The sequence below is a fragment of the Macaca fascicularis genome, chromosome 3 (assembly GCF_037993035.2).
Source record: "Macaca fascicularis isolate 582-1 chromosome 3, T2T-MFA8v1.1".
In the NCBI taxonomy this organism is placed as follows: domain Eukaryota; kingdom Metazoa; phylum Chordata; class Mammalia; order Primates; family Cercopithecidae; genus Macaca; species Macaca fascicularis.
In genome coordinates, this window is record NC_088377.1 from 59,869,294 (window position 1) to 59,940,457 (window position 71,164).

Below are 71,164 nucleotides of genomic sequence, written 5' to 3' on the forward strand. Positions count from 1 at the left end.
ATGGAAGATGTGCCTTTGGTCTTCCTTTGCCTTCCGTCATGATTGTGAGGCCTCTCCAGCCATGGTGAACAGTGAGCCCATTAAACCTCTTTTTTAATAAATTACCCAGTTTCAGGCATGTCTTTCTCTTTCTTTCTTTCTTTCTTTCTTTCTTTCTTTCTTTCTTTCTTTCTTTCTTTCTTTCTTTCTTTCTTTCCTTTCTCTCTTTCTCTCTTTCTCTCTTTCTCTCTTTCTCTCTTTCTTCTCTTGACAGAGTCTCTGTTGCCCAGGGTGGAGTGCAGCGTCGCAATTTCGGCTCATTGAAACCTCCGTCTCCCGGGTACAAGCGATTCTCCTGCCTCAGCCTCCTGAGTGGCTGGGATTACAGGCGCCCGCCACCATGCCTGGCTAATTTTTGTATTTTTAATAGAGATGGAGGTCACCACATTGGTCAGGCTGGTCCTGACCTCATGATCCGCCTGCCTTGGCCTCCCAAAGTGCTGGGATTACAGGCGTGAGCCACTGCGCCAGACTCATTTTTTTGTTTTTTTTTGACACGGAGTCTCGCTCTGTTGCCTAGGCTTGAGTGCATTGGCATGATCTCAGTTCACTGTAACCTCTGCCTTCCTGGTTCAAGTGATTTTCCTGCCTCAGCCTCTCAAGTAGCTGGGACTACAGGTGCCTGCCACCATGCCCAGCTAATAATTTGTATTTTTAGTAGAGATGGGGAGTTCACTGTGTTAGCCTGATGGTCTCGATCTCATGACCTCATGATCTGCCTGCCTCGGCCTCCCAAAGTGCTGGGATTACAGGCATGAGCCACCATGCTCGGCATTTGCCATCTTTTTTTTTTTTTTTTTTTTTGAGACGGAGTCTCGCTCTTGTTGCCCAGGGTGGAGTGCAATGGTGCAATCTCAGCTCAATGCAACCTCTGCTTCCCGGGTTCAAGCGATTCTCCTGCCTCAGTCTCCCGAGTAGCTGGGATTACAGGCATGCGTCACCATGCCTGGCTAATTTTGTATTTTTAGTAGAGACGGGGTTTCTCCATGTTGGTCAGGCTGGTCTCAAAATCCTGAACTCAGGTGATCTGCCCACCTCAGCCTCCCAAAGTGCTGGGATTACAGGCATGAGCCACCACACCTGGCCAGGATTCTCTTAATGTAATACAGACCCTCATTTCTTCCCCGTATCACGTGATCCTGGCAAATAGCCCAGCCCCAGTAGATTTCTGGAATGGAGGTATCCATACTTTTCTCTGTCATTATTAAAATCAAGAAATAGAATCACATAGCAACACAAAACTTGGAGCTTGACCCTCATTAAAAGAAACTTACAGGTTCAGAGTCCAATTGGAGAAATCTTTATACCTTCAGTATTTTTGTAAAGAGGTCCGGGTGGTATCATGAGTAGGCTTAAGTCCCTCCAATATGTATGAACTTTTATAAATGCCTTGGGTATCCAGTGTCTCAACACAGCATCTTCATCACCAACTGTACCTCAGCTGACTCTGCCCCAAGGGCCCACCTGTGTGTGCACATGTTGCAGGTGTTTACTGTCCCTCTCACCATGTCCTCTCCACCTCTCCCCTCTGTAACTGTCCTGTCTTTGGCATTTAAAAGCTGGTTGGCCACTTCTGGCCACGCCTTATCTGATACCTGTTAGGCAACCATGACAGTGATGCCATACCCAGGACTGTCTGCTTCTTATTCTCAGGCAGGTAGGTGCTCTCAGCACTGATGTCCCTTGCTTTCCAAGTCAGCTTTTACACCTGGCCTGCTAGGCACTGGAGAGCATTTTCAGTCTCCATAGCAGCAGCAGCAGCAGAGGATCCTGCAGGCTCTATGTCCACCTAAGTTAAGGTAAGGTGGATACACATCCTGGAAGCTCTGCATCTACCTCCACAACAGCTGCAGAGGATCCTGCAGGATCCCACTGAGCAGAGACACTAGTTTCACCTTCTGTACCAGAAAGGAAGAATCTAATTATTTTGCCTGGCCAGGCATGGTGGTTCACACCTGTAATCCTATAGCACTTTGAGAGGATTGCCTGAGGCCAGGGTTCCAGGACCAGCCTGGGCGACATAGCAAGAACCTGTGTCTAAAATAACAAAATTCAGGCCGGGCGCAGTGGCTCACGCCTGTAATCCCAGCACTTTGGGAGGCCAAGGTGGGTGGATCACAAAGTCAGGAGTTTAATACCAACCTGGCCAAGATGGTGACACCCCGTCTCTACTAAAAACACACAAAAATTAGCCAGGCATGGTGGCAGGCACCTGCAATCCCAGCTATTCAGGAGGCTGAGGCAGAGAATTTCTTGAATCCAAGAACAAGAGGTTGCAGTGAGCCAAGATCATGTGACTGCACTCCAGCCTGGGTGACAGAGTGAGACTGCATCTCAAAAAAAAAAAAGAGGCCGGGCGCGGTGGCTCAAGCCTGTAATCCCAGCACTTTGGGAGGCCGAGACGGGCGGATCATGAGGTCAGGAGATCGAGACCATCCTGGCTGACACGGTGAAACCCCGTCTCTACTAAAAAATAGCCGGGCGAGGTGGCGGGCGCCTGTAGTCCCAGATACTCGGGAGGCTGAGGCAGGAGAATGGCGTGAACCCGGGATGTGGAGCTTGCAGTGAGCCGAGATCTGGCCACTGCACTCCAGCCTGGGCGGCAGAGCGAGACTCCGTCTCAAAAAAAAAAAAAAAAAAAAAAGAAAAAAAGAAAAAAATCAAAAACATTAGCCAGGCATGGTGGCCTGCACCTGCAGTCCCAGGTACTTGGGAGCCTGAGGTGGGAGGTTCACTTGAGCTCATGCGGTTGAGGTTGCAGTGAGCCATGATTGCACCACTGCAGTCCAGCCTCAGTGACAGAGCAAGACCCTGTCTCTAAAATAAAAAGTAAAATAAATAAATAAATAAATAAATAAATAAATATTTTGCCTGGAAACCGAGTTCACCACGAGTTTCTTAACAAAAATATGAACTTCACTAATGAGCTGACCACATCGCTATTAGATGAAATGAAGGTGGCATTATTCACTCAGCACTCCCAGGAGTCAAGGCAGAATGTAATTGCTTCCAGACATATTCAGGGGATATTCCACCCAATTATCTAATTTTATTCTTCAAAGGCGGCTGTATCTGGAAACTCCCATTGGTCCAGAGAGGCAGAACAATGACAGGAAATCCCCTGTCCAGTTACCTGCAGGAATATTCCACCACTTCCATGGGCTAGAGGATTCCATTGAGATGGAGTTTATGACTTGATTTTGAACACCTGTCAGCACTGTTCTCTGTTTGCATGGCAATTCTGACCCTTTTGTGGCAAAAACACCCCTGGGACAACCTGGATTTGTGGATTGAGATCCAAAGGTAGAATTTCCAGACAGTCCAACCAAGGTATCAAGTGATGTTTCCAGAGTGGAAGGCTCTCACCGTGTCCCAGGATTTGTGGGGTTTATAAGTAGTACTGGCCATTTGTGACTCGGTTGTTTGTTTTTTTTTTTTTTTTAAGACGGAGTCTCGCTCTGTCGCCCAGGGTGGAGTGCAGTGGCCGGATCTCAGCTCACTGCAAGCTCCGCCTCCCGGGTTTTTACGCCATTCTCCTGCCTCAGCCTCCCGAGTAGCCGGGACTACAGGCGCCCACCACCTCACCCGGCTAGTTTTTTGTATTTTTTTTAGTAGAGACGGGGTTTCACCGTGTTAGCCAGGATGGTCTCGAACTCCTGACCTCGTGATCCGCCCATCTCGGCCCCCCAAAGTGCTGGGATTACAGGCTTGAGCCACCGCGCCCGGCCGTGACTCTGTTTTTTACCTAATCATTATGTCTTTTTAGGATATGGTTTACCCCATCCCTGGCTAAGGATCCAGCATTCCAATAGCTGAAAACCCTGGATATCTTTTCTCCCAGCCTGCCTTACCCAAGACACACTTGAACCCCTCAGTAAGGCTATACAGAGCGCCATGAGCAGGGGCAGCCTCTCCCTTGTTTCTACAGCTCCATGATGAGGGGTTGGCTGAGGCCAGCAGTCCTCGTAGGTGTGACAGTTGCAATATAATCAACAGTTTCAAGGTCTTGAGGCACCATTTGAAAGAACCCCTTCAGGGATGTCTATCCACAGCAGCCTGGAGCAGCCAAGGTGAACCTGAGATTTTGACCCACACAATGGGGGTGGGCCATTGTTTTTCAAATATTTTGACTTCAGAAGACACTTCATTACCTATGCAAATATTGAGAGATTAATGGAAATTCCAGCTCTTATGCCTGAGAAAGGCACTGCAAGTTGCAGTTAGGTACCCATGAGAAGCAGAGGTCAGCTGAAACCCAGAGCTTCCCAAAGTGGACACCAGCGGGGACTATTCCTGATGTCTCACCCAAGACAGGAAGATGAACTCAGGCACTGCTGCTCTGCCCAAATGCCATCCCATGTGCATTCACATGTCACCCATTCAAAATAAATAACATGGAATTATTGGAACCTTATATCTGACATGTAAGACCAGCCTACACATTGGGCTGGGTGCAGGGGCTCATACCTGTAATCCTAGCACTTTGGAAGGCTGAGATGGGCAGATTGCTTGAGCACAGGAGTTCCAGACCAGTCTGAGCAACATGGTGAAATCCTCTCTTCAAGAAATACAAAAAAAAATTAGTTTGGTGTAGTGGTACATGCCTGTAGTCCCAGCTACTCAGGAGGCTGAGGTGAGAGGATTGCCTGTGCCCAGGAGGTCGAGGCTGCAGTGAGTTGTAATCAGGCCACTGCACTCCAGCCTGGGCAATGGAGTGAGACCCAGTCTCAAAAAAAAAAAAAAAAAAAAAAAAAAGAAAGGTCTACACCGTCATTGTCTCCTTGGGTCATCTGACCTGTCTTGTTTTTAGGGTCATTTGTATTAGGAGAAAGAAATCAAGAGTAATTTGAATAATTTATACCTTTAATTAGAGAAGTGAGGGATCAGCAAATAAAGATAACTGTAAAGAAACAGGCAGGTCAAGGAAGGCACTGGAGCAAAGTGGCGACATTTTGGGCTAGCCATTGTGGGAGAAACAGAGAGGAAACTGCGTGACGACAAACAATAATTGCCAAGCAGCACTGAGGACCTGGATGAAGTGAGAAAACCAGCTCTGATGAGTTGCAGTAACTCAGATGAGATCAGTGTTTCATTTGTCTTACAAGGCCCAGTGATCAGCATGGGAGAGGGAGAAAGCCAGATAGCTGGGCGGTCCTGGCAAGATGACGAGTAGAGGAAGTGCTCGAGCAGTAAGCATCAAAGGATGGGGCTAACCTTCAGGAATGTGGTTGGAATGATGGGACCTGGATGAAGTAAAGAAGCAATAAGACAGGGGCCAGTTTCTGGACTCTGCAAATGGGAAAGGTGTACAGGTCCAAAGCCTGATAGGGTCTGAAAGCAAGTTTATGACACAAGGGTATTGAGGAAATGAGATGATGGTCATCAGATGGGGATTCCATAAGACTAGATTTTGGATGGGATCAACTCTACCAAACTCTGCGAGGGGAGGTGGCAGTTAGAAGCCAGAAGGTGAGAATCTCAAATGAGTCATTGTTAGCCAGGTGTGGTGGTGCATACCTGTAATCCCAGCTACTTAGGAGACTAAGGCAGGAGAATCACTTGAACCCGGGGGTGGACGTTGCAGTGAGCCGAGATCGCGCCACTGCACTCTAGCCTGGGAACAGAGTGAGACTTTGTCTCAAAACAAAGCAAAAGAAAAAAATCAAATGGGCCATTGTCACGGATGACCAGCATGGAGACCAACTATGTGCCAAGTGCCCACACACTGTTGGATTTAGGGAGCAACTTAGATGTCAGTGGGTGACTGAAATGAGGAAAGGCATGGCTGGAACATGCCAGCCACTGTTGGCTTGAAATGGCCAAGGAGTAATTGTGAACTTTATAGTGAATTTGAGTCCAAGTTGCTATTTAGCTGTTCAAAAAATGAACAAACATCATTAGCTGAAATAGAATGTAAAGAAAAAAAATAGGCAGAAACCAGACTTTGATTTCAGGACTATTTCTAATTTAGGCTCCAAAGCTTGACAGAAATACAGAGTACTTGATTTTTAGGAAACCTTAAAAATTATTATAGATAAGATCATATTCAGAGTTAAATTTAACTAGAATCTAACATTGTTTCCCAGATGAAGAGTTTGACAAAGCCAACTAGTCCAGCTGAGTCCCTAGGCTGGTGGGTAGCAGAGTGGGGACTTGTCTGTGTCCTGAGCCTCAGTGTGTCCCTGTCTTGAAGCCCAGGGCCTGGCTCTGCACTGCCAGGTTACCCAGATCCAGTTACAGAAAAAAAGCCAAAACAACTTGCAGAAAATAAGTCTACAGAAAAGATAAATAATAGTATTCCAATAAATGAACAGACTTGTGACATCTCTTCCCTGGGAACAAAACAGGAGGATACAGGTTTATATCCCAGCAAGACTGATTCTACATTAAATACAAAGAAATTTTGTAACTGCGAGATATGAGATGAGCTACACAAGAAGAAGCCAAAACATCTGCACTGGTGCTGCATTTTTGCTTAGTCGTATTGTAGCAGGATGAGCTGCAGACAAAACCTCTCAGACACGGAGTTGTAGAAGGAAGGGCTTTATTCAGCTGGGAGCATCGGCAAGCTACTGCTTTAAAATCCGAGCTTTCTGAGTGCACAATTTCTGTCCCTTTTAAGGGCTCACAACACTAAAGATTTCACATGAAAGGGTCGTGACTGATTTGAGCAAGCAGGGGGTATGTGACAGGGGCTGCATGCACCGGTGGTCAGAGAGAAACAGAACAGGGCAGGGAGATTCACAATGTTTTTCTATACAATGTCTGGAATCTATGAATAACATCGGTTTTTAAGTTATGAGTTGATTTTTAACTACTGGGTTTAGGCCAGGCAGGCCCAGGCCTGGTTTCGGGCCTGTCATTGGGCTGCCTGTCTTTGGTTTTACTTCCCTATTTTTTTCTTAAAACAGGTACTGAGTATAAAACAATATAAAACAATATGAGAGGGTCTCTCTCTTTCCTCACTATCATTTTCTGAGTCCTGAGAGTTTTCATGTTTGGATGAGTGACCAGTCTGAAAGTCACTTAAGTCTTGCTTAAACTCCAGAACTGCTGGCATCTTCCTTCTCCTCTTCCGTCCCGTGTGGCTTCACCCTCATAGTCCCTTATGGTCTCAACTTGGAGCCATCATCTTATCAGGGTCTCCCTAGGCTCCCAAACCCTCACTCCTGCCTGCTTATTCTATAGCACCATGTTATTTATTTTTAAAGTAATTATGATTACATTATAGGCTTAATTGTGATCCCCACCAAATTCATATGTTGAAGTCCTAACCCCAGTACCTCAGAATGTGGCTGTATTTAGAAACAGTGTCTCTAAAGAGGTGAGTTAAGATGATGCCATTAGGGTGGGCCCTAATCCAATTCGACTGGTGACTTTATAAAAAGAGGAAATTTTGACACACATACAGACACTAAATATGCATGTTCACAGAGAAAAGGCCATGTGAGGACACAGTGAAGAGGTGACTTTCGCGTCTGTGTGAAGAGACTAACAAACAGGCTTTGTGTGAGCAACGAGGCTGTTTATTTCACCTGTGTGCAGGCGGGCTGAGTCCGAAAAGAGTCAGGTAAGGGAGAAACGGGTGGGGCCGTTTTATAGGATTTGGGTAGGTAAAGGAAAATTACAGTCAAAGGGGGTTCTTCTCTGGCGGGCAGGGGCGGGGCACACAAGGTGCTCAGTGGGAGTTTTTGAGCCAGGATGAGCCAGGAAAAGGAATTTCACAAGGTAATGTCATCAGTTAAGGCAGTAACAGGCCATTTTCACTTCTTTTGTGATTCTTCAGTTACTTCAGGCCATCTGGATGTATACGTGCAGGTCACAGGGGATATGATGGCTTAGCTTTGGGCTCAGAGGCCTGACAGTGACCATCTATAATCCAAGGAGAGAGGCCTCAAGAGAAACCAAACCTGCCAGTTCTGTGATCTGATCTTGGGTTCCTTTTTTTTTTCTTTTGTTTGAGAGAGTTTCACTCTGTTACCCAGGCTGCAGTGCACTGGCACGATCTCGGCTCACCGCAACCACCGCCTCCCAGGTTCAACCGATCCTCCTGCCTCAGCCTCCCTAGTAGATAGGGTTACAGGGATGCTCCACCTTTGGATCCGCTGGCATTTCCTCCCGCCACGAGCCAAAGGCGCCGGAAGTGACGTTTGCACGCCGTGCCTAACTTGCATTCGCTGGCAGTGACGGGAGCGGGGCTAGCAGGAGGGTGGGTTTGAGGCGGAAGCGGATCGCGGAGCCCAGACCTACCCAAAAGACGCGGGCGAGCGGCGCTTTGGGCGCCGGTGGAGAAGCGGGCGAGGTACAGAGCGGATGGACTGGGCCTAAGAGCTGCGCGGCTCTCAGCTCTGGGAGCGGGGTGGCGGGGCGGCGGGGCGTCTCGGGCCGGGGGCGGCGGGGCGGTTGGTCTGTGCCATCCGCGCGGCGGGGGCAGTTGCGCGTCGGTGCCTCCCGCTGTCCTTCGTCCCACGTTCCCGCCCCATCAGCGCCGCCTGCCCCGTTCCAGGCCGCCCTCGGCTCCTTTAATCCTCACAGTGCGCGGCCTTTCTGTCTCAGGCGCTGGTTGCCGGAATCTCCAGTGCCCGGCCAAGCTCCGGAGGCCTGACGCGGAGCGTTTCCTGGCTGCCTCCCTCTCCGGCGGTTTCCCTGGGCCTGGCTCCCACTTCCCGTCCAGGACGCGGGCTCCAAAGCAACATCTGTGCTCGCTCGTGGCCCCTCCCAGGACCTCCCCGGAACGCGCCGGGATGGGACGCGTCGGCGGCGGGGGCACCGGGACTTGATGCCGCGTGGCCCTGGGGGGACAGAAGCGTCCCGGAATTGGGAGGGGATTTGAAGCCTGTGGTCCTGACTTCCACCCCGTGGCTGATGGCGAGGCTGTGGGGCTGGGGTTAGGAGTCGAAGTCCCTATTTCCGAACCGTCTGGGAGGAGAGCCGGGGTATGCTATAGCGGAAGTTTAGGGAGAGAGAGGGAGGGACTCTGCCGCTTTGGAGGCTAGGTCATAGGCAGCTGGCGGTGTCTCAGCGCGGGTGACCAATCCTTGTGGTTGAGAAATGTGTCGTGGGCGCCCGTGGGCTCGTTTTGCCTTTGAGATTAGATAGATTTTTCCAGGGCGAGTTTACAGGAGCATCTTGGGAGTTGGTTTTTGGCTTGGAGAGCTACTTTCCCCCCTCTAAACCTAAAACTGCTTTGTTTTTATTTACTATTTTTTTTCGAGATGGGATCTCACAGTGTTGCCCAGGCAGGTGTCAAACTCCTGGCCTTAAGTGATCCTCCCGCCTCAGCCTCCTAGAGTGCTGGAATTACAGGCGTGAGCCAGCGCGCGGCTTTAACTGTTGTTAAAGAGTCTGTTCCTTAAAATTGTTGTACCAAGAAACTTGCCAGAGATGAAAATGTGATTATATTGTTAATATTTAATGATAAATAACATTTTGCTTTTACGAGTTACTGATTCATATCCATAGGATTAAGAAATGTTCAGGATTTGAATTTTTAATGACCTTCTAAGCAGTCATGTTTCTGCTGTCTAGAAGTTGCCCAGTTGAGGAGAAGGGACAGTCAAGATACTTTGAAAACAGTGTGGTAAGGAGTGTGAGCTAAGATGGAGCACCGAGGAAGGAGCCGGGCATTTAGGCTATGCTGTTGGGTGTGGAGCCTGGAAGGGATCAGGGAATACTTTCTGCAGGTGTCCTGAAGAATGAGTAACATTTAGACTAACAGGGTGGAGTGATTGGGGGGGGGGGGGACCAAAGGAGAGGAGACCAGTAACTATAAGGAGGTGCTTATTTATTTGGAGACAGGGTCTCACTTTGTCACCCAGGCTGGAGTACAGTGACAAGATCATGAGTCACTGAAGTCTCAACTGCCTAGGCTCAAGTGATCCTTCCACCTCAGCCTTCCGAGTAGCTGAGACTGCAGATGGGTGCTGTCACACCCAGCTGATTTTTAAATATTTTGTAAAGATGGGGTCTTGCTGTGTTGCCCAGGCTGGTCTCAAACTCCTGGACTCAAGCAATCCTCCCGCCTCAAGTGTCCCTCAAGTGTCACCTCAAGCATCAAGGGATGCTGGTGCACACTTGTAGTCCCAGCTACTTGGGAAGCTAAAGTGGGGAGGATCACTTGAGCCCAGGCAGTCACGGCTACAGTGAGCTGTTATCATGCCACTGCATTCTAGCCTGGGTTATAGAGCAAGACCATATGTCAGATAGAGAAAAGAAAAGGAAAAAAAGGTAAAGAAAAGAAATGCCTTTAACAGAGATGGTCTCGTGTTGCAGGTTGCTGTTCCTTTAGGTGGAGTTAGGAGAAATAATTTTTGGTCAGTAACTTAGTGAATAAATGGACCATTTGTGCTGCTTCCCTGGGTGAGAGCATAGAGAAATGGTACAAAGTAGGCTACAGTAGCCAGATTATCTTATGTGTAATTTTGATCTGTTAGTCCAGAGAATGGCATGCTCAGATTAGAGTTACAATTTTGCTTAACCAAGGAGGGCTTGATTTAGTACAATAGAAGACTGTTGTCTGGAACTCATTCCTTAAGAATGCTGCCCTGCTTGCTCTGCTCATTCCAGCAGCAATCAGCTCTACATTATATTCCCAGGAGTTGATTATCATTTGGAATTATTTGTCCAGGCTAACGTTTGGACAAATAATGTTTTGTTATATTTAACATTAAAACTCTGACATTGACATTCACATTCGTTTTGGAAGCATTATATTTAATCATATGAAAGTTGGTGAACCTTGGATTACAGAGTGCAAATGCTAATAAGCCTTTTATTAGAATGATGGTGTCTTCATACCGTGAAGTTGAGGACTGAAAGATATATAAGAAGAGTACCTATAAATCGAAAGAAAATAGTAATGACATAGAAAAATGAGCAAGATCAGTTAATTTCTTCAAAGAAAATATGTTAATGCCAATAAATGTCTGTAAAGATGGCTAACCTTAGGGAAATGCACGTTAAATGATTTTTTTTGTTTGCCTGTCAGATTGACAGAAAATTAAAGTTCAATAATGTTATGCTTGTGAGGTTATGGGAAACCAGATTCTCATACACTGTAGGTGGGAATGTAAATAGTATATTTTGTCAAACCAATTTGGTATATGTCAAAATTTTAAATGCACATACCCTTTGGCATTCCGTTTCTGTTTCTAGCAAACTGTTTGATTTATTTTTACTTACATTTGTATCCCAAGTGCCTGTCCCAAGTGCCTGTCATACAGTAATCCATCAGTATATAAATATTTGTTGAATGAGTGCAGAGGGAACATTATAAGAATATGTACCACGTACAGTAACTGTCTCTGGATGATGACGGAAACTTTTTTTTCTACTTGTCTATATATGTCGGGTTTTGTAAATAGTAAGTGTTCTTTTTTTTTTTTTTTTTTTTGAGATGGAGTCTCGCTCTGTCGCCCAGGCTGGAGTGCAATGGCGTGATCTCGGCTCACTGCATTCTCTGCCAATAATGAGTATTCTTTACTCATTTAAGGGAAAATTTAAGGGAAAAAAATCACCCAAAAGTTTTATTCCTTAACTGAGGTCAAAGGATAGCTTATCGTTTTACTAGAATTGATGGAATGTTTCCTGTAAGTCCCAGATGAGTTGCCTGGAGGAGAGGAGTGACTTCTGAGGGCATGACATTGAACCCAGGAATAGGAAGCAGACCCTCAAGAAGGATAGCGGGAAACTACTCACATCTGCAAAGTGTTTTTGTTTTGCTTTTCTGAGACGAAACTGGCTTGCATCCAGAGCCTTAAGAAAGAGTACTAATAGTTCTGGGAGCTTTGTAAGTAAGCTTTGTACCTCTCTGTCCTTTTTAGGATACCTGGACCCGGAATAAATCCTAGCCCTGGGGCACGATTTGTAGAATCCTAACTGTCCCAGCAGCAGAGATCATTTTTACTCTGTCTTGTCTGACATCAGTGGGACCAATTGAATTGTGCATTCTTTATGTCCAGGTTGCTCAATCAAGCTCCTCTTTATTGGAATGCAGTGCTCCCACAGGAGCGTGTGGCCCCTCAGAGCTCCCTCCTGTAACCGGTGCTGGTGGTTACCTGTCTAGGGACAGGTCTGTCTGCCCAGGAGAGAAAGAGTTGAGTTTCACGCAGTTGATCCCCCACGTTTCTTCCTGCGTTTACAGGCTATGCCGTCTGTAGCTCTGATGTCCGATCTGGGTGTGCCAACTCTCCTGCCTTCTACCGTAACAGACACTGTCACCACCACTACATAGCCTTTCAAATGATGGCACTCTCTTTTGGTGGTACCCTTGCTCTCTTTTTATACTTAGAAGCAGCAGAATGAGTGATGTGTTTAACTGATACACATTGGTCCCATGATAGGTGTTTATTTTTATTAAAAAACGTTCACGTGTGATTTTTTTTTTTTCTTGAGAGGGAGCCTCGCTCTGTTGCCCAGACTGAAGTGCAGTGGTGCAATCTCTGCTGACTGCAAGCTCCGCCTCCTGGGTTCATGCCATTCTCCTGCCTCAGCCTGCCTAGTAGCTGGGACTACAGGCACCTGCCACCATGCCGAGCTAATTTTTTTTTGTATTTTTAGTAGAGACGGGGTTTCACCGTGTTAGCCAGGAAGGTCTTGATTTCCTGACCTCTTGATCCACCCACCTCGGCCTCTCAAAGTGCTGAGATTACAGGCGTGAGCCACCACGCCTGGCCTCATGTGTGATTTTTAACAAAACTTTAAAATTTGGAATAATTAATAACTTTAAATCTATAGGAAGCCGTAAAGATAGTACAGACAGGTCCTGTGTACTCTTCTAGTTTGCTTAATGGTTATATCTTACATAACTGTAATATAATGTCGAAACCTGGAAATTGATATTTGTGCAACGTATGTGTATAGTGTCATGCACATTTTATCTCATACGTAGATTCCTGTAGGCACCGCCATAGTCAAGATACAGAACTATTCCATTACCCCAAAGACTTCCCTCCTGCCTTTTTAGTCACATCCTGTGTCAGCAGTCCCCAGGGCTGCCCCCAGGTTTCGTAATTCGCTTGGGGCTCTCACAGGTCATACTTACTCCTTGCTATGGTTTGTTGCAGTGAGGGGATACAAAGCAGGATTAATAAAGGGTAGTTGTGCATTGAGCAGATTCTACAGGACACCAGCACTGTTAAGATTCGAAGAGTCTTCTCCCAGCAGAGTTGCCCAGGATGTGCTTACTTCCCCAGCCATAAACTCTAGCAACACGTGTGAAGTGTTTTTTATTGTGAAAGCTCAGGTACGCCTCAGAATCCAGGGCTTTTACTGGAGGCTGGTCACATAGTGTATTCGTTCGTTCATTCTCACATTGCTATAAAGAAATACCTGACACTGAGTCATTTATAAAGAAAGGAGGTTTGATTAGCTCACAGTTCTACAGGCTGTACGGGAAGCATTGCAGCTTCTGCTTCTAGGGAGGCCTCAGGAAGCTTCCAATCACAGTGGAAAGCAAAGAGGGAGCAAAGTGTCTCCCCTGGTGGGAGCAGGAGCAAGAGAGAAGGTGCTACACACTTTTAAACAACCAGATCTCACAAGCACAGAACCACAGGGGATGGTGCGAAACCATTCATGAGTAACTGCCCCATGATCAGATCACCTTTCACAGGCCCCACTTCCAACACTGGGGATTACAGTTCAACATGACATTTGGGTGGGGACACAGATCCAAACCATATCACATAGGCATATAGTCCCTTTGGGACTGACCACTGTTAGAGCAACTCCAAAAGGAAAGCAGGTGTTTACCATAAATCATACAGTTTGCACAAAATATCTAGACAAGCTGGAACAGTGTGGTTCAGTACCGTAACCACACAAAATATCCGTATCACTTAGGGCATAGGGCTAGTACAAGACCTCAGTTTCTAGAAGCTGACCAAGGGCCAGTCTAACCCAGCTGACCAAGCAGGCCCGTCTGAGAATGTGCATCATTTGAGCAACGCAAGCCTGCTGGGTTAACTGTTTATACCATTTTCCTTCCCCTCCTCTCCCTTGCCTTCACCACTCTTAACCTGGAAAAAGCACTAATTTGTTCTCCATATCTGTAGCTTTGTCATTTGGAAAGGTTGTATAAATCCTAGAGTATGTGACCTTTTAAGATGCACTTTTGGCCGGGTGCGTTGGCTCAAGCCTGTAATCCCAGCACTTTGGGAGGCCGAGGCGGGTGGATCACGAGGTCAGGAGATCGAGACTATCCTGGCTAACATGGTGAAACCCCGTCTCTACTAAAAATACAAAAAACTAGCCGGGCGTGGTGGCGGGCGCCTGTAGTCTCAGCTACTTGGGAGGCTGAGGCGGGAGAATGGCGTGAACCCGGGAGGCGGAGCTTGCAGTGAGCCGAGATCACGCCACTGCACTCCAGCCTGGGAGACACAGCGAGACTCCGTCTCAAAAAAAAAAAAAAAAAAGATGCACTTTTTAAAAAAGTCAACATGTTGCTCTTGAGCCTCCAGGTTTTTGCATGTGTTAATAGTGTGTCCTTTTTAGTGTTAGGTATTCTCTTGTGTGGTCATGCCCCAGTTTGTTTACCCATCCCATAGATGTTTATTTTCCCTTGTAAAGTTGGTTAGCATGTATAATTTTTTTTTTTTTTTTCTGAAACAGAGTGTTCTCTGTTGCCCAGGCTGGAGTGCAGTGGCATGACCTCAGTTCACCTCAACCTCTGCCTCCTGGGTTCAAGTGATTCTCCGGCCTCAGCCTCCTGAGTAACTGGGACTACAGGCGCATGCCACCATGCCCAGCTAATTTTTGTATTTTTAATAGAGATGGAGTTTCACTGTGTTGACCAGGCTGGTCTCAAACTCCTGACCTCGTGATCTGCCCGCCTTGGCCTCCCAAAGTTCTGGGATTATAGGCGTGAGTCACCGCGCCCATCCAGCATGAGTAATTTTAACATAATGGCTAATCACCCATGAGAGGAGGAGACTTTTGAACATTTTTAAATAATAGAGACAGGGTCTTGCTATGTTGCCCAGGCTGGTCTTAAACACTTGGCTTCAAGCCATCCTCCCACCTTCACCTCCCAAAGTGCTGGGATTATACGCATGAACCATTGCACCTGGCCCCGGGGAAGGGATTTTTGTATTTATTAAGCATTTAGTATGTATCATTGCTTTATTTATAGCCATGTTATTCTATGGTCTCTACAATAACCTTATTCATTTAGTTATTGTTCTTTCAACAAAGATTTGAGAACCTATGATATGCCCAGTTGTGCAGGGAAAAACCTCCTCAAACTGTGTTTTTCCTCTGCTCATGCCAAGCAATCATCAACACAGAAGACTTCCATGACCATATGTGTGCGGATTCTTCCCCTACACACCACACCGACTGGGTGTCTTCCTTCACTATCTACCAGGAGATAGTGTTCACTTCCTGCACTATCTACCAGGAGATAGTGTCAGATTGCACAGGGTGAGGACTCAGTCTCCATGACTGCCCTTCCTAACCCCCATCAGTTGCAACTCTGGGCCTCCAGAACTTCTTTTTTTGTTTTTTTTTTTTTGAGACGGAGCCTCGCTCTGTCGCCCAGGCTGGAGTGCAGTGGCCAGATCTCAGCTCACTGCAAGCTCCGCCTCCCGGGTTCACGCCATTCTCCTGCCTCAGCCTCCCGAGCAGCTGGGACTACAGGCGCCCGCCACCTCGCCCGGCTAGTTTTTTTGTATTTTTTAGTAGAGAGGGGGTTTCACCGGGTTAGCCGGGATGGTCTCAATCTCCTGACCTCGTCATCCGCCCGTCTCGGCCTCCCAAAGTGCTGGGATTACAGGCTTGAGCCACCGCGCCCGGCCTCAGAACTTCTAACTGACCAGCTCCAAGTTCGGGTTCCCATGGCTCCCTTTTTAGGTTCGATTAATTTGCCGAAGTGGTTTACAGAACTCAGGGAGATGCTTATGTTTACCGGTTTATTGCAACGGATATTGCAAAGGATCCAGGTGAAGGAGATGCTGGGGGTGAGGACTAGGGGAAGGTGCGGAACTTCCATACCCTCCCTGGGTGTAAGCCCTCCAGGAACCTCCACTGTGTTCAGCTACCTGAAAGCTTCCTGGGCCCAGTTCTCTTGGGTTTTTATGGAGGCTTCCTGACATCAGCATTCGTCCCTCAGAGTATAGAGCTGGACCCTCTCTGGGGAGGGTTTAAGACCAATCCAGAGTAGAGTCCTGCCTTGGGGCAGGTAAAAGGAGGGTAGAGAAAAGTCAGAGAGGCTGCCCATGAGGCCTAACACACCCAGCCTTATAACACAAAAGCCTGGGGCTGGCCATGGTGGCTCATGCCTGTAATCCCAGCACTTTGGGAGTCTGAGGTGGGCAGATCATTTGATGTCAGGAGTTCGAGACCAGCCTGGCCAACATGGTGAAACCCCGTCTCTACCTAAAATACACCATGGGCATGGTGGCAGGCACCTGTAGTACCAGTTACTCAGGAGGCTGAGGCAGGAGAATCACTTGAACCCAGGAGGCGGAGTTGCAGTGAACTGAGACCTTACCACTGCACTCCAGCTTGGGCAACAGAGCGAGAACCTGTCACAAAAAACAGAAAACCTAGGATGAGGACTATGGTAGTTACCAGCCAGGAACCGTGGACGAAAACCAATATAGGTTATAACATCACACTGGTACTATTTGAATCACTAGAAATGTAACAGTGGAGAAGGAAAATAAGGTCTTTGTCCTCAGCAAATTGCGTTCTTCGCAGTGAGGGAGACAGACCAACAAGTAAAGAAGTAAAAAAAAAATATTTATTAGAAATAGGACATGGAGGCTGGGTGCAGTAGCTCATGCCTACAATCCCAGCACTTTGGGAGGCCAAGGTGGGTGGATCACTTAAGGCCAGGAATTCGAGATCAGTCTGGTCAATGTGGTAAAACCCTGTCTCTACAAAAAATACAAAACTTAGCCAGGCGTGATGCCACATGCCTGTAGTCCCAGCTACTCAAGAGGCTGAGGTGAGAGGATCTCTTGAGCCTGGGGAGGTCGAGTGTAGTAAGCCGTGATTGCACTAGTGCACTCTAGCCTAGATGACAGAGTCAGACCCTGTTTCAAGGAGCGGGAGGGAAGGCAAAGAAATAGGACATGAGGGCTGGGCATGGTGGCTCACATCCATAAAAAGTTCAAGACCAGCCTGGGCTACGTGGTAAGACCCCGCCTCTACCCCTGCACCCCCAAAGAAATATAAGAAATAGGACATAGAGAATTGGGTCCACGATGGAGGTGAGGGTAGGGTAGGTTGGGGTAGGTAGTATTTCAGATAGGCTAGGGAAGGTCTCTCACAGCTTAGACCTAAACAATGAGAAAGAAACCACCTCCTGTACAGCAAGGGCCATGGCTTTCCTCACATTGGAACAGGACTTGCAAAGCCTCTCCCAAAAAAGGGGGAAGTGGAAAGGATAGCAGTTTGAAACACTCACTTATTTTTTGTTTTTATTTTTTTAAAAGAGGTCTCTATTGCCCATGCTGGAGTTCAGTGGTGCCGTCATAGCTCGCTGCAGCCTCAAATTCCCATTCTCAACCAGTCGTCCTACTTCAGCCTTCCTAAGTGCTGGGAATAGAGGCGTGAGTCATTGCCCGTGTCCACAGTACTCATTTATTATCTCAAAGTTCTGTAGATTAGAGGTTCAAGCAGGCTCCACTGGGTATTCTGCTGAGGACCTCAGGAGGTCAGAATTAAGCATCGCTCATCCTGGGTTTTTATTTGGAGGTGATAGGGAGAGTCTCCTTCCACACACTCATGTTGGCAGAATTCATTTTCATGTGGTGAAGGTGTGAGGTCCTTATTTCTTTGCTGGCTGTCAGCCAGAAGTCATTCTCGGCCTCTAGAAGCCACTCAAATTTCTTGGCTTTTAGTCTCCTCCAGCTTCAAAACCATCAGTAGTGATTTGACTCTCCCTAACTGCACATTTTGTCTCTTCTGTTTTTGAAAAAGACAGCTTTATTGAGGTATAATTCACATACCATACAATTCTCCCTTTTCAAGTGCACAATTACAACCATTACCACAGCCAAATTTAGAATATTTTCATCATCTCACAAAGAAACCCATGCCCTTTCTCTATCCCCTTTATTTCCATCCTGTTCCCTCTCAGTACTAAGTGACCACCAGTCTATTTTCTGTCTCTCTAGATTTCCCTGGTATGGATGTTCGGATGAATGGAATCGTATAATGTGTGGTGTTTTATAACTGGCATCTCTCACTTAGCATGTTTTCAGGGTTCACCATGTTGTAGCATATGTCAGTACTTCATTCCTTTTTATGACCAAATAATACTCCATTTTATGGATATATGACATTTTGTTTATTAATTCATCAGTTAATGTACATTTGGGTTGTTTCTGCTCTTGGATTATTATGGATGATGCTGATAAGAACATGTACAAGTTTCTCTGTGAACATATGTTTTTGTTTCTCTTAGTCTAGGAGTGAAATTGCTGGTTTCTATGGTAATATTGTTTAATCATTTGAGAAACTGCAGGGCTTCTCCACAATGGCTGTACCATTTCACATTCCTACAAACAGTGTATGAGGGTTCCAGTTTCTCCACATCCTTGGCAACACTTGTTATTTCTGACTGTTTGGTTCTAGTCATCCTACTGGATGTGAAGTGGCATCTCATTTTGGTTTCGTTTTGCATTTCCTTGATGACAGATGATGTGGAACATCTTTTCACATACTCACGACTGTTTGACTGTCTTTCTGGAGAAATGTCCATTCAGATCTTTTACCCGTTGAAAAAATTGTTACTTAGTTTTTATTATTGAGTTATAAGAATTTTTTTTTTTTTTTTGAGACGGAGTCTCGCTCTGTCGCCCGGGCTGGAGTGCAGTGGCCGGATCTCGGCTCACTGCAAGCTCCGCCTCCCGGGTTCACGCCATTCTCTTGCCTCAGCCTCCCGAGTAGATGGGACTACAGGCGCCCGCCACCTCGCCCAGCTAGTTTTTTTGTATTTTTTAGTAGAGACGGGGTTTCACGGTGTTAGCCAGGATGGTCTCGATCTCCTGACCTCGTGATCCGCCCGTCTCGGCCTCCCAAAGTGCTGGGATTACAGGCTTGAGCCACCGCGCCCGGCCAAGAATTTTTTATATATTCTGGATAGAAGTTCCTTATTACATAAATGACTTGCAAATGTTTTCTCTCATTCTGTGGGTTCTATTTTCACTTAATAAGGTCCTCTGAAGCACAAACATTAAAATTTTGTTGGAGTACAATTTATCTGTCTTTTGTTGCTCCTGCTTTTGGTGCCATATCTAAATATCCTTTGTCCAATCCAATATCATGAAAATTTTACCTCTGTATTTTCTTCTGAGAGCTTTAGTTTTGGCTTTTACATTTAAGTCTTTGATTGATTCTGAGTTCATTTTTGTATGTGGTATCTAGCATCATTCTTTTACATGTGGCTATCCGATTTTCCCAGCAGTATTTGGTGAAAAGACTCTTTTTTTTTTTTTTGAGACAGTCTTGCTCTGTCCCCCAGGCTGCAGTGCAGTGGTGTGATCTCTGCTCGCTGCAAGCTCCACCTCCTGGGTTCATGCCATTCTCCTGCCTCAGCCTCCTGTGTAGCTGGGATTACAGGCGCCCACCACCATGCCCGGCTAATTTTTTTGTATTTTTGGTAGAGACAGGGCTTCACTGTGTTCGCCAGGATGGTCTCGATCTCCTGAACTCGTGATCCGCCCGCCTCAGTCTCCCAAAGTGGTGGGATTACAGGCATGAGCCACCGTGCTTGGCCGAAAAGACTCTTTTTTCGCCATTGAATACTCTTGGTACTTCTGTGGAAAATCAGTTGACAGAAGAATTGTGAATTTATTTATGGAATCTCAATTTATTCTGTTGATTTCTATGACTGTTCTTGTGCCAGTACCACGCTGTAGTAATTCCCATGGCTTTGTAGTAAGGTTTGAAATCAGGAAATATAAGTTTTCTTACATTCGGTTTCAAGATTGTTTTGGTCATTCTGGGTCCTTATTCTCTTCTGCGTTTTAGGGTTCATGTGCTTCATTGGGCCCATCTAGATATCTAGGATAATCTCCTTGTTTTAATGATTAGTCAACTCAATTATATCTGCAAAGTCCTTTTTGCAGTGAAAGGTGACATAATCACAGGTGTAGCACCAGAGAGTGAAGGTCATGGGTGCACAGGTCCTGTGAGGTTTAATTTGGTATAAAGGTGGAGAATGATAGGAGCAGTGAGGTTGGAGAGAGAGATAGGAAAGGGAGTTTCAGAAATATTACATAGTTTGCCTACAGTCACATTTCTAGTACGTGGCAAAGCTGGGGTTCGAGTGCAGATACGACTGATCCCTGTGATTTCATGGTCCACGTCAAATCAGTCTTCTTTCTTTTTTTTTTTTTTTGAGACGGAGTCGTGCTCTGTTGCCCAGGCTGGAGTGCAGTGGCGCGATCTCGGCTCACTGCAAGCTCTGCCTTCCCAGTTCATGCCATTCTCCTGCCTCAGCCTCCCAAGTAGCTGGGACTACAGGTGCCCGCCACCACGCCCGGCTAATTTTTTGTATTTTTAGTGGAGACGGGGTTTCACCATGTTAGCCAGGATGGTCTCGATCTCCTTACCTCATGATCCACCCGTCCCGGCCTCCCAAAGTGCTGGGATTACAGGCGTGAGCCACCGCGCCTGGCCACCAAATCAGTCTTCTTAGACTCAGAGCTATTGTTACTGTTTCTGTCTAATACATATAGAGCTTTTAATGTATGCCAAGTAATGCACAGAGCACTCCTTTGTTTTTCTAGCTCTTAAAGAGCATCTGTAGAAGTCTTTTTTTTTTTGAGACGGAGTCTCGCTCTGTCGCCCAGGCTGGAGTGCAGTGGCGCGATCTCGGCTCACTGCAAGCTCCGCCTCCCGGGTTCACGCCATTCTCCTGCCTCAGCCTCCCGAGTAGCTGGGACTACAGGCGCCCACAACCGCGCCCGGCTAATTTTTTGTATTTTTAGTAGAGACGGGGTTTCACCGTGGTCTCGATCTCCTGACCTTGTGATCCGCCCGCCTCGGCCTCCCAAAGTGCTGGGATTACAGGCGTGAGCCACCGCGCCCGGCTTTGTAGAAGTCTTTTGGCATAGACTCTTTTGGCTCTACTGGAACCAGCTTAAGAAAAAAAGAAAAAAGCAGTTAGGGAACCAGTGTGTATGTCTCAGAATCTGAGGGTGGGCGTGCAGCTAAACCTTAGCCAGGGATTGGATCTGGGAGATTGAAATCACTCAGGACCTACTGGGCCTTCTACTTTTCTCTGCTTCTTCGGGTATGTCTATTTCACTGTGTAGACTGTCCTGATACTCAGACCACTTGATGGAAGATGATCATGTTACACAGTTCCATCATTCAGGAGAACAGCCCCGATTTAGTCCCATTTCCAAAACTCCAAGCAAAAGACTCTAACACAGAATCAGCTGTGACCCTGAATTGGGGGACCATTCAAATACCTGATACAAATGTAGCTGCTGCCAGCTTATCTTTGCGGATTGAGAGGACAGTTTCCTGATACATGGGAGGTATTTGCACATGTGCTAGGCAGATTCCCCAAACTGTGTTTATTTTAGTAACATGGACTAGTACTATCATACTTACAGTACAAAATTTTAAGAAGTGAATTGATCTATGCGAAAAAATAGGTATTTCCTTTTGCCCATTTCTCTTGGAAGGGAAGGGACAGCAGGATGATAATGGCAAGATTAGCTCAAACTTTCAAAATAATTTGAAACCCAGGACTTGGCATACTAAGTGTAGGCTTAGTGGAGCCCTAGAGTTCAAGACCACCTGGGTAACGTGGCAAAACACCGCCTCTACAAAAAAAATACAACAGTTAGCCAGGCGTGGTGGCTGAGTGGTGGGAGTATTGCTTGAGCTCGGGAAGTCAAGGCTGCAGTGAGCTGTGATCACACCACTATACTCCAGCCTGACAGACCCCGGAAGCTTAGTGATGACTCTGCCACTTACTCGCTTTTTGATGGAATAAGTCGAGATTTCTTTTTTTTTTTTTTTTTGAGACAGAGTTTCGCTCTTGTTGCCGGGGCTGGAGTGCAATTGCACCATCTTGGCTCACTGCAACCTCTGCTTCCCGAGTTCAAGCAATTCTCCTGCCTCAGCCTCCTGAGTAGCTGGAATTACAGGCATGCACTACCATGCCTGGATAATTTTTTTGTATTTTCAGTAGAGATGGGGTTTCTCCATGTTGGTCAGGCTGATCTCGAACTCCCAACCTCAGGTGATCCGCCTGTGTCAGCCTCCCAAAGTGCTGGGATTACAGGCGTGAGCCACCGTGCCTGGCCAGGATTTCTTAATGTTATTTGATTTCCCTCTCCCTGCCAAGTCTCATTAAGTAACTATTACAGATCTTACCTCTAAGGTAGATTTCCGTCTGTCGTCTTTCCATTCCCACTGTGTTACATATTTAATTAATTAATTAATTTATTTATTTATTTTTGAGACAGGGTTTCACTCTGTTGCCCAGACTGGAGTGCCCTGGTGCGATCTCGGCTTCCTGCAGTCTCTGCGCGCGGGTCCAAGCAATTCTTGTGCCTCAGCCTCCCAAGTAGCTGGGATTACAGGTCAGCGCCACCATACCTAGCTACCCACTGTGTTACCTCTAGTCCTCTAATTGTAGTTGCTTCTTGGTCAGTTTCCATGTCTCCTGTTCTGTACTTCTCCCTAATCCAACCTAGAAATTGCCTCTCAAGTTTTGTTTTGTTTTGTTTTGTTTTTTGCTATTTTAAGATGGCATCTTGCTCTGTTGCCCAGGCTGGAGTGCAGTGGTGGCAACAAATTTTTAATCATAGAGTAAAATTTATTTGGGAGGAGTATAATGTTCTGGGAATTTTTTTTTTTTTTTTTCTTTTTTTGAGACGAAGTCTGGCTCTGTCGCCCATTCTGGAGTGCAGTGGTGCGATCTTGGCTCACTGCAAGCTCCACCTTCCGGGTTCACGCCATTCTCCTGCCTCAGCCTCCCAAGTAGCTGGGAGTACAGGCGCCCACCACCACGCCCAGCTAATTTTTTTGTATTTTTAGTAGAGTTGGGGTTTCACCATGTTAACCAGGATGGTCTCGATCTCCTGACCTTGTGATCCGCCCGCCTCGGCCTCCCAAAGTGCTGGGATTACAGACATGAGCCACTGCGCCCGGCCGGAATTTTAAAATTTTAATAGATTTATGTAAACACCTCCACAATCAGAATACAGAAGTTTCATCACCCAAAAACTTTCTTGTGCTAATCCTTTATAGTCACATCCTTTCCTACCCCTAGTTCCTAAATGGAATCATACAATGTGTAAACTTTTAAGATGGCTGCTATGGTCTGAATCTTTGTGTGTCCCCCGAATTCGTATGTTGAAAATCTAAACCGCAAGGTGATGCTACCAGGAGGTGGAGCCTTTGGGAGGTGAGTAGTTCATGAAAGTGGAGCCCCCATGACTGGGGCTTATAAGTGCCCTTAAAAGAGACTACAGAGAGCCTAGCCTGTCTTCCGCTCCCACCATGTGAGGACACAGGGAGAAGGTACCTTCATTGAACCACCAGACACCAACATCTGTTGACTTCTTGATCTTGAACTTGCCAGCTTCCTGAACTGTGAGAAATAAATTTCTGTTTTTTGTGACCTACCCAGTTTATGGTATTTTGTTCCTGCAGCCAGAAGGAACTAAGATGCTGGCTTCTGTCAGCATAAAGCCTTTGAGATTCATCGAAGTTGTTGGGTGTACTGATACCTGTTGTTTTCCTGAGTAGCATTCTGTTGTGTGGATGTACCATAGTTTGTTTATTCATTCTCCCATTGAAAGATATTTTAGTGGTCATTTTTTGTCATCACAGATAATGCTACTATAACTGTTTGTGTATAGAATTTTGTAAATAGCAGTTTTTATTTCTCTAGAGGGAATACCCAGGAGAGGGATTGTATGGTTGGATGGTCATTGTATGTATACATTTTTGAGAAACTATAAAAGTGTTTTCTCTAGTGTCTGTACTATTTTGTATTCCACTAGGAATGTGTGAGGGTTGTAGTTGCTCTGCATCCCTGCCACCACTTGGTATTGTCAGTATTTTTTTTTTTTCTGAGGTGGGGTCTCACTCTGTCACCCAGGCTGAAGTGCAGTGGTGTGATGATACTGGCTTGCTGCAGCTTCCACCTCCCGGGCTCAAGTGATCCTCCCACCTCAGCCTACTGAGTAGCTGGAACCATATCCATGCACCACCATCCCTGCCTAATTTTTTTTTTTTTTTTGTATTTTTTGGTAGAGACTGGATTTTGCCATGTTGCCCAGGCTGTGTCAATATTTTTTGTTTTAGCCATTCTAATGATTTGAGTGATATCTCATGGTGGTTTTAATTTGCATTTCTCTAATGACTGAACAATGTTGAACAAGTATTTATATGCTTATTTGCCACTGCATCAAAAACTGCATATTTTTTTATAGTAGTCATCCTAATGGGTACGAAGGTTTTGATTTGCATTTCCCTGTTTAGTGATGTTGAGCACTTTTTCACATGTTTATTGGCTGTTTGTATGTCTTTGGATAATTGTCTATTGAAGTCCTTTTCCCATTTGTTAACCAGATCATCTTGGTTTTTTTTGTTATTGAGTGGTAAGAGTTCCTTTATATTCTGGATATTAACCCCTTATTAGATATGTGGTTTGCAGATATGTTCTCCCTTTCTGTGTGTTGTTCCTTTTTACTCTGTCATTTGGTTCCTGTGTTGTGCAAGCATTTTCAAGTTTGATGGAATTAATGTGTTTGTCTGATTTTGCTTTTGTTGCCTGTGCTTTTGGTGTCATATCCTAGAAGTCCTTGCAAAATCCAGTGTCGGGAAGCTTTTCCCCTAAGTTTTCTTCTAGGAGTTTTCTAGTTTCAAGCCTATACATTTAGGTCTTTAATGTTAGCTCTTTCTTAATGGGTTCTTTGTATTTTGGGCAGGGAATAAGTCTTTTTTTAATATAACTGTGGTAGGAATTTACCTTTTTTTCTTCTTCCTTCCTCCCCTCTTTCCCTCCCTCCTTCCCTCCCTCCTTCATTCCCTTCTTCCCTCTCTTACGGCTTGAAGATAATGGAATCACTCACTTTTTGTTCATAATTGGTAAGATTTTAGTTAGTAGAATGATGATTCATTTCCAACAACACTTTGTTGTTTGTTCATTGGTTAGCAGGAAGAAGATGAGCCCGAAGTCCGAACACGGTGGAATTCATGTGGATCCTGTGCAAGAAAGGATGTGGTTACTACGGCAACCCAGCCTGGCAGGGTTTCTGCTCCAAGCACTGGAGGGAAGAGTACCACAAGGCCAGGCTGTAGGAGATGCCGGAGGACTGGGAGCTGGCAGAGCGGTAAAAGGACTTAACTAGGAGTGGTTGAACAGTGACGTGACTGGATACATAGTTCTGTCACCGTCGAAATACATTTTTCTCTTCTGCATTGAGCTATCAGCACGTCAGTTTAATATTAAGGAAAAGGATGTTTTCCCCTCTTCTTCTCAGTTAGCCTTTGATGAACAGCTTTCAGTAGTTTCTTCATTTTGTGTATGTCTTAACTTCTGATTATTTTCCTTGGGTTGTGTTAGTCTTAGTTCTCAAATTTAGGCAGTAAGCTCCTTGGAGTGGAAGAATGGAGATAGGCATTTCTGTTTCTTACTGCTTTTAATTGTGACGCTGCTAAATCACTTGGAAAGTTTGTAAAAGCAGTGACTGCTGGACCTTACCCTCAGAGTCTCTGATTTTAGTAGCTTGGGAGTAAGACTAGAGAATTTGCATTTCTAACAAGTTGACTGGTGATGCTGCTCCTACTGTCTGGGGAATCACACTTTGAGAACCACTGTCTTATAGATAGTGCTTGAGTTTTTTGTTTGTTTGTTTTGAGACAGGATCTTGCTCTGTCATCCCTGCTGGAGTGCAGTGGTGCAGTCTTGACTCACTGCAACCTCTGCTTCCTGGGCTCAAGTGATCCTCCTACTTCAGCCTCCCAAGTAGCTAGGACTACAGGAGCATGACACCATACCCAGCTAGTTTTTGTATTTTGTGTAGAGACAGGGTTTCACCATGTTGCCCAGGCTGGTCTCAAACTCCTGAACTCAAGTGATCCGGCCGAGCACGTTGGCCTCCCTGCGTGCTGGTATTACAGGCGTGAGCCACCATATCCGGCCTGTGTTTGGTAATTATTACAGATGGTTCACATGCAGCTAATCCAAAGCCAAATTTTATTGCTTTTATTTATTATTCTCCCCATTCTGAACATTTTCCTCCTAATCCTTCTCTTGAGTCAATTAATGGCATCACTATTTACCAAGTTAGCTAAAAAATCTTGTTTTCATTCTTGATTTCTGTTTCATCTCCCTTGCTACCTACAACTTGACCAAGTTCTATTTCTTCCAACTCAGAAAAGGCTTCTGAATTTTACCTTTTATACTCCTATTTCCCAGGTACTTATTTTCTTTTACTTAAACCTTTATAATATACTCTTACTTCTCGTCCCTGTCTCTAGTTTCTCTACCCTTCAGGTTGTTCACACAGCTACCTGCATGATCTTTCTAAAGCACAGATCTGACAACGATAACTTTTTGGATTTACAGTCTTGCTTCCCCACCACATGATGAAATCCAGAATAGTGGGCTTAGCAGTCAGGATTCCTTGCCCTCTGGTGCCTTCCTATGTATCTAGCATCACAGTTCATCACACGCCCAGTGCTCTGGCTACATTCACCTTGTTGTGAAGCAAACCACAGGCTTGCACATCTGTAGTTCCTTCTTCCTGGAATATCCTTTCACTTAGAATACTATTCAGCCTTATTAGTCAGGCGTGGTGGTGTGTGCCTATAGTCTCAATAACTTGGAAGGCTGAGGGAGGAGAATTGCTTGAACTTGGGAGGCAGAGGTTGTAGTGAGCCAAGATCGTACCATTGCACCCCAGCCTGGGTGATGGAGTGACACTCTGTCTCAATAAAAAACAAACAAAAAAGGATCCTATGTATCCTTTAAGACCCAGCCCAAACATCACCGTTGTAAGGCCCCAACAGACTCCTCCAGCAGATTGAGTTGTTCTTTCCTGTGTTCTCACAGCACTCAATTTTTACTCTCTAGTGTAGCAGCTGTCCCATTATGTAGCAGTTTACTTACCTTTTCATCTGTTCTAATCCTGAGCTTGTTAGGGAAAAGGACTAGACTTGATTTCTTTCATGTAGCCCTAGAGCAGTTGCTGAATGAGCATGAGAAGCTCCCATTTGAAATCTGTAGTGCATGAAGAGCAGCCCATCCTGTAGCTATGTGAGACCTCAGGCTGATTTGGTATATTTAGTCTCTAGTTCTAAAATCTTTAGATCCTCCTGAATTAATGGAGTAATAACCTTCAGATACAGAGAACCTTGGAGAATATCTAGATCATTCTAATCCTTTCTTGAATTGCAGACTCTAGCGGGAGGAAGAAGAGGCCTTTGCCAGCAGTCAGAGCAGCCAAGGGGCCCAATCCCTCACATTCTCCAAGTTTGAAGAAAAGAAAACCAACGAGAAGACCCGCAAGGTTACCACAGTGAAGAAATTCTTCAGTGCGTCTTCCAGGGTCGGATCAAAGAAGGGTAATGTTCTGATACTCTTTTTTTCTTCTCTGCCTGAGTGAGACACAGAGTAGATCCACAATGCTCACAGGCTCAGCTTTGTAATATCTATCAACTTTTTGAGAACATCAGCTCAGATTTGAGACTGAAAGTGGGTTTGAGGGTCAGACAATATATGAAACCAATACTCCTTTGGTTGAAAGACATTGTGTTTTAGAGAAATTTGTTTATAGGAGGAATAAAGAGAATTGAAATAGGTAGTTTTGTTTATGAAATTCATCCCCATCCAAATGACTGTCTCTTTGGATGTTTTGTTTTTTGTGCCTTTATTTGTGGATCCTGGTTTGTTCTGTGGTGTAATACCCTCACTGTTCACAGCTTGTCAGAAATGGTGATTTCTAGGCTTGAAAGTCATCTGAGAGAGATTTTCTGCTCGAGAGCTTGAGAGACAACTTGTGTCTTGAGAAAGTGTATTGAGAAAATATAGGAAAAGGCCCACGTTGGGCTCCTGGGGGGATGAGAGTGAGCCGTAGTAGCTATTTTCCAGTGCATGGATTTGTATGTAGGTGATCATATTCACCCTGCTTCTTAAAATGCCATGTAACCAGCAAGAGGATTGTCACTTAAGTCACAGTTGTTCTACAATTGAGCAGCCTAGCCAGTTGAAGTGGCCCAACATGAAGCAGGAAAGCATCTCTGTTGTTAGGCTTCAGTCTCTGAAAATTTATGTTGTTACTCAGTTATGCAGTCAATGTGAAATAATGGGAGAGACTGGGAACCAACACTGATGCTGTCAGAAGACCTGTTCTCTGGGAGCCCCCTCACTTGCTCCCCACTTCCTACCCTATGGTAATTGTAATGACGTCTTCCCCCCTGGAGGCAACAGAATGAATAATAAGACAGTGTTACCCCTTAAGATCCTTGCCGGTCTTCTAGGTTTTGTGACTTTTGGTGTTTCCTTTTGTTTTATTATAAGGAAATAAAAGGAAATATTGCATAGAACCAAAAACACACTTCTCTGTAAGACATGGATTGGATACCAGGTGCAGTGGCTCACACCTATATAATCTCAGCACTTTGGGAGGCCACTTGGGAGGCCATGACGGATGGATCACCTGAGCTTGGGAGTTTGAGACCAGCCCGGGCAACATGGTGAAACCCTGTCTCTAGAAAAAATACAAAAATGAGTTGTTTCTTGGTTGGCTGCCAGTTGTAGCAATTTTGTCTCTACTATAAAGGAGAAAAAAATTAGTACTTGCCAGAGATTAGATAAGAATGTATTGGGCTCATGATTTATTTATTAGGAGGTGGGATAGCCAGGTGGTTAGTAAGGTGACTTTGGAGTCAATCCTGTCATTTACCAGCTTCGTGACCCTGGGCGGACTAACAACTCCAAGTCTTGTCCACAGTGAGGAACAGTAATACCTACCAGAGGCATGTGATGAGGATTCAATGAGTTAATGCATGTAAAGAGCTTAGCACAGTGCCTGACACACACAGATCTCCAGAAAGTGTTAGCTTTTTTAAAATGCAAGTTATTCTTCTGATAGAATAATCTTGCAGGGAGCACAAGGCCATTGAAACCCTGTCTCCACTAAAAATACAAAAAAAAAAAAATTAGCCGGGAGTGGTGGCGGGCACCTGTAGTCCCAGCTACTCGGGAGGCTGAGGCAGGAGAATGGTGTGAACCTGGGAGGTGGAGCTTGCGGTGAGCCAGGATTGCACCACTGCACTCCAGAGCGAGACTCTGTCTCAAAAAAAAAAAAAAAAAAAAAAAATCCTTAATTCCTATTTAGCTTGAAGTCTGTTTACTGATGGTATGTAGTGAAATGATAAGTATTTATGATAACAGATAAAATAGTAAGAAAATTATAAAATTATCAGCTCTAATAGCCTGATTTTGCAGATGACAATATGATAGTCCATAAAGGTTAACTAATTTACCCAAGGCTGCACAATGAGTTTGTGTATAAGAACTCGGGTCTCCTAACTCCTGGGTCAATATTTTTCCATTATATTCCTTTATTCAGTGTGTACACTTCAGAAACCTAGGTTATTTAATATATATAATCAATAGTAAATATATATATATAATTAAGTTTCTGTTACTTAAGTACATAATTGTCATTTATATTCGCTGACTCTCCTTGATGGTTTTAAAAACCTGTGTCTCAAAAGCCTTTGTACAGTGTGCATTATACTATGGAAAGGAGATTTACAATTTAGTGCAGAGGCTGTACTTTAAAAAGAAACAATTCTGGAGCTGGGTGCCGTGGCTTGTACCTACCTATAATCCCAGCTACTTGGAAGACTAAGGTAGGAGGATTACATGAGCCCAGGAGTTAGTGGCTGTAGTGAGCTGTAATTGTGCCACTGTATTCCGGCCTGGACAGCAGAGTGAGACACTATCTCTAAAAAAAAATTCATTAATTTAAAAAAGAAACAATCCAGGTGACTTTTATTTCAAAAATATGTATGCAGAATGGTTTTTACCTTTGTTCTTGTCTCTCCCCGCCCCCCATCTTTTTGATGGTAGTTTTGTCCTTTCGATTTTTTGTTCTTTAGTTGCTTTTTGTCTGTAGAAAGCTTTTGGGGATAAAGACCTTAAAGTATTTAAAAATTCATGTTAGAAAAGAAGATTCCATTGTATCTTTGTTTCACAGACCACTTAATATAACTTAGCCAGGCAAATTTTGCATTTCACACTGATTACTTCTTTGGCCATTGTGTGTGGATAAGGTTAGCCTGAGTGCAGTTTTAATGTATTGGGTCTAGACTAGAAACAGATTTTTTGTATTCCATATTCTTCATCTTCTTTAGTCCGTGATGCCCTTGCTCTTGATATTTTACTTGTTTCTGTTAGTAGCATAAAGGAAAGCTTTTACGCCATACATAGGAGCTTGGTAGCAGGCAAAATACAAATAACCTTCTACGGAATTTGAAGAATATTTTCACATTCTTGTAGAGTTGGATACGCCTTCAGAGAAAGTACATGGAATATCTTGACTGTAAAGACTCAGTTAAAGTGTTTTAGTCTCCACAGTCAGGGTGAGTGAGCTGTGTAGAGGAAGTCACAGTGGTTGGCCAAGCTGAGATATTTGCTTATACATTTCAAAGTGCCCTTTTCTTTCAGAACTCCTATAATCTTGTCATCCCAAGTATCATCTTTTGTACCTCGTTCACGAACGGATCTGAAGACAGTGATCCTACAAAGCGTATCTTTTCCTTTTTAGAGTTAAAATACCAATACCACCCAGACCTTAGATTCTAAATACTATTATTCATTAAAGTGAACCAGGGCTTCTTGGAGAAATGACTGATTCTGGGGCTGGGACAGGGAAAAAAGGGCCCCTTCAATATTTTGGGGACATTTCAGAAGATCCAGAAGCCAGCTTGGAGGAATTTCCACTGGTCAAGTGTGGGATAAGTTTGAGTGTGAAAATAAATAAGGACAATAAGGCTGGGCATGGCGGCTCGCGCCTGTAATCCCAGCACTTTGGGAGGCCAAGGCGGGCAGATCACCTAAGGTCGGGAGTTCAAGACCAGCCTGGTCAACATGGTGCAACCCCGTCTCTACTAAAAATACCAAATTAGTGAGGTGTGGAGGTGAGCACCTGTAATCCCAGCTACTTGGGAGGTGGAGTCAGGAGAATTGCTTGAACCTGGGAGAGACAGAGATTGCACGAAGCGAGGCCCCCTCTTAAAAAAAAATAAAGTGAAGAAATCAATAAATAAGGACAATAAATGGAGTGTAACTGATTAAACAAAATCATAATCCTTGTGTTAATTTAACTAGTAAAATAGAGAAATACAGCTGGCGCAGGGGCTCACACCTGTAATCCCAGCACTTTGGGAGGCTGAGGTGGGTGGATCACCTTAGGTTGGGAGTTCGAGACCAACCTGACCAACATGGAAAAACCCCGTCTCTACTAAAAATATATAAAATTAGCTGGGCATGGTGGTGCATGCCTGTAATCCCAGCTACTTGGGAGGCTGAGGCAGGAAACTCGCTCGAACCCAGGAGGCGGAGGTTGCGGTGAGCTGAGATCATGCCATTGTACTCCAGCCTGGGCAACAAGAGCAAGACTTCATGTCAAAAAAAAAAAAAGTTGTAGTCATGTTAGTAGTAAAAATTGATTCAAGTAAAGTTTATCTGGGTGCTAAATCTGGGATGAGGGGAGGGAGTTTCCCAGGGAACAAGTTATGAACATGATCTCAAATTAACTGCCTATGAATTATTTATTTATTTATTTATTTTTCTTTTTTTCCTTTTTTTGTGGAGACAGGAGATGGGTCTCGCTATGTTGCCTAGGCTGGTCTTGAACTCCTGACCTCAAGTGATCCCACCACCGCAGCCTCAAAGTGCTGGGAGTACAGGCATGAGTTACTATGCCCAGCCAGATTATTTATTAATTATAAATGGAGAAATGGTAACTATAAAATGGTGATGTAGGAGGCAAGGATAGATGTCATGTGCTTCCAGACACGACACTTTGAGAACACAACATCATTTATGAAATGTCTAAGCCGAAAATTTTTAGCAACCTGAATCCAGTCATGAGGAAACAACTGGGAAACCCAATCTAAATGGCATTCAACAAGATACCTGGCCTGTGTTCTTCAAAAATGTCATGCGAGAGAAACAAAGGCTGGGAACATTGTGAACAGTTGAGAAAATTGGAATATGGATTTTCAATTGAGTAAAAGTATTGTATCAGTGTAAATTTTCCTGAATTTGGTAACTATCCTGTAAGGGACATAAAACAATGGCTTTATCCGTTTGCATTACTACAAAGTAATACCTGAGGCTGGGTCACTTGCAAAGGAAAGAGGTTCATTTGGCTCATGGTTCTGCAGGCTGTGGAAGAAGCATGGAGACAAGCCAGGTGCAGTGGCTCACGGCTGTAATTCCAACACTTTCAGAGGCCGAGATGGGCAGATCACTTGAGGCCAGGAGTTCGAGACCAGCCTGGCCAACATGGTGAAACCTGTCTCTACTGAAAATACAAAAATTGGCCGAGCACGGTGGCCTGTGCCTCGAATCCCAGCTACTCAGGAGGCTGAGGCAGGAGTATCACTTGAACCTGGAAGGCAGCGTTGCAGCGAGCCGAGATTGTACCAATGTACTCCCGCCTGGCCAGCAGAGTGTGAGACTCCTTCTCAAAAAAAAAAAAAAAAAAAAAAAAGATAGAGAGGGAGAGAGATTGGGCGATGGGCAATGGAAGGCTTGACAATCATGGTCTGCTTGCTATACCTGAAACACAAGCTTTGTTTCTGTATTAAAAACATAAGGCGAAGCTGGGTCCACTGGCTCCTGCTTGTAATCCCAGTGTTCTGGAGACTAAAATGAGGCAGGAGGATTGCTTGATCCCAAGAGTTGAAGAGCAGTCCGGGCAACATAGTGAGATCTCATCTCTTAAAAAAAAAAAAAAATCAACCGAACTAGTGCTTGTAGCCCTATCTACTGTGGAGGCTGAGGTGGGAGGATCCTTTCAGTCTGGGAGGTTAAGGCAGCAGTAAACTGTGATTGTGCCACTGTACTCCAGCCTGGGTGAAGAGTGAGACCCTGATTAAAACAAGCAAAAAACAAACACAAGGTGACTTTAAGTTGAAGAGCAAGCACTTGCCATTTGAGCCCTAGCCAGAACTATAAACTGTAATGTGGATGAGGTTGTTGTTTTCCATATTTCCTTCTTCACTTCTTTCATCTTACACACTGAATCCCTATCGGCTGTTCAGACATAACTCACCTCCTTCCTGTGTATCGAACACCTGAACTGTCTCTCGCTTTCCACTCTCTAATCCAAACTTCTGGCCTCTTAGTAGGGGTTGATTTTTAGAAAACTTAGAGAAAAACAACAAAGTGTTGATTTTAGTAACTTCTATGATCATAAATAGCTAGTAGAATTAATTGTCATTTATATTTTAAAAGGGGATTTTTTTTTTAAGCAAATTGTCTCTTTGGATAAGTATGTGTGGGAGGGAAGCATGTTGTAAGCAAAACAATAAAGGAAATGAGTAGGGTTTTCCTGTCTTTGACTGGCCTACAGACCTCCAGAGTCAGAGGGATTGGTGTTCTTCTGAAGAGTCTTCAGTCCTCTCTTTGGCTTACTGAGGTAGTTGTAGCATAGTCAACAGCTCAGGCTTTGGATTTAAGTGCACAGACCTGGGTTCCAATTCTTGTCTTTATTATGTAAGTGACTGCAACATTATTCAAGTTACTTAACATATTCAGACCTCAGCTTCCTCATTTGTAAATATCATAAGTGTACTACCTGATAGACTTGTGAGAATTATACAAAATAGCATTGTAAAAGTACTTAGTGGTTATAGGCATTATCTGTATATAAGTTACTACCATTATTATTTTGTCAGGTGGAATATGTATTATGTTTTTATTGGGTTGAGTGTTCTACCAGAGTCAGATAGGTCAAGTTGGTTGATAGCATCATTCAAGTTTTCTGTCTTTACTGACGTTTTAAAAATCACTTCTCTGTCAATTACTAAGTGAGGAATCCTGAAATCTCCAAATATCATTGTGAATTTGTTTCTCCTTTCAGTTCTGTCAAATTTTGTCTTACGTGTTTTGAAGCAGTGTTATCAGTATATACATGTTTAGGATTGCTGTGTCTTCTTGAAGAATTAACCACTTTTTTATGATGAGATACCCCTCTCTGTTCTTGGTAATACGGTCCATGTTCTTAAGTTTACTTTGTCTAACATTTGTATAACCACTTAAGCTCTTTTTCATTGTTTCAGAGTATCCTCTTCCTTTCATTAGTTTTTAACATATTTGTATCTTTATAGTAAATTTCTTACAGACAACATGAAGTGGGGTCTTGTTTTTTAATCTACTCTGATAATCTCTGACATTTAATCAGACTGTTTATAGCACTTATATTTAAGGTGTTTGTTTTTTTTTTTTTTTTTGGGAGACAGAGTTTCACTCTTGTTGCCCAGGCTGGAGTGCAATGGCACGATCTCGGCTCACCACAACCTCTGCTTCCCGGGTTCAAGCAATTCTCCTGCCTCAGCCTCCCAAGTAGCTGGAATTACAGGCATGCACCACCATGCCCGGCTAATTTTTTTGTATTTTTAGTAGAGACGGGGTTTCTCCATGTTCGTCAGGCTGGTCTTGAACTCCTGACCTCCGATGATCCACCTGCGTCAGCCTCCCAAAGTGCTGGGATTACAGGCATGAGCCACCATGCCCAGCCTAATGTGATTTTCGATAAGGGAAAGTTTACCCCTGCCATCTTGCTCTTTGTGTTTATCTCATCTTGTCTTAGTTCCTTTTCTCCTCTTTTCTTGCCTTCTTTATGACCACACCTTTATCTCCACTATCAGCTTGTTAGCTCTACCTCTTTGTTTTGTTTGGTTTGGTTTTTGTTACTGGTTGTTCTGGGGTTTACAGAATACATCTTTAACTTACCTACCTTCAAATAGTAGTATGCCACTTTACAGAAAAAAGAAAAATTAAAACAATAGTATTATACCACTTTACACATAAGAATCTTAAACAGGATTCTTATATTTCTTCCTCCCGTCCTTTGTGCTGTGGTTCTACATGTTACTTGGTGGTTCTTTCTCTCATCTTGGGTAGTTTCCTCATACGCATGTGCAGTAGTCAGCCACACTCAAGGGAACCCTCTGCAGATACTTGGAGCTTTTTCTTTGTAGCCCTTCGTAGCATTTGCATGATATTTTGCCATGCAGATTCTGGTCACATTGGCCTCCCTGAACTCCAAATGCTGTCTCCTCAGTTCACCAAGTCAGCTAGGTTCTGTTTGAGTGGCCTCTCCCTGTGCCATGACTTTAAAACTCTCCCAGCAGTGAGCTGGGACACTCTAGGACAGACTATGTTTGTTTCCCTTCTTTCAGGAGTTAATCTGCTGTTTGCCTGTCATCTAGTGTCTGAAAACCTTTCGTTCATATAGTTGTCTGACCTTTCAATTTGTTAAGATGGTAGGGTAAACCTGATGCCATTAGAATATTCCATCATGACTAGAAGCAGAATTATCAGACAGAGAAGGATTCACTTCCAAACACTAAAGAATTTTTTTCTAATCATACCGATGTCAGCATAATCTTTGGTTTTCCATTGAGATAATAAATATTTTTTTTTTTTTTTTTTGAGACGGAGTCTCGCTCTGCCGTTCAGGCTGGAGTGCAGTGGCCGGATCTCAGCTCACTGCAAGCTCCGCCTCCCGGGTTGACGCCATTCTCCTGCCTCAGCCTCCCGAGTAGCTGGGACTACAGGCGCCCGCCACCACGCCCGGCTAGTTTTTTGTATTTTTTAGTAGAGATGGGGTTTCACCGTGTTAGTCAGGATGGTCTCGATCTCCTGACCTCGTGATCCGCCCGTCTCGGCCTCCCAAAGTGCTGGGATTACAGGCTTGAGCCACCGCGCCCGGCCGAGATAAAAAATATTTTAAAACAGATGTTGCCTTTTTTGTTTTGAATTAGATTGTACCTGTTTTATTTATGTGGCTCACGCCTGTAATCCCAGCACTTTGGGAGGCTGAGGCAGGGGGATCGCCTGAGGTCATGAGTTCGAGACCAGCCTGGCCAACATAGTGAAAACCTCTCTCTACTAAAAATACAAAAAATTAGGTGGGCGTGGTGGCGGGCGCCTATAATCCCAGCTACTAGGGAGGCTGAGGCAGGAGAATCACTTGAACCTGGGAGGTGAAGGTTGCAGTTAGCCAAGATTGTGCCATTGCACTCCAGCCTGAGCAACAGGAGCAAAACACTCTGTCTCCAAAAAAAAAAAAAAAAAAATCTGATACTGATTATATTATATGGACCTAAAGCTTTGTACCTGAATGAGGACAAAAAATACACAATTTAAGACATGGCTATATCTTCATTCCTGTGATCTTTCCTGGAATAAGTAAAGATAAGTGTCCTCCTGTACCTTACAATGACTCCACTGTTCTAAACTATGTATTTATGCAAGGAGTAATTTGCCCTGCTGTGTAATTACTGTTAGAAGAACAGAAGTATGTATCCAAAACAGAGCAACTTTAACCAGCAAATAGACTTTAATTATTGTGAGAACTTCAGCAGGGATAGCAACCCAGGACCCAATTTTAAAATTAGGAGCACTGAGGATGAGAAGTGAGGCCGTGGAAATACCTCTGAGCTCTCTGAATCTATGTCATAAGGAACAAAAGTAGATACAAGATGTATTTGATAATTATATTGAAGGAATAACAATAATTTAAAACGTGTCATAGAAGCATAGAGTGACAGGCGAGGGGAAACTTATATCATCATCCCGGGGCAGCCATGGTGGCTCCATGCGTGAGGCTGGTGCCACGCAGTCTCCCGGTGTTGGCAGTGTCTCCAGACCTTCTCAGTTCTGCACACAACTACAAAACAAAAGAACAGTTGCCAGCACTTGGAAGAGGACGTGGATCCAAACCAAATGGGGGACAGATACTCCCTCTACAGACAAGATACTCATGGAAGAAGTCAAGTTGGAAGAGCAGCTGAAGGAGGCTGTGGAAGAAGATAAGCAAGCATTGGCAGATACTGAGGGCTCGCAGCAGAGCAGCCAAAAATTGGTGGAGGCGGCAAATATGTATAGCATTCAGGGCTTCTGCGAGGACTCGTTAGAGGTGGCAGATGTTTTGGAGAAGGCAACACTGTGTGTTCCAGAAGAAGAAATTAAAGACAATAACCCTCACCTGAAGAACCTCTGTGAGACTCTCACAATGAGTGAAGTCCAGATTCAGGAAGTGTTCAGCAAGCACTGCCAAGCCGAACCCTGTCAGTGCCAAGTTCCACCCTTATGAGCATGCGGTCTTTTTTTCATCTTTGTTCATATCTGACAGGCAATGTGCCGGTGTTGTAACAAGGTTTGAGGGAGGCATATCTCACACATGAAAACCCAGCGTGAAAACCCAACCGTCACACTTACGAATCACAGGAAGATCTAGCATGAGGTCTTGTTCCACATGCTGGTTTAGGGGAAAGAGCTGAGCCCAGTGGTTCTGGTTACTAAAGTGAGGTTCAAGCTGCATGGGCAGCTCCTGAGACCCGCCCTTGTTGGTGTGGTGAAGAAGGCTTAGCTGCCTCTTACAAGACTTTTTTTTTCTTTAAATCTCTTTCCATAATTCATGAAAAGCTGGTTCACCTTTTCTCATCTATGAATACTTTTGACTTTCCTCAAGGTTGGAAAGCAGAAGTAACCAGTGGGTAAACAGCCCAGTAAGCTGATCTCACAGTTACATTAATGAACTCGTATTCAGGAGTGTTCTCTGATTTTTAGTACCACATGTTTAATCATTCCACTTAGTAAAAAAAGGCCAATAGGACACTACAGGTTATCTAGAGTTTCATTAATCACACTGTATCTGCTCAGACTCTAGTGACATCAAAGTATTTTAAATGAACAAAATGTCTGGGAATTCTACTTTTTGGCAATCTGGACACTCCCGTCTGCACTGTGTCTCTCTTGTGCAGCTTGTAGCATGGGAGTTACTGGATTTCTTAGCCCACTACACATTTCATTCAATAAAGGGAAAGCTAGGGTCGAAACATTTCTTATGCTAAAAATAATTTTATGATGACCTTTATGAAGAACATGAGTTTGTTAGACACTGTCTAGCTGCTAAAAATGACAGATTTCTGGTTTTTGGTTGGTTGGTTTTTGGAGATGCAAAATGAGCATATGTACCTTAATGGTTCCCACCACCTTTATTTTGCCAGTAATTGAATTTGAGAAAATCAGTTAGTTTTGCCCTGTTTTCTTCATCTAAATGTGGAAATGTTTAACTCTGTGTTCTACTAGTTACTAATGACCTCAAGATACATTCCCTGGTGAGATGGACTTTCTCAGAATGTGAGGACTGCATGCTTGGCACTCTTTAAATGTTAGTGTTTCATTTTTCAAGAGGATTAAAGCCCTCATATGTTTATTTTCCTTTAAAAAACTACTTCAGGCAGCACAAATTGGTTAAAAAAAAAAAAAGGACATCAAAACTAAAACCTAAATAGATTAAACAATTAACAGCAGTACAGACAAAACTTAATGAACCCAGAAAATAGATTGTGGCGATTCATATCATAATGACGGGAGTTCCAGATGAAATACACAGAAAACATAGTTAAGGAAGATAGAGGTTTTCAAAGTGAAAACAAAGATCTCAGTCAGACCGTTAAGAAAGTGTACAAAGTGCCTCTTGGCATAATAGTCAAAGAAAGACACCCACTTGTCAATGTTTTAATCACAAAGTAAAACATTTATTTTAGAAAAATAAAACAACAACTTTACTCAGATGTTATAGAAAAGATGATCCCTTACAGGGATTAGAGAGTACTTGAGGAAAAGGGTTTACTTTCACTGTTCTGTTATCTTTTTTTTCTTGGAAAACTATGACAAACCTTTTGGAGTTTTGTAGAGCCTAAAAGACCTTACCAAAACAAACTTGCTCTTACTTTGCCCCTTTGGCAAACGCTGAGTGGGGCCTGAGAGTTACCTTATTTGCAGGCTAACAAATTAACCTTAACCTGCCATGGTTTCACAGATACTGGCCAAAGACACGAGTCTCCTGGGTCAGAGACAAAGGCCAGTTTCTTACAGCAGCAGCAGTAGCCAGAGCATTTGCATTTGTGCTTATCCCCTGAGTATCTGTTGCTATGGGATAATGCAGAGAAGACCAGGGAAAGCCTGTGCATGCAGTGAGTTGTATTAGAGGAGAGGAACCTTGGACTTAGGGATCCTTATTAGACAGTAAGTGGTCTAGCCTTTTCTCTTGAAGGAGGCACTATCTCTGTCTCTGAAAGCTGTTATACAGAAATCCTTGAAAAGATGTTGCAAAACAAAGGCAGTCATTGCCTCTGTTCACAGATAGGTAGAAAGAGATCTATGGAGAATTGTCTTCAGCATCTTATAAAGGGAGGACTGGTAATAAATGGCCACATTCATTCAGTCAACCCATACTGAACACTAACCATGTGCCTGGCCCTGTTCTAGGCGTGAGGATATGGTGGTGAACGGTGCCCTTGTGGAGCTAACAGTTTAGTGGGGGAAATGGACAATAAGCAGATCTGTAACATAGTGTAAGTCCTACAAGAATGGAAAGCGGGACGAGAGACAGAGTGGCAGGGGAGTTCTTTTACATTATGAAATAAATACTGGAGCATAAACTGTGGTAGAAATGGAAAAGGAGTTTTCTGTATTGTACTGTAAAATTATAGGGGTTGTACGGAGCTGGGGGAGGAGAACGTGATCCCTTGCCACTCGGGTCTCTAAAAGGAACTCAGAGAGTTTCTAGTTGGAAGCGAGCACTACAGGTTGAGTATCCCTTATCCGAAAGCCTTGGGACCAGAAGTGTTTCAGATTTTTGTGGTTTTCCCAGATTTTGGAATATTTACACCTATATAAGATAATTTGGGACTGGGACCCAAGTCCAAACACAGAATTCATTTGTTGTGTATACACCTTACATACGTAGCCTGAAGGTAATATTATACCACATTTTAAGCAGTTTTGTGCATGTAACAGTTTTGGCTACAGCCCATCACATGAGGCCAGGTGTGGAATTTCCCACTTGTGGTGTCATGTAGCCACTGAAAAATTTGGGATTTTAGAGCATTTCGGATTTTTGATTTTTGGGTTAGGAATGCTCAAACCTGTAATAATAATCACAACAATGAATATGGTTTGTTCTAAGTTAAGTGCTAAAATTTGGTGCAAATGAAAGGTGTAAAACCATGTGTAAACTACCTAAGAAGATTAAATGAATGGATAAGCTTTTGCAGAAAATACATGAACTAAAAGGACAGATTTGGGCATGCAGTGTGTACCTGTAGTCCCCACTACCCAGGAGGAGGCTGAAGCGGGAGGATTGCTTGAGCCCAGTAATGTGAGGCTGCAGTGAGCTATAATTAAGTCTGTGAATAGCTACTATACTCCATCCTGGGCAATGTAGTGAAATGCCATTTCTAAAGAAAGATAAATAAAACAATAACAAGTTAAATTATAGCACCATAAAAGAAAATTCAAATATCAGTTAAAATGTTATCTCCTGTATTAAAGTTAGACTTGAGGTCTTAATAGTAGAAAAAAAACAAAAGCTCATTTTTTGCTGGCCGTGATGGCTCACACCTGTCATCCCAGCACTTTGGGAGGCTGAGGTGGGCAGATCACCTGAGGTCAGGAGTTAAAGACCAGCCTGGCCAACATGGTGAAGCCCCGTCTTTACTAAAAACACAGAAATTAGCCAGGCGTGGCGACAGGCACCTGTACTCCCAGCTACTCAGGAGGCCGAGGCAGGAGAATTGCTTGAACCCAGGAGGTAGTGGTGATTGCAGTAGCTAAGATCACATCATTGCACTCTAGCCTGGGCAAGAAGAGCGAAACTCTGTCTCCAAAAAAAAAAAAAAAAAAAGAAAAAGAAAAATCCTCACACTCCGTAATAGTAGTCCTTTTGTTATATAGACCCATTCTGCTTATTGAAAGGATTTGAGGTTTACAAAATGAATTTAAAATAAGATTGAGAGAACAGGGTCATAATTTGATGGTACTTGGAGTTCATAAACATGTTCTTAATGTAGCTACTACTGTGATTACCTACATAGAAGTCAAGGCATAGGCTGGGCGTGGTGGCTCATGCCTATAATCACAGCACTTTGGGAGGCCAAGGCGAGAGGATCACTTGAGGCTGGGAATTTGAGACCAGACTGTTCAACATGGCAAAATCCCGTCTCTACTAAGAATACAAAAATTAGCCGGTGCTATGGTATTCACTTGTAATCCCAGCTACAAGGGAGGCTGAAGCACTTGAACCTGGGAAGCAGAAGTTGCAGTGAGCCAAGATGGCACCACTGCACTCCAGCCTAGGTAACACAGCAAGACTCTTGTCTAAAAATGTAAAAAAAGCCCAAGCTTAAACTAAAACTAGTTCTCTGGAAAAATATCGCCAGCAGATCTAAAGTGTAGTCCATGGATATATTTGTCTGGTGATCTAGTTTAGTACAGAAATGAAACTTAGAGAATGTATAGTGTAAATATATTTCATCAATGCATAGGTGAGGGCTAGATGGAAGTCTCCTTGGAGAACTGGAAATAGAGGTGTGGGGTGGTGGTAATAAAAACCCATGCATTTGACCTACGGAGCATGCTCAGATCGAGGCCCATCCTGCTTTCAGTCAACTGTGGGGGTAGGGTGGGTAGCATCAGGACTTTTCTCATAGAGTAGTTCTGGATCTACTTGGGTTCACACCGCAGAGCAGGAAGGTAAAAACTTTTCTTGCGAGCATTGCTAGAAAGATCTGGTCACCATCGTCTCACCACAGGCGTTAGTATAAAATAAGCACACTTACTGCTGCTACCACCGTACCGATCTAGAGAAGGAGACAGCTCCAGTAAGAAAAAGTGAGACTTACGGTGTGCCCCACGGTACTTTGTCCTTCTTGTTTGTAATTACAGAATATTAATAATGATTGCATTCAGTCTTCCCATGTAAATTGAAAGCCGTCTGAGCATTTTCTTGTCCTTTTTGTATAATTGGTACAGTGGCTTGAGTTCTACTCATCATGTAATGAGTGCTTTTAGAATGAATGCAAATGTAATTTTTGGGAAATCCATGAAAAAATAATCTTAGGAAAATCCAAGGGAAAACAGAACAGTAATAAAAGTACAAATACAGCAACATGGCAAGATAAGTCTAAAAAATTTACTTACAGTGTACATACTAGTGATAAGAAAATTAAACAGCCTAGCATATTTTTTTAAATAATAATTTTTAAAGACAACAGCAATAATGTTAAATATTGAGAATTTAATGTAGCAAATTAGAAGTTCATCTAAAGAATTAAAAGACAGTTTGATGGTGGCGGGGCATGGAGCCTCACACCTGTGATCCTGGCTCTTTGGGAGGCTGAGGTGGGCGGATCACTTGGGGTCAGGAGTTCGAGACCAGCCTGGCCAATGTGGTGAAACCCTGTGTCTACTAAAAATATAAAAATTAGCCAGGCATGGTGGAGGACACCTATAGTCCCGGCTACTCAGGAGGCTGAGGCAGGAGAATCGCTTGAACTCGGGAGGCAGAGGTTTCAGTAAGCTGAGATCATGCCACTGCACTCCAGCTGGGGTGACAGCGAGGCTCCATCTCAAAAAAAAAAAAGAAAGAAAAAGAAAAATACTTTGCAGGTCAGTATAAATATTTAAAATATCATTTAAATTACAAAATGTTACATTATTTATTCTAGAAAAACAATGAAACAAATATACTATATGGTTTTTTTTTGGTGAGCGGTTAAAAAGCAAGAATTTGTGAAGTGGGGAGGCTTCTAAATCCAGCAGACTTTTAAATATATTCTAAAATGAAAGTCATCACACCTAGATGAGATTTGGGTAAAAAATGAAAATACAGAACAGTGAAATAAACCAGAGATTTCAGAAATAGATTTAATTTATGAGGAGCAATTTATATGACAACTGGGAGGAGGAGGGGGAACAAGATCGCACTTTACTAACTGCTGCTGCTGACAGATTCCTGTGTAGAGTTTATTTTAGTTATGTGTTTCGTACCATGCACCTTACATTCCAGCCAAATCAAAGAGCTAAACATGAAAAAATTGAGAAGAAAGTAGATTAGGATATAGGCTGGGTGTGGTGGCTCATGCCTTTAATCCCAGAGCTTTGGGAGGCCGAGACAGCTGGATTACTGGAGGCCAGGAGTTCAAGACCAGCCTGGCCAGCATGGTGAAATCCTGTCTCTAAAAATACAAAAATTAGCCAGGCGTGGTGGCAAGTCCTAGCTGCTCAGAAGGCTGAGGGAGGAGAATCACTTGATCCAGGAGGCAGAGGTTGCAGTGAGCCGAGATCCCACCATTGCACTCTAGCCTGGGCGACAGAACGAGACTGTCTCAAAAAACAAAAACACAAAAATTAGCTGGGCATGGTGGTTCACGCCTGTAATCCCAGCTAGCTGGGAGGCTGAGGCAGGATAATTGCTTGAACCTGGGAGGCAGAGGTTGCAGTGAGCTCACTCCACTCACTGCGCTCCAGCCTGTGTGAGAGAGCCAGACTCTGGAGGGGGGGAAGTAGATTAGAACATGTATTTCAGCTGTGGAGAGGAGCTAAAATTGAACTTTCAAAAAATTGTTTTGCCCTGGTGCAGTGGCTAACACCTGTAATTCTAGCACTTTGGGAAGTGAAGGCAGAAGGATCACTTGAGCCCAGGAGTTTGACACCGGCCTGGGCAACATAGTGAGACCTTGTCTCTGTATATTTTTTAAAAATAAAAAGAGAAAATTAAAAACTTAAAAAAAAATTGGTTTTTGTTTTTGTTCTGTTTTGTTTTGTTTTTTTGAGATGAAGTCTCACTCTGTTGCCCAGGCTGGATTGCAATGGTGCCATCTTGGCTCACTGTAACCTCTGCCTCCCGGGTTCAAGAAATTATCCTGCCTCAGCCTCCCAAGTAGCCAGGACTACAGGTGCCCACCACCACACCCGGCTACTTTTTGTACTTTTATTAGAGATGGGGTTTCACCCCGTTGGCCAGGCTGGTCTCAAAGCTCCTGACCCCAGGTGATCCACCCGCCTCAGCCTCCCAAAGTGCTGGGGTTACAGGTGTGAGCCACCGCGCCTGGCCAAAAGAATTGTTTTTAATGACCAGGTAAAAGGCTTAATTGTATTAACTTTTTAAAAGTCTGTGCAATAAAAAATAAAACTCAGATAAAGTGGAAGGCAACAGTGGGAAGTCATGAATATAAATGAGCTTAATATAGTGAAATATGTAAACTTCACTAAAGGTAGTACCTACGCTTTGGTTGTTTTTTTTTTTTGAGATGGCGTCTCACTCTGTCGCCCAGGCTGGAGTGCATTGGTGCAGTCTCGGCTCACTGCAACCTCTGCCTCCCAGGTTCAAGCGATTCTCCTGCCTCAGCCTCCCAAGTAGCTGGGACTACAGGCGCGTGCTACCATGCCCGGCTAATTTTTTGTATTTTGTTGTAGAGACAAGATTTCTCTGTATTAGCCAGGATGGTCTCAATCTCCTGACCTTGTGATCCGCCTGCCTCGGCCTCCCAAAGTGCTGGAATCCTAGGTGTGAGCCATCGCGCCCGGTGTACTTAGGCCTTTATAGACGAGGGATCAATTTTAATTCAACAAATGGCATGGATATGGGTAAGTAGTCGACAGTAATGAGGGCTGCAGTCACGGTGATCACAAAGTGCCGTGAGTGCTTTTGGCCTTTTTCACTGAGGGAACGAGGTGACTGCCCGCGACCCCGAGAGTCCTGCCATCCTTTTAGACTTAAGCCAGACCGTCAGACTGCTGCAGGCTTCCACAGGATGTATCGGCCCTTGGCGTGTGATGTCAATGGCCTATGTAGATGAGGTCTGTGACAGGCGGTCCCAGGGGTTTGTTCTCGGCCTTATTCATGCTCTTCTACTGTGACATCCTTGTGAGAACCCTTGGGAGAAATTTTTGATTTTGGTGTCAGAATTTCACCTGAAGAATTTGTTTGTTCTCGGTCCCAGGGGTTTGTTCTCGGCCTTATTCATGCTCTTCTACTGTGACATCCTTGTGAGAACCCTTGGGAGAAATTTTTGATTTTGGTGTCAGAATTTCACCTGAAGAATTCGTTTGCTTTCGTCTTTTGAACCCTGAATTATGTAACTGTTTTCATCTTAGTGATGATTGCTAAAAAGTTTAGTTAGAGGCAGATGTATGGGCTGACTCTTGACTAATTTAGACATCTTCCAGGAAAACATTTCTGTCTTGTCATCTGTGGCTCTGCTTTTGGGGTCTCTCCATGCTTTTGTTTGTTTGTTTTTGTTTACTTACTGTTTAAATTTTTTTTGTTTTTTTTTTTTTTTTGAGATGAAGTCTCGCTCTTGTCCCCCAGGCTGGAGTGCAATGGCGCGAGCTCGGCTCACTGCAACCTCCACCTACCGGGTTCAAGCGATTCTGCTGCCTCAGTCTCCTGAGTGCTGGGATTACAGGTGCATGCCACCACGCCTGGCTATTTTTTATATTTTTAGTAGAGACAGAGTTTTACCATGTTGGCCAGGCTTGTCTATGAACTCCTGACTTCAGGTGAACCACCTGCCTCGGCTCCCCAAAGTGCTGGGATTATAGGGTGAGCTGCTGCACCTGGCCTATTGTTTAAAATTTTAAAAAATTGTTTAATATCTATCTGTATTTACTATATTTTCTATAGTAATAGATGTTACTATAGAAAATATAGTAAATTTTGTGCTGTTGTGCTGAATTGCATTTATCTTTTAAATAGACTTTAAATGTTCTTTGGCAGAAAGTGAGGAATAAATACATATATTACGCCTATAAAATCAGTAAAACCAAATGAAAATCATCAAGCCCAATGTTGTCAGGGCCATAGGGAAATAAGCACATACACGTGGTTAATGACAGTGTGTGCTGAGTTTCTGAGGAGTGTGAGTAGCAATAGATGCTTAAAGTTACAACGTTATTTATTCTTATTAAGCGGTTAATGCCACTTTTGGAAATGTATCACAGAGAAGTAACCCAAAAGAAGATAGCTACGATGCACAACAATGAAAGAGGGGAAGCAACTCAAATACACAGTGGTAGAGAAGAGTCGAATAAGTCAGTTAATATAATGGAATGTTATAAAGCCACCAAAAATGATTCAGTGGGTTAGATAAATAGAAATGTCCATAAAATATGTAAATTATCAAAACATGTATTAAATCTATTTAAGACTATGTAGATATAGCAAAAAGAATGAGATGGTCATGGTGAGACTGCTAGGTGGGAAGGGGTCCCCGGAAAAACTCCAACCGGCCTGTGCACCGGGGTGGAGCTTCGGGAAGTTGCGCAGCCTTTTGTAGCAGCGGGGAGCCTGGCCCCTCTTCTTTCTGTGTAGAACCTGGGATTCTAGCTGCTGGCGGAAAGCACTCTAGCAGGGACTTCGACCTTGTGAGAGTCCCCGTTTCCCCCTTTTCCTCCTTTTCACCCAGTAAAACCCTGTCTTACCATTCAAACCATCTGCGAGCCTGGGGCAGACACCGTTCTGTCTCCTGCTTCCAGTCCTGTAAAGATGCTAGGATCTTCCAGGGCATGACAGGCACCCTCAAAGGCAGATGTGGGGAGGCCCTAATGGTCTGACTGCAGCCTGCTGACGGGGGTGGGGTGGTGGTGACTTCTCCCAGGCTGCCGCTGGTCCACCCACTGCGCTGCAGTCCACTTGGTGCTGGGGCTGTGGGGCACAGGCCTTCAGGACCTACTCCCTTACCCTCCCAGGAGGTCCAGGCCTGGAGTCCTTATGTCCCCTGGAAAGCTCACTCCCATCCTCAGGGTAGGAGGGCAGTTGCACGCTGGGCTGGTTTGGGCCTGTCCTGGGACACCCCTGCAGGCCAGGTGCAGCAGGGGATGTGGCTCTGAGGGGTTGCTGTGGGCGGGTTAACGTGGAGCTGGGTTCTGGAAGGGAGTTGCCATGCTGCCTGCCAGAACACCTCCTCTGAGACAGGGGTGCCTTGTGGGACAGTGCACCAAAGTGCTCTGGGCACGAGGGGTCCCTGCACCCCACCCCACACACACTGACCCTGCATTGGGGGGCCCTGGGCTGCAGAACCTATCCATGATGTTGCCATGCACCTGGCTCTTGTGGCACTGGGACCCTCCAGGATGGGCTGAGCAGGGCCTCCCACCAGTGCGTACCCCAGCACCAACAGGAGTGGGCCTAGGCAGGGGGGCAGGGAGTGACGCCCAAGGGGACTTACCCCAGCCTCCTCTTATACCCTGGGGGTTCTCGTTTTTCTTGGCTGAGGGAAGTGGCCTCTCCCTGCTGAAACCTAGGGCCAGGCTGGGTGTGGGAGGAAACGGGGCGGCGGGGTGAGCAGGACCCCAGACCTTGGGAATCCTGAGTTGGGGGCACAGGCTCTGCCTAGAACGTGCCTGGGGGCCCAGGCTGAACCCCCTCCTGAGGAGCCAGGCTCACAGGTTGTTCTGTGGGACTCAACGGGGGGCAGCCTCCTGGCCAGAATGAGGAAGGCTATCTCCCCGGGGTCTGCGGGAGGCATATGCAGGCTAAGCTGTCGCCTGCCTGGCTCCCCGATCCGCTGCAGCCAGTCCCTCAGCCTTGGCCGGGACCCGAAGTCTGACCGCCATCCCTGGGGCTCCGCTGCCAGGCGGGCACCCCCCGCTTAGAGGCCATCCCCACCCCCTCCATCTGCCCCTGTCTTAGCGACAGCCACCTTGTCCTGGTGCCCTGGTTGAGGGAAGGAAGCTGCCCTTGCACCCCTGGTCTCGGGTGCAGCCTCAGCGCCGCATCGGAGCCGCCCAGCCCCCCTCTGCTGGCCGTTGTCGGAAGTGCAGCCTGGCGTGAGCCTTGCCTTTCCTGGAGATGGGACCCAGGGCAGCACCGCTGGAAACGGGGAGGCCGTAACTCGTGGAGGAGTGCCCCACTGTCCCCTGACAGCGGCAGTAGTAACTGCGGACCATGCGGACTCAAGAGAGCCCCAGTGTATGTCAGCACCAGGAGCCAAAACCGAGTCGAGGGCTCGGTGCGGAGACCAGCCGGGGGCAAGCCTGGGGAGCCTGGATGGCAAGTGAGGCAGGAAGGCGCCCGCACTCCGGGACTGCCTGGGCCTGCAGGGGCTCTCCAGTCAGAGCCAGGGTGCGACGGGGCGCCCGCCCTGAAGGCTGAGTGCCAGGTCTGCCCTGGGGGTCCGCTCAGCCCACACGGGCTAGATGAAGGTGGAGTCCAGAGGTCCCCCCACATCCTGCTGGCTGAGGGCGTGGGCCTCAAACAGCTGCTTAAGCCGACTTCTCCTGCTCCAACTGCATGATGTGCCCACTCTCCTCGGTCACCTCCCGGGTGAGGCGTCGGTTCTGCTCCTTCAGCATAAAGATAGTCTGCTGCTGTCAGCCCGGGGACGAGGTGGATGTCAGGGCAGGGCGGAGGGGCCCGGAGGAGGACGTAGGCAGGGCCCGGCTGGCACAGGCCGCAGCCAGCAGCTCTCCCAGGCACTGAGCCACCTCCTGTACCTTGGGCAGTAGCCGCCCCAGTGGGCGGGGCTCCCTGCAGCCCCAAAGTCGGCGCTGTCTGTGCTCTGACCCAGGCAGCACTGGCGCTCCTGCACTCGTAGCTGCTGCTGGTACCAGTCGCGTCTCTGCCATCATCTCCAAACCCTGCAGCAGCACCTCCTTCTCCTGCTGCAGCTCCTTCATCTGCTTCAGCAGGCCGCAGTCCATGCCGGTGGTGATGGTGTGCCTCTGATTTCCTCTCGGGCACTGAGTCCGCCTCCAGGGCCCTGCAGGCCGATGCACCTGTGTTGGCGCTCGCGCTCTGGGACCGCTCAGGCTGCGTGGGGCAGGACGGCGCCTCTGCTGGGGCGCACAGCTGCTCCGGGCTGTGGGCCGCGCCGCCTGGACCTGGGCAGGGGCTTCTCCAGGACCATCCGTGGCTCGTTGTCCAGCGCAAACCCCAGGCCGGGCCGGGGCGCACGTGGGGTCCCGGGGGCCGCAGTTGGCGCTCAGCAGCGAGGTGCGCAGGCCGGCCACAAAGCGCTCGAAAGTTAGGTAGCCGCCGGCCGTGGCCACCTGGCGCAGGCCCTCCAGCATCCCGCGGGGCAGGTCCTGCGCGTTGGCGCCCTGCCAGCGGGACTGGATCTCGCGCAGGTGCACGCAAGCCGCGCCGCCGGTCGTCCAGGATGTCCAACAGGGTGCGCAGGCTCTGCAGAAGGCGAGCGGCAGCCCCTCGGTGCTGGGCGCCAGCGCCGGGGGTAGGCACGCAGGCCCGCTCAGCCGCGTCGGCCCACGCCATGGGCACCCGGGCTCTGTCCCCGCGCCTGTCCCCGCGCGGCCCCACAGCGGGGCCGGCCCAGCACGCTCAGCCAGCGGCGACAATAGGTTTTTTTTTTTTTTTGGATACATGATTTTACTCTTTGCCAGGCTGGAGTGCAGTGGTGTGATCGTAGCTCACTGTAGCCTCAACCTCTCGGGCTCAAGCCAGTCTCCTGCCTCAGCCAACTCAGAGTAGTTGGGACTACAGCCATGCACCTCTACGCCGGCTGATTTTTGTATTCTCGCATCCAGTAGAAAGATGCTTTGTGTGGTAGCCACATTTCTAAAAAGCGGTATGCAAATTGAGATTGTCGAAAACATTCTAAAATGTAACAGAAGCACAGAAGCAATAAAAAGATTATCAGACAACTTCTTCCTTCTCCATGGAGCTCAGAGGCAGCTTACATTGTGATTAGAAGTGTGGGCTTGGCCAGGCGCAGTGGCTTACGCCTGTAATCCCAGGACTTTGGGAGGCCAAGGCGGGCAGGTCACCTGGGGTGAAGAGTTCAAGACCAGCCTGGCCAACATGGTGAAACACTGTCTGTACTAAAAATACAAAAATTAGCTGGGCATGGTGGTGGGCACCTGTAATCTCAGCTACTTGAAAGGCTGAGGCAGGAGAATCGCTTGAATCTGGGAGGCGGAAGTTGCAGTGAGCAGAGATCAGGCCACTGCACTCCAGCCTGGGCAACAAAGAGTGAAACTCCATCTCAAAAAAAAAGAAAAAGAAAAAAATATGAGTATCCATTGCATAATCTGAGGATTAGAGAAATGTGCTTGTAGGGCACACTGTGTAGTATCTGGCTCTTGTTTCTGTTTTCTGTATGAGATCATATTTAGTAAGTCACGTATACACTAAGTTAACTCCTGGAAAGGGGGTTAGTGAGGATTCCTTCATAACTTTAGAGATAAAACATGATTTTCCTATTGCTTCTTTTTTGTGATTCTTTTTTCATGGGAAATATTGTCTTTTCTGCTTTGTAGATATCATTGAAATGGATTCCAAGCGTGTGCCTCCAGACAAGTTGGCCTGCATCACCAAGTGCAGCAAGCACATCTTCAATGCCATCAAGATCACCAAGAACGAGCCAGCGTCAGCGGATGACTTCCTCCCCACCCTCATCTACATCGTTTTGAAGGACAGACCCCCCACCCCTTCAGTCTAATATCCAGTATATCACACGCTTCTGCAATCCAAGCCGACTGATGACTGGAGAGGATGGCTACTATTTCACCAATCTGGTGAGTAAGTGAGTTCTTGGTGTTGTAGAGAAGGACTAGGAAGGTGGTGGTTTTGGGGATGTGACAGGTGACTCAGGCCTGTGACAGGTAAATGCTCCTGTTTGAGAAGGCAGCATGGCTGAGGAAGCTCACTGTGTGTCAGGGAGCACAAGGACCAGGTGATACAGACACTCTGCCTCCCAGCACTTGGTCAGAGCTTGTGTTTGTCCTACGGAAACAGATGACATGCGTTGGGCATCACTCCCCACGGTCCTGGGTAGAAGAGTCCTTCACTTGGCTGGGCCTCTTCAACCGTGAAGAAGGCAAATCTTGCACTTTAATTCATTTTTATAGAGGATCTAAGATTGATTTTTTTTGTTTTATTTCTCAAGTTCTAAGAATTGAATACTGAGATTTTTTTTACAGGTCAGTTCAGAGGATGTGAAATGATTTTCAAGTATTATGTTGTTACAGTGGTTATTGATTATAGGCAAGACAGTATCTAATTATGTATCAGTTAATAAGGCTGAATACTTCCCACCTTTTTTTTTCTTTTATTTATGTATTTTTTTTTTCTACAGAGTCTCACTCTGTCACCCAGGCTGGAGTGCTGTGATACAATCGTAGTTCACTGCAGCCTTGACCTCTAGGCTCAAGCAATCCTCTCACCTCAGCCTGCTGTGTAGCTGGTACCACAGGCATGCACCATCACACTGGGATAATTTTTTTTTTTTTAGAGATGGGGTCTCACTGTGTTGCCCAGGCTGGTCTCATACTCCTGGGCTCAAGCAGTCCGCCCACCTCAGCCTCCATAAGAGCTGGAATTGCAGGTATGAGCCACTGCTCCTGACCTGAATTCTTTCTTTTTCTTCCTAGTAAACTCTGCTTATTTGCTTTCAACTGAATATATTGTGAAGCTAATGAATTTGGATCCTTGGGGCAGCTTATGGACTTGGTTTTTTGTGTTGAAAGCCTAGGAACTAAGAGATGGGGAGGGGAAGCCAGGATTCATAGGGAGCATTTTTGATAAATTGCCAAAAAATGTCTCAAAACAGGTACATGAATCTCTAGAAATATGTCATGATTTATTTCTAGATTCTAAGTATGTATTCACATTTATACCTACTTTTGTATTTGTCACTTTTTTTCCTTTTCCTGTAAGTAGATTCCAAAAGTTGTAGAAGCCTCAGGTTCCTCCAAACCTGGACCTGCCCCCATCACTCATCACCCTCCACCATTGTGTTCAGCTATGTGTCACTCTAGTCACCAGCATCTCGGGAGGGTGATTTGCAGGTGGAGGGACTTGGGAATGCTCTTGATCAGATGCTTTCACCTTTATTCACACTGTTTTCCATCCTTCCAGGTACATGGTGGTTTAATCCGTAGTACTAAAAAAGTTTAAGTGGCCCATGTAGAATGAGATTAGAGGTACTCATATATCTTTTTTATTTTGAGATGGAGTGTCTCTGTTGCCCAGGCTGGGATACAAAGACGTGATCTCAGCTCACTGTAACCTCCGAGGCCTCCCGGGTTCAAGCGATTCTCATGCTTCAGCCTCCCAGGTAGCTGGGATTACAGGCATGTGCCACCATGCCTGGTTGATGTTTGTATTTTTAGTAGAGACAGGGTTTCACCTTGTTAGCCAGGCTGGTCTTGAACTCCTGGCCTCAAGCAGTCCACCCACCTCCGTCTCCCACAGTGCTGGGATTACAGGCATGAGCCACCACACCTGGCCTTATATTTCTTAATATAAATGAAACATACACTTGCTTGCGAGGGAAGAGCCTTTTGGATTCAGCTCTTTATCCAGAGTGGGTCAGACAACTTGGAAGTCCCTGAGAAGTGTGAAGGTGGAGACATGGCAGATAGTGAGAGAAGTGAAGGAGGACCAGGATGCATTCGAGCGTAGCCACAGTCACTGACAGTAGAGGTGGCTGGCTCGCACACACACAGCAGCTTCTAGGGCCCTTGGCCTGCAGCCTTAAGTACATTTGTGCCTTCCCTCTTCATCCTCTTCTTGCCTGACTCAGAGTCTGTCTCGTCCCCTACACCCACTGCTCCAATGAAACTGCTCTGGCAAAAGTAGAAAGTTTCCAGCTGACAAACCCCGCGGGCACTCGATTTAGTAACCTAAGGAAATCATAATTAGGAAGCTGTTGCCTCAGATAATCTTATCACATGTTCAAAAAAAAAATGGTGAAATCCCTTTTGTTTGGTGTGCTTTGTTGAATACTTTCTACCATTGCTCTTATCACAGCAAACATAATCTTGTATTTAGTATTTTAGCAGCAGCATTTTATCTGAAACTCTGTGGGTTAAATCCTTAAATACAGACATTCTGGGTTGGTCCTTTATCAGGTTCTGAAAATGAAAAGCCATGTATTCGAGTAATTGAGCATCTTCTACAAACAGAGTTTGTATTTCTCCTTTGAATGTCAGTTTGTCATCATGAAGCATTGGTGGCGTTACATTATCAATTATTTGAAACTAAGACAGTTCAGTGTTAGTGCAGATATTAATAGAATATTTTACATAGCAACTTTATTATCACCAACAGATCTTCTTCGCTTCTCATAGCACTCTCCATGAGTCCTTTGTTCTGCAACTTGTGTTGTTCCTTGGCTTCCACAATCCCACTACTTCCTTGTCTCTTTGTAAAGTCTGTGTCTTCTACTTCCACCTTGAATTGTGTCATTCCCTGGGACTCCATCATCTCTGCATCTCTTCCTGCACCATCTCCTCTGTCAAAGAGCTGTCACTTACCTGTGCAGTGATGACCCACAGCTCTGTGTCACCTGTCTTGACCTCACACTTGTATCGCACCTCAAATATAATTTGTTTAGAGCTACGTCCCCTTCAGATGTTTGTTTCTTTTCCAGTATTCTTTATTTCTGTTAGTGGCCATGCCATGTCTCCATTCACCTAAGTGAGGAGTTAGAATCACTTCCTCTCTCCAGTCACAGGGGCCACAGCAGCTCCACACACACCATGAGCCAGATGGGCGTGCGCTTCCGTTCTCCTCGGATGAATCACATTTTTCTTTTTCTTTATTCCTTTTCTCTAGAGGTGAGGTTTCTATCCCGACCGTTGCCCAGGCTGGTCTCAAGCAATCCTCCCACCTCGGCCCCCCAAAGTGCTGGGATTATAAGCATGACCCAACACACCCAGCTCAGATGTCTGTTGAATTGGGCATTTGCAGTGGCATTTCTGTGCTAATAATTGCTACCATGTATTCATTGCTCACTGCAGGCCTCTTGGAAGCCCATGACATGTGTTATGTTGTTAATTCTCACAATAAATCTGAATGGTATTTCCCCCATTCCCAGCAGAATACCTGGTATTTCTGTTACAGGTACAGAAACCTCAGAGAGCTTAAGTAACTTTCCCAGGGTCACTCACTGTTGTTGTTAAGTGAAAGAGGTGACAGTCAACTCAGGTTCTGTTGCTTCAGAGCTGTTTTTAACCACTTGATGTTAAAATATTTATTTGAGGATCAGAGGTCTGTGTGCCATACCAGTGTCTTGAGGAACCACACCCACTCGGGGACTATATCCTGGGTGGGGATAGCAGGTCTGGGAAGACTCAGACAGAATGGCTTCATGGTGTACCTGGGGAGGCTGCACCCAGACATTGGCCCCAGAGCTCCTGGGAGTGTACAGGAAGCATGACCGGGGATAGGAGTAGGTAATTTTTGAGGCTGAATTACATGGAAGTTCATGAGTTTGTTTTGTTTACTTTTGCTTCTATTTTAAATTCTCTGTGATCAAAAGATTTTTACAAATCGATTGGAGTATGCATAGCTTTCCTAATATGACTGTATTAACGTCCTCTTCTTGTAGTGCTGTGCCGTGGCTTTCATTGAGAAGTTAGACGCCCAGTCTTTGAATTTAAGTCAGGAGGATTTTGATCGCTACATGTCTGGCCAGACCTCTCCCAGGAAGCAAGAAGCTGAGAGTTGGTCTCCTGATGCTTGCTTAGGCGTCAAGCAAATGTATAAGAACTTGGATCTCCTGTCTCAGTTGAATGAACGACAAGAAAGGATCATGAATGAAGCCAAGAAACTGGAAAAAGACCTCATAGATTGGACAGATGGAATTACAAGAGAAGTTCAAGACATTGTTGAGAAATACCCGCTGGAAATTAAGCCTCCAAATCAACCGTTAGTAGCTATTGACTCTGAAAACATTGAAAATGATAAACTTCCTCCACCACTGCAACCTCAAGTTTATGCAGGATGATCACAGTTTACATGGAGAGTATTTATTTGAGCCTAAATTACAGGTAGCCCTTACTACACTGAACTGATTGGGATCTAGAATGTAACTAAATTGCTTATAAATGTCAGAGCATTTTTAAAGGTACAGTATATGGGGATTGTTTTGTTTTGTTTTTCCTAGCAGGGGAAGCTTAGTTAATAATAAAATACTATTTATTTGAGTTACTGATACGGATTCATTTAAGGCTTGTGTGCAGATTTTGTCTCAATCTTTTTTCCCTCCATGATTTTCCTATGTGCTTCCTCTGGCATTCACTGTGGTTTGGTAAATAATTGCCTTTTAAAGGACAAAACGAATGCTACAAAGTGTATGTTCAAGGAAATTAAATGGTACCGCTTTTCCACAGTTTGAAATAATTTTATAATTGTAAAGATAGAAATTATATTGATAAGCAAATATGTAAAATTGTAAATATGTAAAAAAAGAATGGTGTCTGCTCTGCATGACATTTTATATGTTAATTTTTTAGTTTAAAATGAAATATATTGAATGTTTGCCTTTAGCACCATTTTATTTGGTTTGTTCTACTAAAATGACTCGAGAAGTGTTTAGACAAACTCCCCTAGGTCCTCCTGACTTCAGGTGATCCTCCTGCCTCGTCCTCCCAAAGTGCTGGGATTACAGATGTGAGCCATTGTGCCTGGCCAGTTTCTGACAGTTCTGGAAGGTGGGAAGTCCAAGATCAAAGTGCTGGCAGATTTGGTGTCTGGTAAGGGAACCGTTTCTCATAGATGGTCCCTTCTCACATGTCCTCATATGACGGAACGGGCAAACAAACTTCCACAGGTCCCTTTTATAAGGGCACTAATCCCATTCATGAGGGCTCCACCCTCATGACCTAATCTTCTCCCAAACGCCCCACCAGTGTAAAAAAATTTTTATGTTAGAGATAGGGTCGGCCAGATGAGGTGGCTCATGCCCCACTTTGGGAGGCTGAGGCAGGTGGATCATGAGGTCAGGAGTTTGAGACTAGCCTGGCCAACATGGTGAAACCCCGTCTCTACTAAAAATACAAAAATTAGTTGGGCAAGGTGGCAGGCACCTGTAATCCCAGCTACTCTGCAGGCTGAGGTAGGAGAATAGCTTGAACCTGGGAGGCAGAGGTTATAGTGAGCTGAGGTGGCGCCACTGTACTCTAGCCTGAGTGACAGAGCAAGACTCCATCTCCAAAAATAAATAAATAAAATAAAAATACAAAAATTAGCCAGGCATGGTGTTGCATGCCTGTAGTTCCAGCTACTTGGGAGACTGAGGCAGGAGAATTGCTTGAACCCGAGAGGCAGGGGTTGCAGTGAGCCAAGATCACACCACTGCACTCCAGCCTGGGTGACAGAGTGAGACTCTGTTCTGAGCATGAAGCCTGAAGCCTGTGAAGAAGAAAAGAGCATTCTGGGCCAGGTGTGGTGACTCACATGTGGAATCCTAGCACTTTGGGAGGCCAAGGCGGGAGGATCCCTTGAGGCCAGGAGTTAGAGACCAGACTGGCAACATAGTGAGACTCCTGTCTCTATAAAACATTAAAAAAATATTAGCTGCGGCCGGGCGTGGTGGCTTATGCCTGTAATTCCAGCAATTTGGGAGGCTGAGGCAGGCAGATCCCTTGAGGTCGGGAGTTTGAGACCAGCCTGGCCAACATGGTGAAATCCCGTCTCTACTAAAAATGCAAGAATTAGGTGGGTGTGGTGATAGGTGCCTGTAATTCTAGCTACTTGGGAGGCTGAGGCAGGAGAATCGCTTGAACCCGGGAGGTGGAGGTCACAGTAAGCCGAGATTGCACCACTGCACTCCAGCCTGGGTGACAGAGTGAGAGTGAGACTTTGTCTCAAAAAAACCCAAAAAGGTTGGGTGGGCTGGGTGCGATGGCTCTCGCCTGTAATCCCAGCACTTTGGGAGGCTGAAGTGGGAGGATCACCTAAGGTCGGGAGTTCAAGACCAGCCTGACCAACATGGAGAACCCCTGTCTCTAAGAAAAATACAAAAAATTAGCCAGCTGTGGTGGCACATGCCTGTAATCCCAGCTACTCGGGAGGCTGAGGCAGGAGAATCATGAACCTGGGGGGTGGAGGTTGCAGTGAGCTGAGATTGCGCCATTGCACTCCAGCCTGGACAAGAGCAAAACTCCATTAAAAAAAAAAAAAATTATCACAGTGGTGCGTGTCTGTAGTCCCAGCTACTTGGAAGGCTGAGGTGGGAGGATGGCTTGAGTCCAGGAGGTTGAGGCTGCAGTGAGCTATGATGGCCCCACTGCACTCCAGCCTGGGCAACTGAGTGAGACCCTGTCTCTCACACAAACACACATACATACACAAAGGAAGAATAAAAAAAAGAAAACATTCTTTTTGCTCGGGAGGTATTTAGACGGTATCATGAGCTTGTGTTTCAAGCTGTGTGTTCAATGAATCATTTCTGCAGGGACAATGACACATTGTGTGACTTGGCTCTGAGAGCGCCTGCTGGGCCTGGGCCGCTGGGGAAGGCTTCAGGGGACAGAAGACATTTCAGCTGGATCAAGGCCAGGCAAAGGAAAGGCAAGAACCAGCCAGGCAAAAGGCCTGGAGGTGTGAGAGGCTCTAGAATGATCTGAGACTGGTGAGTGGGGGCGGTGGCCTGGTTTGGCTGGAACCCAAGGCTCCCTAGGGGACAGGAAAGAGAGCTATTGGGGTCAGGTCTGGGTCTCCGATCCCAGACTCACGCCTGTGGGTTTCCTCCTGGAGGGAGTGGAGGCTCGCACGGCTGTACTTAAGCAGGAACGGGCAGTTAAGAACTGGGGAGGAGAATGTCTTCTCACTGCTTAGTTTTATTTTTCAAGTGCCAACTTCTTAATAACTGTGAGTCAAACACTGTGCTATTATTGGGATTGTGGCAGCAACTCTAATTGACAGTTTTGGTGTTTTTTTGTTTTTTGTTTTGTTTTTGGCATGTGTTTTTGAGGCAGAGTCTTGCTCTGTCACCTAGACTGGAATGCAATGATGCGATCATGGCTTACCGTGGCCTCTACCTCCCAAGCTGAAGTGATCCTCCTGCCTCAGCCTCCCGAGTAGCTGGGATTACAGGCACACACCACCACGCCTGGCTCATTTATTTTTTTGTAGAGATGGGATTTGGCTACATTGCCCAGGCTGCTCTTGAACTGCTGGCCTCAAGGAATCCTCCTTCCCACCTTGGGCTCCTGAAGTGCCGGGATTACAGGTGGGAGCCACGGCACCCAGCCCTAATTAATGTGGTTTTTTTTGCCAGGTGCAGTGGCTCCTGCCTGTAATCCCAACACTTTGGGAGGCCGAGGCAGGCAGATCACTTGAGGTCAGGAGTTTGATACCAACCTGGCTAACATGAAACCCTGTCTCTACTAAAAATACAAAAATTAGCTGGGTGGGGTGGCGGGCACCTGTAATTTCAGCTACTCAGACGCTGAGACAGGAGATCGCTTGAACCCAGGAGGCGGAGGTTGCAGAGTGGAGATTGCGCCACTGCACTCCAGCCTAGGGAATAAGGTGAGACCTCCGTCTCAAAACAACAAACAAACGAACAAACCACCACAAAAGCAGTTTGTTTTTTTTTTTTAAAGCAGCCTGAGCACAGAGGTTCATGCCTGTAATCCCAGCATTTTGGGAGGTCACTTGAGTCGAGGAGTTTGAGACCAGCCTGCAACATAGTGAGACCTCTGTCTCTACTAAAAAAATAAAAAGTGTGTGTGCCTGTGTGTATGTGTGTGGGTGAGTGTGTGTGTGCACATATTTCTCTGGTCTTTCCAGCTTGGATCTTTATTGATGTCCTTTTCCTGTGCAGAGGAGGTCTGGTCTGAGCAAACCTGACTTGTTGGGACCCATTTCTGTTTTTCTTTTCAAATGTACCTCTGTTACTCTCTTTCAAACACATGAGGGAAAACTGGAAGACAAGCTCTGCCTAGCCCCAAGTTGCAGGGTTCACCTGGGGCAGTACTCAGGGGCCTGAGTCTCTCAGTCTGGCGGTCTCCTCTGAAGTCAAACTTGGTGCTTCATCTTTTCTAGTTGTATAACCCTGGACTCAGCCCTTCATCTTCCTGAACCTCAGATTCTTCATTTGTGAAGTGAAGAAATAATATTTACTTTGCAGGCCTGTGAGGATTAACAGAACACACAAAAGTTCTTGCATAATGGGCCGGGCGTGGTGGCTCATGCCTGTAATCCCAGCCTGCTTTAAAAAAAAAACAAAAAACAAAACTGCTTTTGTGGAGGGAGGATCACTTGAGTCTGGGAGTGGGAGGCTGCAATGAGCTAGGAGCATGCCACTGCACTCCAGCTGAGTGACAGAGTGAGACCCTGTCTCAAAAAAAAAAAAAAAAAAAGATTTAAGGGCTCTCTTATTTTCTAGGAGATCGGTGTAGTTTGTATTCTTTCATCCAACTGGCTCACATCTAGTGAGTACCTTGTATGTCCTGGATGTAGGCACTAGGATAGAACGTTGGATGAAATGAACACAGTCCCTGACACCATAAAGCATAAAGCAGGCAGACAACCAGAAAATAATGACACAGAAAATAAGGTATTATAGGCTGGGTGCAGTGGCTCACACCTGTAATCCCAGCATTTTGGATGGCTGAAACAGGCAGATCACTTGAGGTCAGGAGTTCAAGCCCAGCCTGGCCAACATGGTGAAACCTCGTCTCTACTAAAAATACAAAAATTAGCCGGGCGTGGTGGCGCAAGCCTGTAATCCCAACTGCTTTGGGGGCTGAGGCAGGAGAATGACTTGAACCTGGGAGGTGGAGGTTGCAGTGAGCCAAGATCCCAATGCTGCACTCCAGCCTGGGTGACTGAATAGACTCCACCTCAAAAAAAAAAAAAAAAAGTATTATACTTGATATTAATAAAATGATATTTATTTACTTGAGATAGTGTATTGCTCTGTCACCCAGGCTGGAGTACAGTGGCACAATTATAGTTCATTGCAGCCTTGAATCCCTGGGCTCAGGTGAGCCTCCTGCCTTGGCCTCCTTAGTAGCTGGGACTTAGTAGCTGGATGCCCACCATCATGCCCAGCTATGAGTTTTAAGAATAAGATGAAATTTAAAAATTACAGGGCAGGGGCCAAGTGCAATGGCTCACACCTGTAATCCCAGCATTTTGGGAGTCCTAAGTGGGAAGATTCCTTGAGGCCAGGAGGTTGAGACCAGCCTGGGCAATATAGCGAGATTCTGTCTTTACAATAAATGAAAAAAAATAGCTGGGCGTGGTGGTATGTGCCTGTGGTCCCAGCCAGTTGGGAGGCTGAAGCGGGGGGAATCACTTGAGCCCAGGAGCTCCAAGGTGCAGTGAGCTATGATCGAGCCACTGCTTTCCAGCCTGGGCCACACAAAGAGACCCTCTCTCTGTCTCTCTCTTTGTTTTTTGAAATGGAGTTTCACTCTGTTGCCCAGGCTGGGGTGCAGTGGCCCAATCTCCACTCACTGCAACCTCTGCCTTTTGGTTTCAAGCGATTCTCCTGCCTCAGCCTCCCGAGTAGCTGGGATTATAGGCATCCGCCACCGTGCCCGGCTAATTTTTATATTTTCAGTAGAGATGCGGTTTTGCCATGTTGGCCAGGCTGGTCTTGAACTCCTGACCTCGTAATCCGCCCACCTCGGCCTCCCAAAGTGCTGGGATTACAGGTGTGAGCCACCTCATTTGGCCGAGACACTGTCTCTTTTTAAAAAAAAAAAAAAAAAAGTAATAATAATGAAGATAAATAATGCTTTGGTTCCATAAAAAGAGGTACCTCGCAGAGCCATTGGAAGCCTCAGCCAGGAGAGCTCAGGACCATCTTCCCCTGAGTGTACCAAACTAGGCACCTGGGCGGTGCGGGAGGGTGGCCTGAGGGGAGCAGGTGCCCCCTCTCGTTTTGTGGCCCTTCCCTGCGCCAATTATTGCTTTATTATTGTTTTTAGTCAGATATAATTCCAGCATTTTCTATAATCTTGATCTTTTCATTGATACCAGATTTTTATACAAATATTTGTATATAAAATGATTGTGTGCCCACCAGAATACATTCCCTGGCAATTAGAACGTTTAAGATGTAGCTCCTAACCATCCTTCATTTATTACTTTTGAACATGTTTTGTGATTTTTTGTGGGGATGTGTTTAATCCAATAACAATTCTCATTTAGAGTTGCAAAACACGAAGCCATTTCGAACCGAGACAGATGGCAGCTAAATGAAGTTTAATTAAAGAATGAGTGCTTTGAATCAAATCACTTTTTAAGAAGTACAGTACACGGAGATTCTGGAGAGGTTGCATAAACAGCATCTGGGCGCTTCTGTGAGGAAGAGTCGGTAAGGCTTTCCCATCGGATAAAGGGCTGGGCGGGCGCAGGGTGGGCGAAGGGAACAGTGGCCCTTTGCAGGAGACCTCTGTCCTCTGCCTGGACACACCTCCCAAAGCCCAGGCCCCCAGGGACTGGGGGAAACTCACAGGAGGCAACCTCTTGCTTCAAAGGCTTTGGCTTAGAGCAGGGGAACGGGGTGGGAGAGGGGTCCCCACTTCTGCCCTTTCTTTAAGACATAGGGTCTCACTGTGTTGCCCAGGCTGGAGTGCAGTGGCTCAATCCTCTGCCTTTAGGGAAGCAGGAGGACACAAGGGTTTGCTGCACCTACCCACTTAATTGCACGCCATCTGCACAGTGAGCCTGAAAGAACAGATGGGAAGCTTCGTGGGCCTCTGTGCGATGAAGGAGGATTGGGTTCCCTGGGCCCTACCCCCGATCTCTGCGCCTCTCCATGCATGGGATGGCAGTGCCCGCGGGCACAGTCTCAGCCTCGCCGCTCCCGGCCAGGCAGGAGCCACTTCTGGCTCTGGCCGTGGATCTGAGCGGTGGAGTGGGGGCAGCAGGTCTAGACGACCGACAGGCGCCAGCGGGCGGTGGCGGGCGGGAGGGGGCGCCAGGTGGTCCGCTCCCTGGGGACGGAACGGTGGGACAGAAGACTGGGGACCCCTACGCCCTGCGAGGCGCTTGGAATGCCGTGCCTAGATGCTTGCACTTGGTGCAAGGAAAGCAAAACAGATTTTAAATCCAGAGTCACAGGATCATGGGTGAGGGATAGGTTACAGGATGTGAGGGTTGAAGGCTAGGTGACAGCTGCAAGGACTCTTCAGATCATCTTGACTTCATAGGGAGTTTCTGCTTGGAGGTAGTGGCCATTTTAGGAGGTCACCCCTGCCCCCATCCTGGAGTGGAAAAAGTGGGCCTGGCCCAGGGCAGGAGCTGATGGTGGAGTGGAGGTGCCTGGTGGCACTGGGAGCCACTAGGAGGTGGGAGGGAGGAGGGTGAGGCTGGCAGCTGACTGGGTGGGGGGTTTGCACTAGTGGAGAGAGGCGTGGCTGTGCCAGGCACGTGGTTTCTAGCGTCTTTCCAGGAGGAAGCATGGTCTGGAGGGCTGGGATGGAGCCTTCCTCCCAGCTCTGGGCATGGATGAGACTGACCCTGAGGGCTTGCAAAAGCCCTGGACTAAAGTTTTGACCATTTCCTCAGAACTCAGACCATTTCCTCAGACCATTTCCTCATTGACTCAGAACTCAGTCCCTCCAAGCCACAGGCCTCATTCTGGGCCCTGGGTGGATGGTTAGAGCCAGATCCTGGGGCCACCCTGACCCCTGACTCTCCAGAACCCCTGGTCCATCTGATTGGCTGACCCTCTAGTTATTTTCTCCACCTGGCCCAAACCACTGCCATTTCTCTCTCTCTCTCTCTCTTTTTTTTTTTTTTGTTTGAGACAGAGTCTTGCTCTGTCGCCCAGGCTGGAGTGCAGTGGTGCGATCTCAGCTCACTGCCAACCTCTGCCTCTTGGGTTCAAGAGATTCTCCTGCCTCAGCCTTATGCCCGGCTAATTTTTGTATTTTTTAGTAGAGATGGGGTTTCGCTATGTTGGCCAAGCTGGTCTCGAACTCCTGACCTCAGGTGATCCACCCACCTCAGCCTCCCAAAGTGCTGGAGTTACAGGCATGAGCCACTGCGCCTGGCCTCCACTGCTACCTTCTTTTGGAGCCTCCCACGTGGTCTTCCGATTTATTCCTCCCTTCCTTCTCCAATGTCTCTCAGCGGGCAGGGGCACCCTTCCAAAATGCAGACCTAGGCCTGGCTCTCCCCCAGGTACTTCCTGTTGTGGGTCTCATTTGCCCTCTGGAAATTGCCTTGGCCCAGCTTATGAGGCCTTCTACATGGGTCAGTGAGTAAAAGGACGCAGCTCTGTCCCAGAGTGCATGGCTGGGCAGATATAACCCGGGCTGGATGTCCGCCTCTGCCCACCACTTCAGCCCGGCACCATGTGCTGAGCGTCCTCGGGAACCTTGACCGAGTCTGCACCTGCCCCGACATGTCACCTCCAGCCACCCTGTGTCTACTGTGGTGACACCTTCTTATTCCTGGAATGCACGAAGTCCCTGTCCAGCTCCGTTTTTGCCCACATGGCTCTCCTCTCAAACACCCACCTGCCTCAGCCCTCCTCTCTTTGTGCCCCCAAAGCCTCACTTGCTCTTCAAGCCTCAGCTTCTAGGACTCTTCCTACTTTCTGCATTAGGTGAGGTCCCCTGCTTTGTTTTTTCAGAGGCAGGGTCTTGCTCTGTGGCCCATGCTCAAGAGCAGTGTCACGGCTCACTGCAGTGTCAAACTCCTGGTCTCAAACAGTCCTCCTGCCTCAGCCTCCAGAGTAGCTGGGACCACAGGCACACACCACCATACCTAGCTAATTAAAATTTTTTAGAGAAAGGGTTCCACTATGTTGCCTAGGCTGGTCTCGAACTCCTGGCCTCAAGTGATCCTCCCACCTTGGCCTCCCAAAGCACTGAGATTACAGGCCTGAGCCACCGCATGAGCCTTACTCTGTTTTGTGCTCCCTGGCAGCTGCTTCCCCAGTGAGGACACTCAGCTGCTTGGCCTCCCAGCCAGAAGGGCAGGGCTCAGTAAATATGTGTTGACTCAATGAGCAGGGACTGGGTGCCAAGTCTTGGATGCCTGCCACGCTCTTGTGACTTGTCTTTCTGCCTTTAGTCTGGTCCCTTCCTTCAATTTCCCACCTGCCCCTAAAGTGGTCTTTCTAAGACCCAGCTGGGACCCGTCACTCTGCCTGTCAGGTGTCCAGAGCTCTATCCAAAATCATTCCAGGTTGGGCATGGTGGCTCACGCCTCTAATCCCAGCACTCTGGGAGGCTGGGGCAGCAGGATGGCTTGAGCCCAGGAGTTTGAAGCCAGCCTGGGCAACATAGCAAGACTCCATCTCCACAAAAAAATAAAAAAATTGGCTGGGCGTGGTGGCTCACACCTGTAGCCCCAGCTACTCTGGAGGCTGAGGCAGGAGGATTGCTTGAGCCCAGGAGTTTGAGGCTGCAGGAAGATGTGATCGTGCCACTGCATTCCAGCCTGGGGACACAGAAAGACCTTGCCTCTGAAAAAAGAATACTTGTCCTGCCCCCACCGCCCCCCCCTTTTTTTTGAGATGGAGTTTCACTCTTGTTGCCCAGGCTGGAGTGTAATGGTGCAGTCTCAGCTCACTGCAACCTCTGCCTCCTGGGTCCAAGCAATTCTCCTGCCTCAGCCTTCCAAGTAGCTGGAATTACAGTCGCACGCCACCACACCCAGCTAATTTTTTTGCATTTTTAGTAGAGATGGGGTTTCATCATGTTGGCTGGACTGGTCTCGAACTCCTGACCTCAGGCAATCTGCACACCTTGGCCTCCCAATGTGCTGAGATTACAGGCGTGAAGCACTGCGCCTGGTCTCCAAACCCCTTTTTGAAAATGCCTCCCATCCAGCCACAGTGCTTCACCGGGATGGGCCCCTTCCTCTCTGACATTTACCATATTTAACACTTTTTTTGTTGTTGTTTTTGTTTTTGAGATAGGGTCTTGCTCTGTTGCCCAGGCTGGAGTGCAGTGGTGTAATCACGACTCACTACAATCTCAACCTTCTGTACTCAAGCAATCAAATCTCCTCATGCCTCAGCCTCCTGAGTAGCTGGACTCCAGATGTGCGCACCACCATGCCTGGCTAATTTTGTGTTTTTTGTTTTGTTTTTTTTGGTTTTTTTGAGACGGAGTTTCGTTCTTGTTGCCCCAGGTGCAGTACAATGACGTGGTCTCAGCTCACTGCAACCTCTGCCTCCCAGGTTCAAGCAATTTTCCTGCCTCAGCCTGCTGAGTAGCTGGGATTACAGGCACCCGCCACCACGCCTGGTTAATTTTTGTATTTTTAGTAGAGACGGGGTTTCACCATGTTGGCCAGGCTGGTCTTGAACTGCTGACCTCAGGTGATCCACCTGCCTCGGCCTCCCAAAGTGCTGGGATTACAGGCGTAAGCCACCGTGCCCGGCCTCATTTTTGTATTTTTGTACAGATAGGGTCTCCCTATGTTGCCCAGGCTAGTCTCAAACTCCTGACCTTAGGTGATCCACCCGCCTCAGCCTCCCAGAGTGCTGGGATTACAGGTGTCAGCCACATTTAAATTTTTCTAGAGAAAGGGTTCCACTGTGTTGCCTAGCCTGGTCTCAAACTTCTGGTCTCAAGCAATCCTCCACCTTGGCCTCCCAAAACATCAATATTACAGCCCAACGAGGTCGAACTCCTGACCTCAAGCAATCCACCCACCTCGATCTCCCAAAGTGCTGGGATTCCAGGCGTGAGCCACCAACCTCCCAAAGTGCTGGGATTCCAGGCGTGAGCCACCATGCCCGGCCCCATGGCACATTTTCCTTCCGTGGCTTTTCTTCTTGATGTCACATGCTCCCAGGAGCACAAAGAGCTCTGAGGGCTTCCTGGACACTACCTCTGCTGTGATGAGGAAGAGGGCAGGGCACCTGAGCTGCGTTTCCCGACCTTGTCCCCAGTGACAGCTGCGGCTGCGATCCAAACGAGAATGTGAAACAGTGACCATAAAAGTAAAGGCAGCACTTTTTCTTTCTTTTTTTTACTTATTTAAAAAGGCCTGCCGGGCGTGGTGGCTCACGCCTGTAATCCCAGCACTTTGGGAGGCCGAGGCGGGCAGATCACAAGGTCAGGAGATCGAGACCACGGTGAAACCCCGTCTCTACTAAAAATACAAAAAATTAGCCGGGCGCGGTTGTGGGCGCCTGTAGTCCCAGCTACTCGGGAGGCTGAGGCAGGAGAATGGCGGGAACCCGGGAGGCCGAGCTTGCAGTGAGCCGAGATCGCGCCACTGCACTCCAGCCTGGGCGACAGAGCGAGACTCCGTCTCAAAAAAAAAAGGCCTTGGTGGCAGGAATATAGTGTGAAAATCATTGGAAAAACTAAAAGGCATCGATACATATCCGAATATACACTTTGTACATAAATTAAATTTCCTTTAGTCTTTCTGAGTGAGGTCCTGATTCAGTACTGAGGTCTAGTAGTTAAGAGGTCCGGGGAGCTGCACGTTCAGGCCAGCATAGTCCACCATGTACATTGGTCATTGCTAGAGAGAGTGACAAAGGGACTGGGCTAGGACTCCAGGTGATGCGGAACGAACCCAAAATGCTTAGCTCTGCTTTTGGAGGGGCTTTTCTCAGAGGTTATTTATTTATATTTGATATTTTTTATTTTTTTGAGATGGAGTTTCACTCTTTTGCCCAGGCTAGCGTGCAGTGACGCAATCTCGGCTCACTGCAACTTTGGCCCCCCAGGTTCAAGCGAGTCTCCTGCCTCAGCCTCCCGAGTAGCTGGGATTATAGGCACCGGCCACCATGCCTGGCTAATTTTTCTATTTTTAGTAGAGATGGGGTTTTGCCATGTTGGCCAGGCTGGTCTCGAACTCCTGAACCTCAAGTGATCCACCTGCCTCGGCCTCCCAAAGTGCTAGGATTACAGGTGTGAGCCACCACACCCAGCCTATTTATTTTTGAGATGGAGTCTCATTCTCTTGCCCAGGCTGGAGTGCAATGGCATGATCTTGGCTCACTGCACCCTCAATCCCCTTGGGCTCAAGCAGTCCTCCTACCCCAGCCTCCCAAGTAGCTGGAACCACAGGCATGTGCCACCGTGCCTGGCCAATTTTTTTTTTTTTTTTTCTGATACAGAGTTTCACTCTTGTCGCCCAGGCTGGAGTGCAGTGGTGCAGCCTTGGCTCATTGCAACCTCTGCCTCCCAGGTTCAAGCAATTCTCCCGTTTCAGCCTCCCCAGTAGCTGGGATAACAGGCATGTACCACTATGCCCAGCTAATCTTGTATTTTTAGTAGAGATGGGGTTTCTCCATGTTGGTCAGGCTGGTCTCAAACTCCTGACCTCAGGTGATCCACCTGCCTTGGCCTCTTAAAGTGCTGGGATTAGAGGTGTGAGCCACTATGCCCAGCCTGTTTTCTTTTTCTTTTTTTTTAATTTAATTTAATTTAATTTATTTATTTATTTGTTTTGAGATGGAGTTTTGCTCTTGTTGCCCAGGCTGGAGTGCAATGGCATGATCTTGGCTCACCGCAACCTCCGCCTCGCGGGTTCAAGTGATTCTCCTGCCTCAGCCTCCCTAGTAGCTGGGATTACAGGCGTGCACCACCATGCTGGGATAATTTTTGTGTTTTTAGTAGAGATGGGGTTTCACCATGTTGGCCGGGCTGGTCTCAAACTCCTGACCTCAGGTAATCCACCCACCTTGGCCTCCCAAAGTGCTGGGATTACAGGTGTGAGCCACCGCGCCTGGCCAGTGACATTTCTTTTCATGTCTCCAGCTCTGGCATGGCTGAAGGGCATGGGCAGGTCCCTCCCTGGACCTCCGCTGGCCCATCTGCCCAGCGGGGATGTGAATTCCTGCCTGAGTGCCTGTGAGTACCCCGTGAGAAGGATGGGCTACCTCTTGGGTGAGACGGGTGGATGCATCTATAACCCCTAAGGCCAGAAGGTCCCCCCTCAAAGCCCAGTGCCTCCCCATCCCCTGGGCCCACATCCAGAGTAGACGGCCCTGCCTGACTGAGGGGGGAGGGTCACAGAGAAGAGGGCTGGAGTCCAAATCTGTGCAACTTTACCATGAGTGAGATCTGATTGGCCAATGCCACTGAATCCGGGTTAGAGGATGAGGAAGAGGAAGACAAGGAGGAAGAGGAGATGGAATTTCCTTCCGAGACCCGCTTTCTCTTGTGCTTGGGAATGCTGCTGTCTTTGGCTAGAAGGAGGGGAAAAGCCTGTTGATGCTGGAAGCTGAGGGTTTTCTGTCTCAGCCTCCTGAGCTCTCTGGAAAAGTGTTCTGTCTTAAGTTTTCGAGTCCCCCTTTCAGGATTTCAGGCTCCTGATCCCCTGGGGGTCAGGGCTCACCTGTCCAGAGCCCACCTGTCCAGCCTCCTTCCCAAAGCAAGCCCGAGGGCCCACTCTCCCCGGCCTCCTGCTCTTGCTGGCCTGCCTGCCTTCGTTAACACTGCATCCTCATTCCCAGGTGTCCCTTCTCCTCCCCAGCAAACTCACCCCTCAGGCCCTAGGTCCTCTCTCTGTTTGTTGTTGTTGTTGTTGTTTTGTTTTGAGATAGAGTCTTGCTCTGTCACCCAGCCTGGAGTGCAGTGGCGCGATCTTGGCTCACTGCAACCTCCACCTCCTGGGTTCAAGCGATTCTACTGCCTTAGCCTCCCAAGTAGCTGGGATTACAGGCATCTGCCACCACGCCCGGCTAATTTTTTGTATTTTAGTAGAGATGGGGTTTCACTGTGTTGGGCAGGCAGGTCTTGAACTCCTGACCTCAAGTGATCCATCCACCTCGGCCTCCCAAAGTGCTGGGATTATAGGCATGGGCCATCAAACCTGGCCTATATTGTTTTTTAAGGTCTCACTCTGTTGTCCAGGCTGGAGTACAGTGGTGCAATTGTAGCTCACTGCAGCCTCCAAGTCCTGGGCTCAAGCAATCTTCCCACTTCAGGCTCCCGAGTAGCTGGGACTATAGGTGTGCACCACCACGCCTGGCTAACTTTTTGTATTTTTGTATCATTATGTTGCCCAGGCTGGTTTCAAATTCCCAACCTCAAGCCATCCTCCTGCCTCAGCCTCCCCAGATGCTGAGATCACAGGCATGAGCCACCGTGCCTGGATCATGGCAACAATATTAATCACATTCTCAGTCTCTGAGTATTTTCTGGGTGCTGGGCACTGTGCTAAATGCTTTGCACATTGTCTCCTGGGATCCTCCCAGCAACCCTCTAAAATCCTATTCACATTTCACTCATGAGCACCCGAAGGGGCAGGGCTGTTAAAGGATTTTCTCCAAGGCCAAGTCTGCGTGACTCCAGAGGCCACATTCTTTCCTGGGCTCTTTAAGGCTGGGAGGGGATGTGGGGCCCCGGGAGAGGTGGTCCAGGGAGGGTATAAAGAGGACCTGGGACTGGGTGCAGTGGCTCACACTGGTAATCCCAGCATGTTGGGAGACCAAGGTGGGTGGATTGACTGAGGTCAGGAGTTAGAGACCAGCTTGGGCAACATGGTGAGACCCTGTCTCTATTAAAATATTTAAAAATTGTATTGCTATGGTTATCACTGATGTATGGTGGCCCTGAGTGGAGAGTTCACAGGTCCAAGTAGACAGGCAGTGCCCCAGGGAAAGAAACTCTGGTTTGGAATGAGAAGTCCTAAGTTCAAATTTCCCTGTGGCCACTTACTATTATCACTGTGTGAATTTGGGAAAACCGATGAACCTCTCTGAGTCAAATGGGGAAACCAGTGTGAGGTGAGACTCAGAAAACACCGCATGCATACAAGAACCCAGCACCTGGCCCAGCACGGAGCAGGGGTCGGCAGGTGTTCTGCGGTTGCCGAATTCACTTGAGATGAAGATGTAAAACTCTGAGCGGCATGTCCTGATTGGATGGGTTACTGCATGGAAACCTCGCCCAGCCCAATGAAGAAGGGCTTTTATTGTCTTTTTGAGACAAGGTCTCACTCTGTTGCCCACGCTGGAGTGCAGTGGTGTGGTCTTAGCTCACTGCAACCTCCACTTCCCAAGCTCAAGTGATCCTCCTGCCTCAGCCTCCCGAGTAACTGGGACTACAGGTGCACACCACCCTGCCTGGCTAATTTTTTGTCGAGACGAGGTCTCTCTATGTTGCCCAGTCTGGTCTTGAACTCCTGGGCTCAAAGAATTCTCCTGCTTCAGCCTCCCAAAGTGCTGGAATTACAGGTGTGAGCCACTGTACTCAGCTCACCAGAAGGGTCTTAATGACACAGAGTAAGGGCAGGCGAGGTCCATGGGGCAAATGTCTCTTCAACTGGAGAAAAGTCAGAAACTAGGGGTCTGTGATGTGGCATAGAGACCCTGGGAAAGAGAAGACCCTGGAGGCAGGAGGAGCCCAGGCTCTGAGTCAGAGGGAATTTTGTGGGAGATTCCACATGAAAAAGAAGTCAGAGACTGCCCCACCCTCTGTCTCAGACTGGTCCATGGGCTGTGGTCATCCTTGAGTCACCATGAGAGATGGCCACATTGGAGGGAGTGGTGGATGTGGGTGACAGTATCCACCCTCTGGGCATCTGTCCCAAATCCTTCTGAGACCTTCATGTGGCCTTCTATGTCTCTGCCATGTTTTTTGTTTTTTGTTTTTTTTGAGACAGAGCCTGGCTCTGTTGCCCAGGCTGGAGTATAGTAGTGCCATCTCGGATCATTGCAACCTCCGCTTCCTGGGTTTACTCCTGCCTCAGCCTCCTGAGTGTCTGGGATTACAGGTGCCCACCACCACCCCCAGCTAATTTTTTTTTTTTTTTTTTTGTAGAGACAGGGTTTCACCATGTTGGCCAGGCTCGTCTTGAACTCCTGACCTCTGGTGATCCACCTGCCTCCCTGCCTCAGCCTCCCAAAGTGTTGAGATTACAGACATGAGCCACCGTGCCCAGCCTCATCTCTGCCTTTGACCTGCGAGCAAACCAAGTCGCCTCCAGATCTGTGTGTTCAGTGCCATGCCTGACCCTTGTAACTGGCTCTTTTTTTTTTTGGAAACAAGGTCTCACTCTGTCGCCCAGGCTGGAGCGCAGTGGCGCAATTACAGCTCACTGCAGCCTCCACCTTCCGGCCTCAAGCACTCCTCCTGCCTCATCCTTTTGTGTAGCTGGGACAACAGGTATGCACCACTGCGCCTGGCTAATTTTTAACTTTTTGCAGAGATGGTGGGGCGGGGTGGGGGGTCTCACTATATGGCCCAGGCTTGTGATCAGCTCTTGATGGAAGGAGGTGGCTTCTAGCTGGGTTGTGCCACCTCAGGCTCTGGAGTTCCAGGTGAACCTGGTCCTGACAGGAGTCAGGGCCTTGGGTCTCAGGCCAGGTTGTAGCGTGGCCTTGCTGAATCCTATCACTATCCTGGCTGAGCAGCCATACTGGGCCCTGTGACCCACGGTGGTCTATGGTTCAGATGGGT

At 46.6% G+C, this 71,164-nt stretch overlaps 2 long non-coding RNA genes and 4 pseudogenes across 2 annotated transcripts in view; 4 read left to right on the forward strand and 2 right to left on the reverse strand.

The window, feature by feature from the left end:
• Nucleotides 1–8,218: 8,218 nt before the first annotated feature.
• Nucleotides 8,219–10,892, forward strand: LOC141409844 (uncharacterized). Its single transcript, XR_012432336.1, has 2 exons — nt 8,219–8,341; nt 8,596–10,892. It is a non-coding gene; the product is annotated as an uncharacterized lncRNA (long non-coding RNA).
• A 6,351-nt stretch (nt 10,893–17,243) lies between these two features.
• Nucleotides 17,244–55,357, forward strand: LOC135969952 (rab5 GDP/GTP exchange factor-like; annotated as a pseudogene).
• On the forward strand, nt 36,736–37,592 carry LOC141409843 (grpE protein homolog 1, mitochondrial pseudogene; annotated as a pseudogene).
• LOC123572682 (small nucleolar RNA U13) lies at nt 37,397–37,507 on the reverse strand (annotated as a pseudogene).
• On the reverse strand, nt 48,259–49,337 carry LOC102114864 (suppressor APC domain-containing protein 2 pseudogene; annotated as a pseudogene).
• Nucleotides 55,358–57,286: 1,929 nt separating the features above from the next.
• Nucleotides 57,287–71,164, forward strand: part of LOC141409845 (uncharacterized) — a 19,774-nt gene continuing 5,896 nt past the window's right edge. The window contains exons 1-2 of the long non-coding RNA XR_012432337.1: nt 57,287–57,444; nt 60,981–61,146. This is a non-coding gene — a long non-coding RNA (uncharacterized lncRNA). The remainder of the gene's footprint in view (nt 57,445–60,980; nt 61,147–71,164) is intronic.